At 40.9% G+C, this 72,089-nt stretch overlaps 1 protein-coding gene and 2 long non-coding RNA genes across 3 annotated transcripts; 2 read left to right on the forward strand and 1 right to left on the reverse strand.

Moving 5' to 3' along the window:
* Positions 1-12,276: 12,276 nt before the first annotated feature.
* LOC119140826 lies at positions 12,277-15,052 on the reverse strand. Its single transcript, XR_005101737.1, has 3 exons — positions 14,850-15,052; positions 13,374-13,499; positions 12,277-12,669 (listed from the first exon to the last, which is right to left on the reverse strand). It is a non-coding gene; the product is annotated as an uncharacterized LOC119140826 (long non-coding RNA).
* Positions 15,053-15,164: 112 nt separating this feature from the next.
* On the forward strand, positions 15,165-55,671 carry LOC119140822 (methyl-CpG-binding domain protein 2-like). Its single transcript, XM_037372459.1, has 7 exons — positions 15,165-15,399; positions 27,913-28,072; positions 34,783-34,920; positions 45,023-45,113; positions 45,860-46,037; positions 52,901-53,041; positions 55,198-55,671. Exons 1-6 carry the CDS (start codon positions 15,287-15,289, stop codon positions 53,028-53,030), a joined length of 810 nt encoding a protein of 269 aa, XP_037228356.1. The 5' UTR covers positions 15,165-15,286; the 3' UTR covers positions 53,031-53,041; positions 55,198-55,671.
* An 8,491-nt stretch (positions 55,672-64,162) lies between these two features.
* LOC119140827 lies at positions 64,163-64,682 on the forward strand. Its single transcript, XR_005101738.1, has 2 exons — positions 64,163-64,210; positions 64,574-64,682. It is a non-coding gene; the product is annotated as an uncharacterized LOC119140827 (long non-coding RNA).
* Positions 64,683-72,089: the final 7,407 nt, after the last annotated feature.

The following is a 72,089-nucleotide window of genomic DNA, read 5'->3' on the forward strand; positions in this document are numbered from 1 at the left end:
AACACATCCTATCAAAGTCTTCACACTTGTGTCCCTGTGCTAATAATAAAAATCAATAGCAACTCTGTTCTGTAGCAACATATGACGGACAGAATCAACATCTGTTAATAAGCCAGAAAAAAAAAATAGTATTTGTAGTATTACTTTGTTTAGCAAGCTAGCAGCCTAATTTACTAAGCAAGTTAAGAGCGTGTACTATTCTTACAGAAGAGATTAGAGCAGCAAAAATGTGTTATGCTGCATTCCAGAACTCAGCCTGAGAATTACAGTCTGCTGTGAGTTCTGCGTTACAATCATTTGACACATGTTGGGGTTGCGATTGTGAAAGTTGCCCGTTTACAATTTTCATTGGCATTATCACAGCCAGTTGTTTTAAAAGCAACCCTTGAGCTTCCTGATGTTCGACTTGTTGCAAAATATTCTGAAGCCAATCAATCAAGTTAGTATTAAAGTTAGTGACTCTCTAGGACCCTGCAAGACTGTGGCAAGACTCCCCCATCCTGACTGCCTTAATAGCTATTCCTTCATTTGCAAACAGTTGTCCCTGGGATACCTTGCCTGAGTCACAGAATCGGCACAGTTAATTGCTCCAGCCAACTGCTCATAGTTAACAGCAATTCCCCGATTAAGGTTTTCAGTCAAGGCCACTACACATAGCTCACAAAAATCAAATAACCACATCATATACTGTATCAGTTAGTACCATACAAAGCAGTAACTTCCAATCATGCAGTGTGAGTGTATAAGGCTCTGCCATCACTTCAAGAAGGGACATAGCAAATGTATTATGAATCCTCCCTTCCCGCACTGCTTTGCTTAACCCTTTAACAGCCTCGTATTGCACAGGCTGCCACTCTCGAGGTTGATTTGTCTGACAAAATACTCAACATGCCATAGCGACTCCCAAAACCCATCACTGAAGTGTTTCCCACTTGCATTCCTGCAACCAATCCCTCAGACCCCCTTTTACCCTCCCCCAAAATACAATCAATGCATCAGGAGAGACGAGGGGGTGGGGAAAAGTTCTAGCTCCTTTTCCAGATCTATAGGACCTGGATCAAAAGGTTTATCAGTGTCAATGAAATAATTTTCCAAGTTGTCCTGTTCCCGTGCTTGGTCCTGTGTTGTGAGGGTCGCTGCAATCAGTGACAGAAGCTTTGGGGGCAGAGGAGGTGTGGACAGAATCACCATCGCTGACGGTGTCTTGAGAAGAGTCACGCTGTCGGTGGAATTTACAGCTTCCTCTGGTTTAGCACCGATAGTAGAATTAGTCCACACTTGGCAAAGAGTAGTCAGAATTTGCCACCAAGGTGCTAAATGCATTCCCGACACGGAGTTCCCCTCCGCGGCAGCATCATACAATTGGCTGCTGTCTGTACACACTTTCATTCTTTCAAAGTCTCTAAAGTTTCTTGGCTGCTCACCTGTCTCGATGCATACAGGTGTTATCCTCGGGGTTTAGGTTGTCCGCCTGGTCCAGACAGCAAGACGATCGTTCAGCCAAGCCGTCTCCTCCGGAACGCAGCCCTCTTCCACGAGCTGTCTTTTTTCCGTCCTTATTCTTCCAAGGCTTCGGGACACCACCATAGGGGTCACCATTTGAGGAGACTGAGGCACGGACTCCCAGATCTGACTAGAAGACCCTTCATGAGTCCATATACGTCTCTTTCTGGGGACGAAGCCTGATTCCCCATTACGGATTTCCCACAGCTCACCTCTCAACTCCGGAGGGATTTCAGGCCGGCTCCTGCTTCCTTTCAGCAGATCATTCAAAGTTCTGTGGGATTCGCTGCATGTCGCTCAGATAGGCGATTCGAAAGCCCTTCACGTTAGATCCTTAAACGGATCACATCGGGGTCACCAATTTGCGGCGAATGAAGAGACGGGACGCAGCTTGATGCAAGCAAGTTGTCCCTCTATTAGTGATTTTCTTACTATTATATACGTTTCTACCTTCTACATATTACACACTGATTGGTTAAATCTTAAGCGTAAAAAACACTGATTGGTTGATATTTAAGGCACACCGTTAGAACAATAGGAACTTACTAGTTTATCTTGACATAGCAATAATTTCTATTCCAAAGTTAGGGAGTTTCTTTCTACACGGCTTTCTTGATTACATATTGGTGCCATCCGTTCCCTTATCTGGCTACTTGTTTCTCTGTCCGTCTGGTTGCCTCCTCAACTGTGACGGCTCAGGGGTCTGCAGTTAGCTTGTTCCTTTGCTCCCAGGGCTTGTGCCCTACAAGTTCTAACAAGTCTATTCATCAGGCTATCAGTACTTGGACTCTTGTCCTTGAGGCCTTGTCCTATACTGGAACAGGTACATATAGCAAAAAATTTTACAAGCCCTGTGAGAGCACTTACAATTGTTTACGCAATTTAGTCAACTGAATCCAAGCTGCCTTTGTAACCCCATGATCTGTAAATTGAAGAGCTAGAAGCACAGACTGGTTCCAAATGCTGTAATCGGGAAGGTCAAGATCACTGAAAGAAACTGAACAGTTCACTTCACCCCTATAGGTAAAACACCATTTGAAAAACTTGTTAACATATTAAAGAAACAGGTGCTATAACAAGGAATAGCGATTAATAACTTTGTTATATCCAGTATCACACACATACAAGGAACATCATGCAATGGCAGCGTAAAGATTTATATGAAAAAGGCACAGTGAGGGTTAACTCTTCGACCGAGCAGTTTTCCCCGGAAAGCCGAGGAGCCAGGCTGGGCACCGGCCCAAGGGCAGCGTGACCGGCACAGAGCCCTCCCGGTCCCCAACCTCACACAGCAGCCGGCAGGCCCGCACGGGCAAGGCCCAGCCGCAGCAGGCACCCCCAACCCCCTTCCCCTCAGAAGGGCTGCCTAAAGCAGCACAGCCCCTTCACTACGCCAAGAGGGTACGCCAAGAGGGTACGCCAAGAGGGTACGCCAAGAGGGTACGCCAAGAGGGTACGCCAAGAGGGTACGCCAAGAGGGTACGCCAAGAGGGTACGCCAAGAGGGTACGCCAACTAACCCATCAGCCCTGCCCAAGGACCCCAACCCCTACCAGCCGCTCCTGCAAGCTTCCCCGCGCAGCGCTTTTTAAGGGACCGCGTCCCTGTGCAAAATGGCGGCGCGCAGGCGCAGTGGCGGCAGGCGCGGCGCGAGCGGGACTACAGCTCCCGGTATGCCCCGCGACGGGAAGGCGGGTGGGGATAGTCGGTGTCCGCTTCGTGCCGCATAGGTGAGTGCGAACTGCTGCTGTGTTCTCTCTCTCCTGCCCTGAGCCCCTACTGGCGGGGCCGCTTCTGTCGGAGAGTGGTGTGGGGGGCTGCTGGGGGGGCTGTCTCCGCGGCGGGGAGGGTCCCGCCAGGTAGGCCTCCGGCTCCGCCGCGTTTTCGGTGGTCGACTTGGCCCGTCAGCGCTCCCCGAGCCGGCCGCGGGTCGGGTGGGCCCGGCCAGGTCCCACCTCGCCGGAGGCGCCGTGAATTTGTGCCCGGCGGAGGGTGGGTGATGCGATGCCTTGAATAGAATATTCCACCAGGAAGAGTTACTGACTTCAGGCCAAAACTGTGACTTCATATCTACTAACATCTGCTCTTTGTCACATTAATAAGCAGTACTGATCCCTGGTGTGTCTTTTGTGAAGGTTATAGCTGTTTCTAGGAGCAAAAGTATAGCTGTTCCCATTTTCAGTGTGACATTGAATATTTGTTAACCACATATCACAAATACCAGTTTCTTTTTTTATTTGGCAGGAGTATTAACAGCTTGCTTTACTTGCTAAGTGTGGGATCTGGTAGTGAAAAGCAATAGAGATCCTTGCTTCAGTCAGGTGAAATATTTTCAGCAGAGTTCAGGGAAGCATTAAGCTGTTTGTTGAAGTCTAGAAGGATTTCATTTGGGATTATGTCACCTAAGCTCAAGAAAGGCAATGAGGTATGTATTTCACTTTGCCTAAGATAGTAAATTTAGATTTGGTGATCCAAGTGGTCTGTACCAGGCTTACTTCCTCTTTTTTCGGTGTTCCCCATAATCCACTGTAAAAACTGGAAATGGAGATTTTTCACAAGTGTGCCCTTTCTTTTATTCTAGCAACTGTGTCTTTCAGAAGCCTTGCCTAGAAGAAGTCTTCCTGATTAACAACTCACTGAGTGTAGGAGAGAAGATGTGACAGGATGCAGGCGAGAGCTCCTTAGGAGATTGGTAAACATAAGTTCACGGGAGTTATTCCAAATATGAATATGCTGATATTACCTGGTCCTGCCACAGCTTACTTTTGCTGGTTTTGAGTAGGCATTAAAATGTTTTCTGTTACCATCAGACCTGCTGTAGTTAGTGGAGAAGCAAGTTTCTGGAGTAGTTCTATACGCCCACACTGCACATACTCCACCAAGGCAGTAAGTGGTGACAAGGAGTTGCTGCAAAGTGAAGAAACAGACCCATGATTTTACAGGGCCTCTGTGTTTGGATTTGAACTTGGCTCTCTTTGCTCTTTCTGACTTACACTCGTGCATGATCAGGGTCTGTAAATATGATTTAATGTTTCTTAAACGGTTTGCAAGCATAATCTCCTTTGAGCTCATCTGTTGTCACGCAGCATCCTTCACCTTTGTGTTTAATTGCTGTCTGTGAGTGCTTGCTGTAGTGATTCACAGTTTCTCCAGGAACTAGGTATGAGAACTCTCAGTATTAGTGAGCAGTTCCTAGCATTACAGGAGTTTCCTATTTCCTTGTGAGAGGCCCCTCTTCCCCTCTGTGAACTCTCCCTTTGTTACAGATTTGCTAATAAGTTAAGATTGATTGACTTTATTTGATTGATTATTTGATTTTATAAAATAATTTTATAAAATAGAAATATAGAAGGATAAGAAATATATTTTAATGAAACTCATAGTTATATAGTAAAAGCTGCTATGAGATCCTCTGTACATCCCGTACCAAGGCCAGAAGAATGGGCTAGAACCATTGTTAAAACTTAGGTAATAAATTTAGGGTTTGAAAGGTTTTTTTGTAGTTAACTAGTCTTTCGTATGTAGAAAGTGTATTGAAATGTCAGAATATAGGATTAATGGGAACTGGGGAGAGTCGACTGGAACAGCTTGTGGTTACCTGCCAAGAAACCGTGAACTTTAGTAAAAGGTAATTCCGGCAGGGGGAGATCGCGACCACCGACTCATATACCACCTACCCAAATCGTACCCCAGACCCATTTCTGGACCTTTCTAAGCTCTACTGCGCAGAATCGGATATGGGAGGAGAATATGTTAATGATTTATGGGAAATATTATGATTATGCATGAATACTTAATGAATATGTATGAATAAGTTCTATATATGGTGTATGATTCTGAAACTTGGTGTGCATTGATCGTGAGAGGACTCGCTCACGCACCCGGCCGTCAATAAAGAAGTGTCTGCTTATCTACATCACATTGGTGTCGATAAGTTCTTCATTCCAAGATTTTGGTAACACCTTGAACTCCTCAGAAGATTATGAACAAAAGCTGGAGAAATGCCAGTATGTGCTAGTTTATAAATAGTGAGAAGATTTGCAATCAGTGTCAAAGTGGATTGAAAGTATACGGAAAAAATCAATTAATACATTAATTGCGTATGTTTAAATTTACATGTTCCTCTGTAATAGCTCACAAATAATTCATTTAAAATGTGGGGTGTCAAGAATGTAATGGTCTCAAAAATCAGTTACAGAATAATAATTTTTATTTCTACTTGAATCTTAGTCAATCCACCAAGGGCAATTACATCCGTATGCTTTACCTCATTATAGCCTGGCATCCCCAACTGCTAGATGCTTATTATTGTATAACTTTTCCAGTTCATAAATGTGAATTCAGTATCTGTTTTTTTGCACAATCTAGATACTGTGGAGAAGGGATAATTCAGGAAATCCCTAGTAAAATTATTCCTTTTATGTATCTTCCTGAATATCGAAACAAATGGGACAAAGCATTACAATCTTACAAGCTGTTAGAAAGGATTGACCAGGTAATATGATAATTTAATACTGATATGGAGAAATAGTGTGAAATGGGGATAATGGACATCGATTGTGATTGTGTCTGCTCAAGGAATGTGGGTATGGTGACTAGTCATGGGTGCGGTGTCTGGTCACATAGGCACACAGCTCTGAGGAGACAACTACAGTTTTGAGGAGACCTGCCCCTCTTCCTCTAACAAAGGGGAGACAGGGAGACGCTGCCCTTCTTTCTCTAACAAAGGGGCTATTTAAAAGAGAATGAGAAAAAGATGAGAGACATTCAAATGCTATCTAGAGGGAGGGAGTGCTAAGTCTCCTTGCTGGAGAAGATTGGATGGTCACAAGGACATGAATCACCTGAAGAAGATCGGATGGCCACAAGAACAGGAATCACCTACAAACCTGCAAGACCACCACATTCCAGGCAAAGGACTGATAAGCTAATTAACATACGAAGCGGGGTTTAGGTAACGAATATTTATAGGCGTTAATTGAATATTCATTTGTTTCATTGTATAAATGTGAGATGGTTCGTCACTTCGGGCATGCACGCTTGTGGAGGAGCGATCCCCCGTGCATCTGCGCGCAATAAACATACCTACTTTATAACTTTCGAGTTATAGAGTCTAATTCCGCACGTCAGTTTGGCGAGCCAGGCAGGAGGATTTCTGCTCGGCTGAGGGACCAGCTGCGGAGCGGACGCTCCTAGGCGCGCCCCAGGAGATTTCCTCGGAGGAGCCTCCTCTTCTCAGCTGTTCACCCGGGAGCAGGAGAGAAACCCCTGGATCCACGGATAAAACGGTATGTTTAGTAACGGGGCGGCTGGTGAGACGCACGGAGACGTCCGGCGCGCAGCGTAGTCCCCAGGAGGAAAGGTACCTTGGGAGGGGGTTTGCTGACCAAGGGGTGGCCGCTAGCGATCTTGAGGGCAGATCGAGCAAACCCGAGGTTACTGCCATTCCTAAAAGCCCGGAGGCCTCGTGACGGAAAGCGGGGGGTGGGACGGAATAAGGCGGAATCTCACAGGAACAAGAGGGACCTCACAGCAAAAGTAAAAGGGAAACTTTTGCATAGGAAAAAGAGGAAGCTAAAAACTTCCTTTAGGTTGTCTTAAGAATTGGGGAATTCCTGGAATGTAACAACTGAAATAGCGCTCTGTGTCTTGTTTGTTCTATGTGTTGTCTTGTTATGTGTTCAAAACTCGGAGTTAGAAATGTGTGTTGAAAAATAATAATATTCTGGTAATTTGTGGCAAATAGCGGAAAACTTAACACTCTGCTTAAGACCAGGAAAAATTTGTTTTTGTTTGTTTTTTGGCAATTGTTCATTGAAATGCATACTTTGTGAACTGTTAGTGTTCCTAAAAGTTGTACATAAGTGCACGGTACCGTATAACATACTGCTTGTGTGACTGCGGGCTGCCCGGAGTGTGAATGGTGTGATTGAGATGCGCATTTTGATTTTCCGTGTATAGCTTAATTATTTTGACTGAGTGTGAGTGCAAGAGTGCTTGAGACAGGCGTTTGAGTGCAAAACGAGTAAGAAGCTCTATCCGCGTTTCCGACCTTGGGTGGCTAAGGCGGCCGGAGAAAAACAAAGTAATTCAAATTGCAAAATGGGAAATGGAAGGAGTAAGCCCTGTGAAAAATTGCCCTTGGGTTGTATATTAAAACATTGGAGTGATATCGTAGGACAGGGTGGCACCGAAAATAGAAGGAAATTGGTTAAATATTGTAATCGGTGGTGGCCTTTGTATAAATTGGGGAGTGATGCGAAATGGCCTCAGGAGGGAGGAACGTTAGATTATAACACTCTCCTGCAATTAATGTTGTGTCTGAGAAGAGAAGGAAAATGGGACGAAGTATCGTATGCAGACATGTTCTTCGTCCTCCGGGACAAACCTGAGTGGCAAAAGGACTGTGGATTAGTACCCCCTCGGGACCCTATGGTACTAGCACTAGAAAGAGTGTGGGATTAACATCACCTGATCTTTGATTGTGGCTCTAGAAAAGGATAGGAAAAACCTGAGACCTAAACTAGAAAGATGTCCTTGTTGAAATTTTTGTGTTAAAAAGCTCAGGTTGCGGTTCCTTCTGTGGAGCAACCAGAATGAAACTTTGGAGTTATAGAGTCTAATTCCGTACGTCAATGGTATGGGACTGATTTCATCAAGAGTTTTTGTTGACCTGCTCATGTTAAACCATACCCTGGTGATATCCTTACAACTAACTGGAAGTTGCATGTAACTACTGCATGTTTTCCTATTTTGACTGCATTTGGGAAATCCTAAGGTGAATGGCTGTAAAGTCCTGCAGCCTAAACACAGTACGGAGTACCTTGCTTTGTGTGTGGCCTTAGTAATGTTTACAATCCCCTCCTGTTTATCCCCAGAACTAAGTTGTTTTTTTAATACTGAAACAATCAAAATTGATCCTCAAAGGAAACACTGCATTCTTGGTTTATTCTCCTATTATGCTTCTCTTTGAAAAATTGAACAAAATATAGTAGTAGTAGTAGTGTGAAAAATGTAGAATTTATTTCACTATGTAAATCTAGTGTTTCTTTAAGAACACCTTTCTGTACTTAGATGGCTTCCTGACCAGGTGCTACTTGCCCAATATGCTGGTCTTAGAGTGAACTGCTAATTTGCCCCATATTTGATTTTCTTTGAGTTTGGCTCTATAAACTTCTACAAAATCTGAAATTACTAATATTACAACTATATGGTCAACCAGGAAAATACCTCACTGCGGTGAATGAAGAGACGGGACGCAGCTTGATGCAAGCAAATGTCAATTTATTGTACAGAAGCACGAGTTTTTATACACTTTCAGAAGCTGCGCGTTTTAAACAGATTGGTTCTTGAAGCTAAGCATCGCATACTAGGCAATCCCTGATTGGTGGTTAACTACCAGCAATTAACCGCAAGGTGTTACCTTTCCTTGGCGCCATCCCTCTCCCACTCCCCTGTGCTCTGTAAACATGTCTCATCATGTTAATTGTTGTCTAGACAAGCTCGAGCACATTCCCCTCAGCTAACTGATTGCCACGCATGGTCCTAGTTTCCAGCCCGCTCCTGCACATACAGCTAACTCCTATGGTGTCTAGCGTATGCACCTGGGAGGTAGGAGATTTGCTCAATTCTGAGCAGGAATTGGAAGTTCACTCAATCAGAAACTAGTGACCAATACAGAGTTGAATCTTTGGATAATTTCTAGTCTGAACAGGGTGACCTGAGAATGCATAGTAAGGGAAATACTCACTGTGAAAGTATCTTATTAAAAGCAACAAGGTAAATTATAAGCAACTTTAAGGAGATTTTAGTCTATGGTAAAAGATGCTTCAGTATGATAATACCTGAGTAAGTGGCCTGTTTTTTCACAGATGCTAAATAAAGGGCAGATCTTACTGGAATGAACAGCCAAATTCAGCATTTTTTAGAAGACATAAGCTTGGGTTTCTCTCCTATGGAATTCTGTTCTCTTCAGTTAAGGGGCTTGATAACCTAGCTGGCTGTCTCATTCAAGATAGTATTAAACCTCTTTTAAGCAAGCTGTCTAATGAAAGAAAGCAAACGAGTAACACCCGCTCAGAAGACTCCAAATAAATCTTCATTTAAGGTTTAAATCTATATCATAAATACAGAAGTATCTTCTAACTTATCTATAGATAGTTTTCAGTATCTTTCAGCTTACCCAGACACGTTTACGAGAGCCTGATGCTGGTGACATCTGCTTTAGATAGAAACCAATTGATCCTTTCTTGCTGCTAGGAAGATTTTTGAGGTTGGAGAAGCAGACACTGAGAAGGGTAAGATGAAATGGTAGATCTACATCTATCATCTTTCGAAAGAGTTTCATTAGTATATCAACCAATGGGGATAAAATGTTGCTGCTTTCTAAAAGAAAAAAGGTTGGAAAAAAGCAATGTGTATATAATCAAAAGTGACCAAATAAGGTTGATTGAAATAGTGAAGGACAAAGGTAAACTTATAACTCCACATTCTGAACTTTCAACGTTTTGCATGTGCACAGAAATAAAGAGATGAGTCATATGTAAGAATTGAGTATACAGTACTATTCTTAGCAATATGAGAATATTTGTAACTCCCATCTTTATACCCTAGGGAAACCTTTATTCATCTCAAACCATGAATTCCTGAAGTATTAAATTCTGAACACTGCTAAAGGCTTCCAAAATAATCTGTGGATATATAGTCGTTAAGATGTTCATTCTGCCCTGTCAGGTATGTTCTCAACTAAATAACAGGCTTTTTTCCCCCCCCATCCAGTAAAAATGCTTAATTTCACAGCTGTGATGATTACTTTATAGTATGTACTTAGGTTAGAAAAGAAGAATTACAGAATAGAAGCCAAGCTGAATAGATTTGAAAAATGATCCAATTGTACCAAAAAGGGCCTTTACAGAGCCGTGTCGGTATATACCATTACCCCAACACTGGTAATAACAGTATGGTTTATTGGAGTTTGTATGACTCTATGAGCTGACAGTAATTATTAGTCTCCTCCAATGTAGAAGTCCAGTAGCAATTTTGAAGTGAGAAGCTACACGGAATTTCAACAGCTTCTCTAGGCCTGTGAGAAATAATTTGGGAATTGAAGTCAGGGAACAGTGATTCAGTGTGCTGATACAGCAGTGATTCAGATTTATTTCCTTACCCCAATCTGAATGAAGTGTCAAATGAATTGCAATTGCTGGTTGGAAAGCTTAAGTCTGAGAAGGGTGAGAGTCTTTATGTTATTAATTTTCAGAGGTACATCAAAAAGATGTTTTATTACATAATGAAACTGAGAACGTAATTCAAATCCCTAACAGAGAAAAGCAGATTATTAATCTGGGAAGCAGCCTCCAGTCACCCTTTCCCACCCCACCAAGAAATTTACTGCAGGGAATCCAGCCAGACTGGGTTAAAACATGGTAGTAACATAGAAGTTATGCCTGCAGTGGATTTCTGTATGGTTTTAGCATATGTCATCAAACAGAAAAGTTTCCAAATATTAAGTGTAGGGAATATCACCATGACATTACGTGACGGAATTGTACAGAGAAGTTAGGTGGTAGCAGTACAAAGTCGATACTTTCAAAAATTCTAAGTTTACCTTTTCCAAATTTCTGAATGAGATGAGGTGGAATAGGACACTGACGACTTTCCCGGTTAAACCATTTATCAGTTGAAGAGAACTGACAGATGGTCAATCTTACTGTGTGCGGTTGTCTTCCATCTTTGTATATTCTATGGAGCATTAATGGGCACAAACCAATTAAGTATTTTTCAGAGGGTCTATGGAAACTGTCACAGCATCTAGGTTACTAAGTCAAATTAAATATTACAGATCTCTCCCACCTTCTGGCTTTGGGTCACTGATTATACAGGCAAATTTGGGTCCTACCTGGTTCCCTTAATTACCCGTAAGTTAGAAGTTCAATACAATGTGAATACTATCTCCCAAGAGTCTTAGCTGAAGTGAATGTGAAAATTAAGTGGGTCAGTCTGCAACATTGCCACGTTTCAGTATTTAATACATTAGAAGCAGTACAGTCTATGCAGTTATACCCTGTACAATCCTCAGCTTTTAGCTTTATGCTTTTCAAGGAATCATCCCCCCCGCTTTAGCAGTGAAAGGTTAGCACTTCAAATTTTGTGATTACTGAGCAGTGTCTGAGATGCAGATAAAAGACTGCTTGCCCACAGTGTTAATGCCACTAAAATGGACATATCTATTGTGAGACTTGCATAGATAGGGGGACAGAAAACTTTTAAGAACTGTAGATGATTTTAAGGCTAAAGAGAGTCACAGGATAGAAAGGGAGGATAGGGAAGTCACAGTAGTCAAGACAGGAGTAAATGCATCCTCTCCTGCTATGCTGGTGTTTTTGTAGAGTATCTTGGGCTTGGATACTTCTTCATCCCGCAACTACCTCTATCATCTACTTTTCTTCTCCCCGAATCTCTTCCTTCTTTCCTCATTTGTTTCTTAACCTCTGCATGCTTTCTCCTAAGGAAATCTGTTTCCCAGCTAGGTGGGCTTTCACTTTTACATTATTATTATTTCCCCTGCTAACACTGCTCATGTGAAAAGCAGTAATCAGTGACAATGCTGGTGTATCATTTAAGAGATACTGGAGAAGATCCCCCCACTTGAAGGCTTCAGCATTCCATCCTCGTTGCTTCACCTTTGCAAAAATATTACTGCAGCCAGTATTTAAGAAAAAAATGTTCCTAAAGAACTACACAGGCATAATCCTAACATAGTGTATAAATCCCATATAACACCAGCAGGATATGTTTAGTGCTGGACCCAGAATGCAACCAAGCTTATTTTATGAAATGCTGACGTTGTAAGTAGTATCATCATGCTATGAGGCTCATTTTAATAAAAACTTTTAGAGCAGGAAAATCCCAAATACTGTTGCACTGTTGCACACGTGTGCACCCGCACACAGAGTTTAACAGAAAGCATTTGGCCTCTACTGGAAAATTGTTAATTTTGTACCTGTAACCTTGTACGACATTTCCCTGTATGGAGTTAGATCTTCCCCATTAACCAGGATCAGCTGAGGACACTTCTCCTTAGCATCCTTGACAGACATCAGTTTCTTAACTCCAAGTTTTCTGGCTGCATAGTTACAGGTAACTACAATGTATTTCTGTTGCACACCTAAAAATAAATGTTTTTTAAAGTTTAGGTTTTTTTGTACTTTACAGAAGACTACAGTACGTTCATGCTGCTGCAAAGCATACGCTTTGATCAGAACGCCATGCCACAGAACAAGCAGACAAAGCAACACAACAGTCTTATTTTACAAAGACCACGAGAAGGACAGATCTCTTGATTTAATTACTGGATGGTAAGAACATTTTAAAACCTTATAGATGTTTTTTTCCCATTGTATGGTTGCTCTCAATTTTGGGCCTTTTTAGGCAACCTACCCATGAAAGTGCTCTTTATGTAATAGTCATTTTCGGATGTACTTTCTTCACTGATCATAAGACACTACCGACTGCCTCACATTCCTTCTTAACTCCTGGGTGAAATAAAGCGTGCTTTAAGCGTGACTGTGTCAAAAGGCTCTGGCTCACTTGGGGAGCTCAGCCCTCTCTATGCCCATGTTATAAACCAGCTTCAATCCCCAGAACTGCTCAGACACGTTGGCAAGTGCCTGTACTTGTGCTCAAGAGGATTTATTAACATTGTAGTCAGAGCCACACAGAGTCTAGACTGCACCTTGCTCACTCTGGATGTGGTTACAGGCTCTGGCGTACCTCACCACACAGTCACATCCTCAGTTTACTCACATCCTTAGTTTTTTTTTTCTGCCTGAATACACATAATCTCCAAATTAACAACAAAGTAACTCAAACCTAAAGGCTTGTCTCTTAATTCAGGATTACGGATAATTTCTACTTGTGCATAAAAGCAGTCCAAGTCAATGTGCACAATCACTCTGCGTGCTGCGCTTCTTGCTGATATGGACTTGCTGTGGCCTGCTGCGGGGAAAGCAAATGAACAGATTAAAAATTACTCGCCAATTTACATGCAATGTTACAATTTTTTAAAAAGTTAATTCAGAGTAATAAACATATTACAAGAAGACTATAAAATTTACAAGTTTTATGCTAATTCTCGCATTGCGTTAATTCTAGGATTACTTAAAGAGTGTAAATTGTCCATAACAACTAATCACTCCCGGTTTTGGGGGGGTCAGTTGTATTTGTTTTTCACTGAACTGGTTTAGAACATCACTTTACTGATACAATATCCTTTCACTGAAACTTCTTTTTAATGTATTTCTGTAAAATAATCTGGTCTTGTCTTTGCTTCAGACAGCTCTATCAGATATTTGCCTTTCCCAGAGGTGGCCAATGAAGATGGCAAATCTCCATCTGACAAACAGCAAACCCTGCTACAAAAACAAGCCAGCCAAGGTTAAAAAAAAAAAAAAAAAAAAGAAAGGAAAAATTTAAGAAAAAAAGGTGTTTATTTCCCTGAGGTGAAAATAACCCCATGAGCAGATACAGTCCAGCCGCAAGCCCGGTCCGTGTGCCCTTCTGGGGGCGCGGCCCCTGGCCGCGAGCGGCACCACGGCGGTAACGCCAGCCGGAGCGGCCGGGGCTATGGCTGCCCAGGAGAGGCTCTGCCCCGGGACGGCGCCACGGGGGAGCTAGCCCTTGCCGTCCCTGCCCCTCCGAACCCCACGCGTGTCCCCGGCTAGCGGCAAATGGGGGGGTGCGGGCGCGCCGCCGCCACCGCTCCCCTCCGCAGCCAGCACCATTGCTCCCCGCCCCGCCGCCAGCTGCGCTCACATGGGGCGGGCACTGCGGCCCCTTCGCGCTGCGCCCGCCCCGGGGAGGAGGCGACCGGCCGCGCCGCGCAGGTCCTAGCGCCGCCGCCGGGGAGGACCGGGGCCTCCGCAGCCGGCCGGGCCTCGGCACCCCGAGGGGACGCCCCCGGGTGGCTCTGAGGGGGACGCGGGGGACGCAGAGCCCTTCGGGTGTGCGCTTTGGGCTTTGCGGCGGGGCCGCCGGGGGTTTAGGTCGTGGTGCGAGGCCCGAGCTCGGCAGGGCCGGCAGCCCCCGGCCGGGTGAGGGGAAGGCGGGCGGGGAGGGGGGCGGAGGACACAAATAAACTGAACGTGGGGGCTGCGGGGGTGCTTTGTGCATGGGCACCTCGGCGGAGAACACGGGCGAGGGCGGGCTTATGGCATGCCGGCATCCCTGCCCCGGTGGGTTCCAGCGCCGCGGCGGCGTCCCCAGACCGGCCCCGGGCGCCCACCGCGCTCCCTCACGCTGGGGGCCAACCGGGACGGGACGCGCCACGGTTTCCTCCCTCCCCAGCACCTGCCGGCGCCGTCCCGCTCCGGGCTCCTCCAGCCTCCTCCGCCGCCGGGGAGCCGGAGCCCTGCCGGCCCGGCGCAGCTCCCCTCCGTAACGCGCTCCCTCAGGCGGCCGCAGGCGGCCGCGATGGCCGCCGGCGGCCCGGCACCGCCGCTGCCGCTCTGTCCTGCCTACGGCGCTCTCTATGGTCGGTAAGGTTGGCCGCTCTGGCCCCTCTAGGCCGCTGACACGGATTCCGGGGCTCGGCCGCGGAAGCGGACGCCGGGCGAGAGCTTCGCCGGCTGCGCGCGCAGCCCGTGCTCCTGGCGCCGAACAGCGCGCCGCGGCCGCCATCGCCAGGGGGTCCCGGCCCCGGCCGTGTCCGGGAACAATAAAGCTCTTGTTGCGAGTACCGGGGGAATCCCTTCCTCCGCTGCCGCCTCGGGCCTAGCGCCCGGTGCATGGAGAAGCAGGGCAGGATGGACTGCCCCGCGCTGCCCCCGGGCTGGAAGAAGGAAGAGGTGATCCGCAAGTCGGGCCTCAGCGCTGGCAAAAGTGATGTCTATTACTTCAGGTACGTGCCGGCCCATGACAGCCCGCTTCACCGGCGGGACGGCGCCGGCCCGGGTGGGGACCGGCGCCAGCTGCTCCGCCGCCCGGCCCCGCCATCTGCTCCCCGGGTTCCCCCTTGTCAGGGGCGGCGGGGAGGGTCGCGGCCGGTGCCCGCCCGCCTGTCGGGGGCCGCGGGGAGTCCCGGTGCCCGTCCGCCTGTCAGAGGGCCGGTCCCCTCCTGCCGCCCGCCTGTCACGGAACCGCCGCCGCTCGCCTCCCGCCGTGGCTCGGCTGCCGGGGCCGGCTGAGGGGCTCGGTCCGCTCCCGCCTGTCAGGGGCCGGGGGAGGATGGGGCCTGTTCCCGCCCGCCGCCGCCCGCCTGTCAGAGGGCCGGGCCCCCCCCGCCGTGGCTCCCCTGTCAGGGGCCGCAGGGCGGCCGAGCTCGGTGCCCTCCCGGCGCCGCCCGCCTGGCAGAGGCGGCTGCGGGGAGAGGCCCTCATGGCCGCGCTGAGGCGAGCGGCGGTGCCGGCGGAGGGGGCGGACGGGCGGCTCTCCTCAGGCAGCCCAGCCCCGGCGGCGGCCGTGGGGACCGGCTGGCTGAAGCCTGCGGGAGCCGTGCGGCTGGCGGCGGGGGTCTCGGGGAGAGGCGCCCGCAGGGTGGGCTGGCGGCTAGCCCCCCCTCCCCCGCCCTCCGCCGGGGCTCCTTCTGCCGTGTGGGCAGGAGCCCCGGGCAGCCAGCCGTACAGGTAGCGATGCTCCGTGGTTCCCTGCCAGTGCTGGGCTGGCCGGCTGCGGGGCTGACAGCTGGGCAGCCGGGGAGCTAGTGAGGCTTGCAAGGAGCCCCCCTGCCCGGTTTTCCTTTGGGAGAGGGGTGCTGGTGGTGCTGCGTGCTGGCCCGCCACAATCCACCCAAGCCCGGCTTTTCAGTAAGAGCGGGGTCAGCCTAAAGGGAACACCCCCCTGCATTTAAACTAAGAGTTGCCATGATCTATATCCAAGAGGTCCAACCAAAATAGTTAGCTCATAGGCGGGATGTGTGCACCCCACCCCCTGCCCCAAATTAATTAGGAAGCTTACCATTAGCAACAACAGCTGAGATTTTAGCAAAGTTAAGGGCACGCAAAAATCGGAGAAGTCTTGCCACTGCAAAATGCTCTCATTATTACTGCACAGGTTATAGTAAACCCAAGAAAAGCAACAGCAACCTGATTTCGTTTCACCCTCCTGCTTGCTTTCAGAAACTGAAAGGATAGCTCTTTTCTCAAGGGAGAAATCAAATAAATTCTGAAGTTTTGCTCTTAGGCCTTGCTTCTGTAAGTCCAGCCTGCTGCACAGCAGAAGAAGCTGTCTTCTGCAATGGCTAACCTCTTACCCACAGCGCCTCTATTTATAGCTCTGTGTGCATCTGATGAACCACACCTGAAACTTCTCCCTAACATCGCTGTTTCTGAGCAGGCCTAGCAGTCTCCTTTTGTAGCAGTGAATGGATTTGGTCTTTCTGCTGCCCGGCTGGAGGAGTGGGAAGTCATACTTGCTCCCTCTCAGATGCCAGCTAATGGAAAAGTCGGTTTCTGTCAGTGCTGAATATGGCATCATTTGACCCATCACGTGCCTGCTGCTAAAGAAAATTCAATGTCTGACAAAAGGATTGCTAGATGTGGAGGAGGAACGTTGCTTTTTTTTTGTGAGCTTTTTGAATAAATCCGCTTGAAAACCTTTTTAGACAAGTTCTGGTTTTGTCTTACCGCCTTTGTCTGAGTCGTGCTCCCAACCGTATGCTAATATTGCAGCAGATGATTGGGTAACATCTGGCATCACTGTCTTATCTCTTTGCATCTGCCTTGCCTTTCTTCGGTGCTGCCCTGTGAAGCCTGTCTGAAAGATTGTGCTTGAGTCCTTGAATTTTCTGGATGGGTCCTGTTTTTCTGCAGATTGCTAAACTGAACTGTCTGCATAGGATTATTCTTTCCAGAATTAAATGCCAGACTTTTCTCAAGCCAGACAGTCACTGCTGACTGTGTTGGAATATATTTAATGTAGAAGGTCCAAGTAACTTCAGCTATTTGCTCAGAATGGCCTGTTTTAAAAACACTTGAGTTTAGCCACATGTTTGTTCCATCAGAATGTAGGGGTGTTGGTGTTTTATCTAATACAGATCCTTAGTTAAACTATGAAAACATGGGGGAAAATGCAGCAAGTTCTAGTATTTCCAGGTTTTAGTTTTGGCTTTGCAAAGAATGATATGTAACCTCATTAAGTTCATTAAAGTGCCTTAGTTAACTGACTAAAACCCTGAGGTTTATGGTTTTTTATGATTTCTTAAGGCTAGAAAAAAATGCCAAAAGGCATTGGACAAAGCTTCATTTACTGTGATGGTCTAAATAATAATAATGGTAATTAAGAACAACTCTTGCAAGATTAATATATGTTGCAATCTACCTTATTTGCATTTTGAAACTCACTTGTTTCAGGACTGCTTTATGGTATTTTTACATGTCATGTTTTAGGAAGATGTGATCCAGCTGCTCAGATGAAGTAAAACACCTCCCGTAGTTTCTGGTAGGGTGTTTTTTGTCCCCCTTCACATATATCTATGAGTTTTCTGACCTTTGTGATTATCATAAATAAGCTATTAAGAGGGGTGTGGTGGAAATACTTCATGTATACTGTACTAGATCAAAACACAGCTTTTGAGGTTAGCTCCTTCTGTGTAATGATCTGAGCCTTCATCCTTCAGATTTTGCTGCTGCTGTTGCCCTGTTAAGAAACTCTTTAACACAGTTTTTGTTGAAGATGCAAGACTGTAATCTGCTCATCACTGACTCTAGAATTCTGTCTTTTTAATGTGGGAAAGTGGTAGGAATAAACGTTTCAAATTTTAGGACGCCTTCCAGCATGGTTAGCAGCGATGCAGATCATCTGCCAAACAACCGCAAAATTGAAACTCAGAACTTACCAAACAGCTCATAGTTTAGAGTTTGTTGATTTCACTACAGATTACAGGTTTGGAAAAATAAGTAGTCATTTATGTCTAGAGGAATAACTTCTGTTCAGCAACAGGACTACTTCTGCACAACCAAAGTAAAACAAGTTTAAAAAAAAAAGTTTTGTGGCTGCAGGCAGGACTGGCATAGGAAATTTATCATTCCCCCCCCCCCCCTTTCATTCTGTTATAGCTATGAGGCAGATTTCAGCACTGCTATATTTAAAACAAATAGAAATCTGTTTTGATCCAGTAAGTAGAGCAGGCCAAATACATTCAAAGGAGTTATGTCACTCTAGTTCTGTTGGAAGGGAAAAAAAAAAAGGAAAAGAATGTTAACAAATGCTACGTTGTTAAAATATGTAGTTGGGTACAAAGCGGGTTTTGGTTTGTGTGCCTTATACAGACTAATATTCCTTAAAAGCCTGTGGAGTCAGGGTTTGGCATGACCACTTAAAGAATAATGCCACCCTTTTTTGGCAACTGTAGGATAATGGCAAAAGTGTATGTTGCATTTTAAGTTTATATGTCTTCAGAATAATTGGCTTAAACTTCTGGTTGCTTAATTTTATACAAACAGTCAGAAGAAATAGATTTCTGTGTGTGTCTTGCTTTGAGGATAGTAGGCTTGCGCAGGTGATACCAGAGGTCTGGCTCTACTTGCAGAATCCTTGTTAATTGTGATGGAGAAAAATCTAATTATTCTGGAGCTGAGTTTAGGGGAGGAAAGAATCACTATATTTAGTGACATAAACTTGTTTGGGCTAGAGAATAGTGCATTAAAAATCATGATATTGAATGTAGGACATGCAAAAAACAGCACAACATTCTCAGAATAAATACTTGGATTAGACCTTAATCCACACATTAGGTAACTTCCCAGAGGGTTTTACTGGCAGTCGGTCTGATGTGCATTGCCTGTAGCTCGAGCACGTACTGTCATAAATACAGATGTTCTGTCTCAAGAGCAAGGGCTATTCAGAGCGACAATGATATGGATTAAAATAAAGAAGATTACGATGGTACCAAAATGAAACAGTGTTCTTTTGAATCAGTTTGAGATACGTAGCAGCTCCCAGGAATATATGTGTCTTTTTCTAGTTTAAAGAAGGCAGGAGTTCTCTTAACGACCATTTTGTCCATACTGTAAATTTAGTGAGCACTCACAGCAAAGGCGAGCTGAAAGGCAATTTTTGTTGATCCTCAAGAATAAGAAGTCCTCGTTCTGAGTTACTTGTCTGTCTTTGCTGCAAAGTCCAATGTCTTCCCCATATCTGCAGAGTGATAATCTGAGAGTATTCTTTCACTTTGTTTACAGACAGGAGATTACATTTAAAGCTATACATCTGATTTTTCTTTTAAGTCAATATGCTGTGCTTGTGATCCATGTCTCCACTTTGTCCTAACTGTTGTTGTCTCATTGTAATCAAAGTTTTCTGAGAAACTGTACCTGTACAAAGAGCCTTTTTGAAGTGACTCTGCTACTATTTGTGTAAACCCTAATACTGTAGTAAATTGGCATCATAATTTTTTTTAAGGTATTATTTCTTCAGCATATGATGAGGTAGGGGGTGCTGCTGTCCTGCCAAAAGACTCAGTCATGCTTCCAAAGTCCTGCAAAAGTCTGAGTAAACTAGGAACTTTGAACATGGGTATCTCAGCTATTTTTTTCTTTACCCCTTCTTTTTGTTGGTAAAATCCCTTTAGTGTATATAACCCCCTAGAGCGTTTACCTGTTGAAAAATGTTTCTTAAACTCTGGCATGAAATTATTTCTTTCACAGCAGCAGCAAGTTAAAATTCTGTTTTGATGCATTTGTTCTTCATGGGAAAAAAAGCAAGCAAGAACTACTCTACTTTTTTTCTAGTCAAGATTAAAAAAGCCAAGTAGTTGACACAGTGTTCACTGAATTCTGATAAACTGTTAAGTTTAACTACAAAAGCTTTTCCAGTAAGATAAATGCAGGAGAGTTTCCAGTGACAGTAGGATTAGGTTAATTCTGTGCTGCTTTTTTTTTTTTTTTTTTTGGGTGCCCCCTTTGCTCTTTTTTTTTTTTTTTTTTTCTCCTTAGGGAGACCTTTACTTTGTCTTTGAAAGCGAGCAAGTCATGACTTCCTGTGTGATGCTGAGTTGTGCTTATGTTATACATAAACTTACTGATTTTTTGTTTCCAAAGGTAATTAGAGCATAGAAAAAGTCCTAATAGTGAGGTCTACATTTTGAGATTGTACTTCACCTTCTGTGCAAGAAAAAACCTGCTGCCATTAGCCGCATGTTAATCTCTTAGTGCTGCTCCTGTTCTTTTTTCTGCAGTGCACCCAGCTCAGGGGCTGGCCTTCACTGAGGAGAATTTGCTGTTGCCATCTTGTTCTTCTCATCCCTTCTGAATGGCTGCATCATTTCTCCTTCACTGCTGGAAACTGTACTGCTTTTCTAAATTTAAGTGAAAACCAACACAAGGACAATGGTAATAACAAACAAGTTAGCCCAGGTTTTCTTGGGTAGGCTTTCTCTTACCATCATTAGCTTTTAGTTTGAGTATTTTGGCTGCCTTTTGTTTTGCCTGTTGGAAGGAGAATGAAAAAAGGAAGTTTTAAGTGGAACAGGTGTTATTTTTTATCTCCATGGCTCAATTACTTGCACTGATTCTGAAAAAGCATGGTAACAATCTCCCCTACTTAAGTTCAGGGCAGCATCCGGTGTGCTGGTTGAACTGTGCTGCCTAATAGGGTCTTAGTATGTAAAATAAATCTGTTTTCTTTATAGGGTGAATTTGTCCCTGTGCTGAATGATAATAATGATTATTACAAAGTCACAGTGGTAACTGACTTCATTTTACAAGGGCACAATGAATCAGTCCTCTGTCCCAGCAAAGGAGCTGGTCAGGTTGTTTAGGAAACAGAAATAGATTCTGATAAATGAATCCAAAATATTTCCATAAATGGAAGAGTAAATAACAATCTAGAAATTAACCTTTTACAGTTGGTTGGTGTCAATTGTTGTTGGTGATTTAGTGTGGTAGTATAAGCTACATGTAGTATTGTATAAAAATTGTATTTTTGTTGCAAGCGAAATTAGATACCAAATGCTGAACTCCTTTGAAAGCATGAACATGTATTGTGTTATGCCATTTATGCAGTGACTTCTTCACTGAATCTTCAAACATCTTAAAGCATGTGTTTGAGTATTTGCAGAAAAATCTTTGAGGAAAGAGATCTCCAACAATTGCAGAGCAGTTTTGATATCCTGAACAAATCTGTCATGTTCCCTTAGGAGGTTTTGTCAGCAGCTGTCCAATGTTAGGTTCCCCTGAACATAAGATCAAACAACTAATTTTGTGGAATTTCTGTGGTCGTATTTACTATTACACTGTGAAATGCTCAAATATATTTTCAACCTCCCTACCTTCCTGGGCTTCATTCCCAACCTATGGAGGGGATTGACTGGTAGAAATACTTTGCCTAGGTAGCCAAATGAAGATGTCTTTAATTTGCTTTGCCTTTTCAAAAGTGTTCAGCATTTTTGTTCCCCTTCATGGGTATGTGGCAGTTCAGCCCTCCCCTAGGTCAGAATACAGCCTGCCAGATGGGATCCTGAGAAACCAGGATCTGTGCAACTGTTGGCCACCTTGGGGTAGGTGGCACGACTGATTTTTTTTTTTTTTTTTTTTTTTTTTTTTTAGACTGACCCTGCGGTGCTGAAGTAGAGGGTGTAAACACTAACTTAAGTGAATGAATTGTAGTTTTAATAACCATGAAATCACACTTTCTCTTTCTTCAGTTTCTTATCATTTTAGCCACTGTGGCAAAACTGTAAAGCTAGAGCTGCTTTTAAAAGCAAGACATTTTAAACTTGGGTGGAGACAGCATGTTTTCCCTGTTATCATCTGCTGTTGGAGCATCTAGCTTGCTATGGTTGAAATTTTCCTCTAAAATCTGTTTGATGGGGAGGGCCAGCAAGCAAAAGCTCAAATAAAAAAAAAAGAAGATAGCTTGCCAACATTTTTTTGAAAGCAACCAAACCTAGAAATGTCTGCCAACAAGGTTATTGTTTTAATAAGCCACACTACTATTTTGCCTGTAAACTTGCTGCGTGTTTTGAACTGAGGAGGGGGCCAGATAGGCTAGTATCAAGTAGATTTTACTGTATGATAAAATTAAAGGTAACTTCCTTGTATGTTAATTAGCTTGCTCTGCTGCTTCACAGGAAAGATCTGAAAAGTGTCTTTTTTTTAATAACGTTCCTTGCAAGTTCATTATATGACATAATCATCCTCAGCCCACTAAGAACTTCAATTTGTATATATGTGAATTTGCACAAGCATGTAGCTAGAGGTGAAGGGTTGTGTTCTTCATTTAATCTTGTATAATGTGATTTGAACCTTGATAGTGTCATTGAAATAATAGTTTTCAGAGGTTGTTGCGCATCACATCTTTTGAGGAGTGCTGGTTTTTGTTAATTGGTTATGTTAATAAACATCGTACAGTGTTTAATTTGACAGGATAAATTTTTAAGTGCTGATACACACGTAGAACTAAGTCTGTCAGGTGCACTAAATATAATATCTCTGATGGACCCACACACACACCCTGAAACTTCTACTGAAAGTTAATAAAATTTTTAAAAACCTATAGAAAGTTTACTGTCTTTAGATAAGACAAAATATTTGTAACTTTTTTGGTTAGTGCTTGTAAAAATAACAATCTTACAACAATCTTATTGTTGAAACTCTATGTGGAGATCTTGCTGTGTAATCTCATATTGATCTTGCAATGCTAAATTGTCTCAATGTTGGGGCACGCTGCAATTTAGTTGGACCAGAGACTTCGCTCTGTCACAGCACCCTGAAAGAACACTTTCACTTGCTGCTTATATGAAAGAAGTCAGTGCAAAATTAATGAAAGTGCAGAACATGTGGATGAGGGCAAATTTTACCGGTTTCTCCCATATCCATGTAATGTTTCCTTAAAATAATGTAGTGGTCCAGGCTTCTGACTTTTGTGGCAGTTGAAATTTTCATGTATGTGAACTCAGAGCAATGCATTTTAAAAATCTTCTGCAGCAAGTGTGACTTCGAAGTCTGAGTTTTCTTGAATGTCCCCTTGAGTTTGACTTCTAAGATATCTCCGGAGCATCATCCAAAGAACCTTCTCGGAGAGAAGAAAGCTTCATACCTCTCCTTCTGCCTTTCTATTCTACTCAAAACTAAGTTTGAACTTAAACTTGGTTTTAACACTTTTAGGGGAAAAAAAAAAAAAAGAATATGCTGTTTCTTAGTTTCAACCAAGATATGTAAGTAGCAGGCTTTTATGTAGACATAGTGGTTTAAATAGGTTCTATAACCTCACTCTTTTCCATTAGTGCATACTAATTATTTAATAGATGCTCAAATAAAGCCTCTGCAAATAGGCCTTTTATTTGACTTTTACCTCATGGAGCTTTCTCTGCAGGTAAGAGAAAGCTTTGCAGCAGGAGCACGTTGGAGACCGAAGATAATCTGGGAATGATTCAGAAATGAAGGCATTACTTTAGTGGTTTGACAGCCTGCACTTTCAAAGTAGAAAAAAAAAGTAGGTAACAGCTACTGTTAGTGAAAAAATGAATATATGTGAAAACTAATACAAGTGGAGTGGAAATACAGTTTTGAGTTTATTCAAATCCTTCCAGCTCATGTATTCATCCCCCTCTTAGAACAGGGCAAAGGTCTGACATACGAAATGACAGGTCTGGATGACATTAGAAAAAATTGCAGCCTTGAAACTGAACAGAAGGCTGGTGGGTATTTTGTTTGCCAGCTACCAAGGTTGAACCAGAAGGCTTACAAAGCGTGTACTTTTCCAGTGTTTTGACATCGTATGAACTTGTTGAAACTCTGAAATGAAGAACAATTAAGGATAGGGGCTTTTGTGAAATATGGAATCAAATGAAATGTAGTTTCATAGCAGAATTGACTAGGTTTTAGAGTTTGTGCTGAAATAATGTTTTGCAGTAAGCAGAAGGAATGCTACTCAGTCTGTTGGACTTCAGTGAACTTCACTTTCAATGATGTGTCATTAGATTTCCTTGAAGCTGGAGAATGGAAAATACTACAGGTTTTGTATAATGGTTAAGGTATGGGCCTTATGTTAAAACAAGGGCTTCTTGGGTGTCGTAAGCTACTAGTGGAGTTGCATGGATGATGTTCTTGGAACCAGTCTGTTCTTAGTATCTTGGATGCACAAATGACGTGTGCTGTGTATGCATTGTGAGCAAATTTCATACCTGGGACATCATCAGAACAAGTGAGAATCAGAAAATAATCAGGAGAAATTGAATGACTTTAAAGATAAGGGCATGATTTAGGATGAAAATAATAAGGAATAGAAAACTATGCATTTAAGGACTAAGAAAAACAATTCCTGTTTTTTCTCAGAGAGGGCAGCTGGGTGGTTCACCACTTGGAAGGAAAAGATGGGTTGACAACAATATGAATGTAGCGGGATGCAAAGGAGTAACATACTTCTGTGGAGACAGGAAGCTGCTGTGGTCACCGAGTGCTGACTGGAGGCAGCAACATCTGGGGAAGGAGTAGGGCAATGAGTGGTGGAATATGGGAAATGTAAAAAAAAGTCCACAATAAGTACTTGACTGAAGTGGCAACCAAAGCTAAGACGGGCAGATTGCTCTCTGCCTGCCTTTTTGTTTCCTCTCGTCATGTCAGGTCAAGGACAGACAGAGCAAGTCTATCATCCTTCACACTGGTGTGGGAAAACAGAGAACCAAAAGCTATGGGACAGGATAAAAAAAATGCCCATTTTCTGTAGCTTCTTTTTTGTCTTGGATTATTTTTTAATTGGCATATTTTAGTTTTTTAATCTCAGCACAAAAACACAGTTTTTCTTGACACTGAGATTAAGGTAAATCTAGATATTTTGCTAATGGATTGCAGTCTGTCCCTGCTAAGAGTTTCACTGTTAAGTGGTAGATTTTACGCTTTGGATTGGAATAGCCTTTAATACCAGTCTTACTGATGATCCATGCAGATGCCAGTATGGAATATTGAATCATATACTTTGATTTGCTTTTGGATGACTGAACAAAACAAACAAACAAGACCTGTGAAACAATAGATTTGTAAATAAAAATGTTGGATGCATTTATAAAATTTGCTTTTATTTGTGAAATCTGTTTTCAGAGTTCTACAGGAAGAATTTTTAGTGAAGCTAGGCTGATAACTGCTCACTGCTGAAATTCTGAATTTCTTTGAGGTGTATGTGAAGCATTTATGTACAAGGAATCTGAAGAGGAAAGCTAGTAAAAAGAGTGCTGTATTGATGGCAGAGTCTGTTAGCTTCTTACACAACAACAGAAGGTGGTGATATGGGAAAAATGAAAGCATTTTTCATCTTTGGTACCAAAATTAGGATATAATAGAAGAAGATGTAGGATGGCAAATTTCTATTTTCTATGTGCTTTTAGTAGTTACTTAGTTACGGGCTAAAATGACTCTGTGTGTACAGGTTTTAATTAAAAAAAAATAAATAAGAATACTAACACCAGCTTCAGGATTTGCTTATAGTCATTGTTTTCTCCTTTTCATTCAGTGTTTTATGTTCATTGGGAAAGCAATTTGTAACAGGAGGCTTTATTCAGTAAATTCAACCCTTCCAGTCTGTTGGGAAACCGGGATGTTTAGCTAGGCAGCCAGCAATTCTTGACAGGGTTTTATCCTGATCTTTTCTTATAGGTGCCTGAATAGGAATGAAAGGCAATGGGTCAGATTATTTTAATAGCAAACTTCCTTGCCCCACAAAAGCCTTACTCTGTCTCTGACCTTCAGCACAGAATTTTTTCTACTGTTAACAAGCCAGAGTGTTAATCTGCACTATCTAAAATAAAACTGGTGTTTTGTTTAGTTTGGCTTATAGCATAGCTTCAATTCTTGGTTTATGAGAAGTAGAAAAGAGGTTTGTGGTGGGGTGTTTTGGTTTTTTTTCCCTCCCACACCCATCCTCGAGGAGGTTAGCTTCAGATTGTGATCTGTTTTAAGTCTTTTTCTCCCACCCTTTACCGCTTGTTAATTATGTCTTTCCATATTTCTGGATTCATTTTAATGACTTTGAAAAATGTTTGGCTTCATTAGCTATTTTTTCCCAGAATTCAGTACATATTCTTCAGTGGGGAAGTTCTTGCCTCAAGGCATTTTTAAGTTAAAAAAAACCCAACAAACAAAACCCCCCAAAAAACCCCTCTTTGGAAAAGTGAAGAAGACAAAAAAATCTTCAGTAGTTTTCTGCAGAAAGGAAGTAGCGTGAAAATTCTCTGAGCTCAGTTAAGCTTTTGGGTTTCAGTAGTTGGGAGGATTTTGACACTTGGCTTGATTCATTGGGTCAAGATTTGCGTTGGACCAAGGGACTGTTGATGTCACATGAGGAGTCTTAAGCCATTTTCACAGCTCTCTCTACTGAGTTGCTATTGCAAACTGGTGTTTGAGTTTTACAGAGCAGTTCTCGATGCTTGATTTTCTGCTGAGCTTGTAAGTCGGGGGGCAGCACACCGCTGGCCCTTACCGTGAAATGAATTATGTAGCGTCTTGTCAGTAAGGTGCTGCTTAGCCATGCCTTGCACACAGGGCATGCAGACTAGTTAGCAAGTCTACAGGAATCTCCAGTGAAGTCAGTGAAAATACGCATGGATAAAATGTGTATTTAGCGCAAGCAGTGTGCACGACGTGTGTGACTGTGTTCGGTATGCTTGAGAATGAGGTAGAGTTGAGAGGATAGAAGGTTCTGTGATTGAAAGACTGGTAGATGTAGCACATCCTTAGGATAACTGGAAATGGGATGTTTGTTGATGTTACTCAGAAACATCAGCTGGGACTTTGGGTAGAAATAATTCCGTAATTCCAAATGAAGATGATTTAAATAACTTCCCTACCACTTCCATATGATTTCATTGTTATGGTGGGATCTATATGCACAGTGGCAGCTTTGGACCTGTTTCATATTCTGCATCATCTTGCTTGCTGCTTGCTTGCTTGTCGCTCAGTTACTTCCCTGGCTTTGCTCACCAGCCTTAGTGACTGAATAGCAATGAGAATGTCACATCACCTCCACTCCTAGTCCTGCGCAGCTGTTTAATGCCTTGCTGTTTGATAGCTGGGAAGGGTTGCTGTTGAGTCGAGGTTGGCCTTAGCTAGCCATCCTTTGGAACCTCGCATATGGGCTTTACATTTGTGCAGAGAGGGTCCTGCACTTGGCCACAGTCTGACATTTATGCTGCTTAGACTGGAGTTTGGTTTAGCTGTACTGCTAAGCTGGCTTCCCAAGGTGTAGTGTATCCTAGTGTCCCACAGCCTGACATATAAATCAAATCCTGTGCAAAGGATGGGAGTGGATATGCAGAGGTTGGGCAGGTATGCCGTCTCTAACAGACACAGCAATGAACGTGCCACATGGAATAAAGATAATGGAAACTTTTTAGATATTTAACAAGGTATAGAACCTGTTATAAGAAGTCAAGGTTGTATCCTCTTGTACAACAAAACATACTAAAGTGTTTTCTTCTTTTTAGTCCAAGTGGTAAGAAGTTCAGAAGCAAGCCTCAGTTGGCAAGATACCTGGGAAACACTGTTGATCTCAGCAGTTTTGACTTCAGAACGGGAAAGATGATGCCCAGTAAATTGCAGAAGAACAAACAGAGACTAAGGAATGATTCTCTCAATCAAAATAAGGTTTGTTAGTAAATACTGTGTTTAAGGATATCCTAAGAATTTCCTTTCCTGTAGTTCATTTAGCAATTTTTTTTTCTGCTTAAAGCAGTCTGCTTCTAAGATGTACATCTATGTTTAATTTTTAGTAGTGGTAGAGACATAAGTTTATAAATAGAAGGAATACTCTGCTACTACCGAGAAAAATATCAAGGTGAGGTTAAGTATGAATCAAAAGTTTGAGTAATTCGGGAGTTGGCTTGGGACCAAGAACTTCAGTGCTAGTCATCTACCTGAATGATGTTCTTCTAAATGGGAAAAGTTAGGACTGTTGATGCCAAGAGATTCTCCTGTGCAAGGCTTCAAATTGTTATGTTCATCTTCCTGTTCTGAGATGAAATAGTTCACATTTTTAATGTGTGCAGTGTGTGCCAGGAAGCTTGTTTCTGAGGCAAATGCATTTATCTGTACAAATCTGGATGGCTGTGTACAGCTATGTGGCTTAACAAGGCCAGGTGTTTTTCTGTTTAAGATTGGGCCTTTCTCAATTGATCTGATTGTTCTCTTATTGTCAATTTCTTTTTGAACAACAGTGTATCCTTTTGAATACTGAAGAAAATGTGTATAATAGATTAAAAATAAAAGGCTGAAGCATACAGGAGTGAAACAAGTGATGTAGCACATAGGAACATGACAAGTCAATTTAGCTGACTCGGATATAATATGTTTCTGGACAAACTTTAGAAACCTTATATGACAGTTTGAAAGGGCTTCTGTAACAACCTGCAATGTTTTCTTTTTAAAATATTCTATTTTTCAGGATTTCTTAACTTACAGTAGTGTATGAAATGACCTAATAAGTTATAGGTATGTCTTGTGCACTGATGTGTTTTTGTCATCTGCCATTTGTAATGTGGGAACCACACATTTCATGCTGGTTTCTTTTTATTTAAAGCGTGTGTTCAAATTATTTACTATTTTCTTACCACAGACATGAGGCTTTCAAATAATTTAACAGTTAGGGGTAGTCCAAGGAAAGGTTTTGATTATGCTTTTTGCATGAGTAGAAACTACAAAATTTGGTATATAAAATCGAGATGAGTCTGTGCTCGCTTTGTATTCCTATGATCTGAGATTACTTGAATATTGTTGACAGTAGCTCCGTTACATACAAAATTAGGAAAGGGTTTTTTTTTGGGGTGGGTTTTTTTTTTTAGGTAAATAACATTTATTATTTCTTAAGTGACTGAATCTGTAACTCATGAGCTTTCAGGAATTTCTGCAGTATTCCTGTGATAGTTAAAAATGAAAATAAACATTTTCCTGGAGGTTTTTTTTTTTTTTCCACAAGGCACTGAAAGAGTTTGGTTGGAGTTGTCTTCCAGTCCACCTTGCAGCTGTGCTGCTGGGGGGCTGTAAAAGACAGACTTGCATAGGCAAGTTTGTGTATAAACTTGCTCCTATTTTATAGGTTGTTTGGTTTTGTACAAACAATTTACCACAAATGTTTCTAAATCCTTTGGCTTCTTGTATGTTTCAAGAAGGAATATCAAAATACACTTGAGTCTTCTTTCTGGGACATGTCTAGGCAGTTAGATTTATGCAGCTGGTGGATGGAAATGCTGTCTTGCCATACTTGTAACTTTTGAGATTCTCATGTAATTGGAGCAGATTACAACTCAATGTCAAGATTGACATACTAATGCTACCTGGCTTCAAATGGAACCGCGGATAATATATGCTAATGAATGCTCTCCATTTTGTGATGTTAAATGTACAACAGTGTAAATAACACGGAAATATTCTTCTAGCAAAATACTTCTCTCCAATCTTAGCATTGCACATTCATACTGACCGTTCAGTATTGGCAATAAAGGCATATATATGATAGGTTTATTTACGGTAAAGCTGCAGGAGGAGTTTCGCTTCAACCTATACTAATCTTGCCATTGTTTTCTGTGTATCCATTTTTACATTTCACTTGCAAATTATGCTACTTTATTTATTTGCAGTGCTTTTGAAGAGACAATGAAATAAGTAATACAATTGAATATGAATCCAGTAGATACAGCATACTGCTGTGCTTATAAAAATATGCTTATAAATTCTTCATTTTGTAAAGAAAACATAATAGAGAGTACTGGTTAAACATGCTGTCTGGTTATAAGTGACTTCTTGGATTAAAGGATTTGAAAAGCTTGAAAATCCTCTGCTGAGTTTTTAAAATGTTTTTATGTCCGGGGCATGTTGATGCTTCTGGAAAGTCATGTCTTTGGAAAGGTAGTGGGCTGAAATTCTTTTGGAAATCCTTGTTGGACCATAAAATACTCCTACTGAGTAAAAATGAGCAGGGAATTGATTTTTCTGCTGGCTAGTACATTACTATAGTTCCCAGAGTAGGAAGAGATTTTGTTCTGTGATAGTAGTCAAGCAGCATAGAAGCCCACAGTATGGCTGTGTTTCTGAAGGCCAAAGTGTGCCTAAAACTGAATATTGTGAGCTTAATCACCATCTGAAGTGAAGTAATCGGTGTCTGACCATTTGAAACGTGTAGGTGGAAAGCTCAAAAGAACTTTCTGTTCTCCAGGAGAGGTGTCGGTTGTAGGGATCTTTGTTACTTATTTCTATGAGGATGTGCTGGAAACTTTTCCTTTGTCACGGATAAATCTTATGTGTGGCTGGCTTATGATTTATTGTGAAAAAGTTTCTCTGAGTATCAGTCACTTCCTGTTAACGTGTGATACTTTTTTTCCTTGTATATCCCAAGATCTGCAGGTGCCGGAGATGGGTGAGCTTAGCAAGTTTCTGTGCTAGAGTTTTATTTCTATTGTTCAAAACTCAGTGACACAAATGAGAGACTGTTTATATAGGATGAGATCAGAAAGCCCAGATGTGGCAATGATTAGAGAGGAAATAAAACAGGAAAGTAGTGAGATTATAATTACAGTACTTAGGAATTGCTCTGTTCTTCGTTTAAACAGTTTATCCTGATGACCGTTTTCTAGTATGTAGCCTTGATAAAAAGTATGTGGGCCATCTAGCCCTTGAACCTGTATTTCCTGCATCGTTTATAGCTCATCAGGGTTTCGCTTTAATTCTGGGGGCCATATCATTAATGTAGCTGCATTGTCTTGATTTTTCAGACTGCCTGAAGAAATCTACTTTTTATTTTCTGAGTTTAATGGATTTAATTTTTAACTTCTCTTTAAGTCACATTACTGGCCATAAGGAGCCTGTAAATATTTTCTGTGAACCTGAATGAATGAAGACCTTTGTTCTAGAAATGTTCACTTTTCCAGATTTATCTCCCATATGGCAGCTGGCTCTGTAATATTATTGGTTTTGTCAGTTTTAATAGTTATTTTACCACTAATACCGATGCTACTGCACAGAATGCACTGGGGCCATGGACTTCAAAGCTACAAATACTTCTTTGAACTTGATGTCACAAGATCAGGGAATGCAAAGCTTGTAGGATAGGCAAGGTCTGTCAAGGTTCTGGTGTCAGTTATGTGGTGTGAGGAAAGTTCATTGTCAAAATACTTTGTGCAAATTGAAGTACGTGTGATTACTGTCTAGCTCTGGTTGGTGATGCTATGCTCATCAGAGATACTTTAATTATATATGAAAAAATGTATTATATATGAGAAAGTCTAACATTAGACTTACTATTGTCATCATCGGGGAGGAAAAAAAATGGAGCCCATAACCAGTATCCACCATGCAAAGCACACGCTAAAAGTGATGACCGCATTATCGAAAGTATTTTTCTAGTGGACCTGGACTACCTGGGTGAAACATTAGGTGAAGATTGATGTCTAGATTTACTTATAAATTTAGATTCTCACTTTTGCTTTGTATAAAAAGATCTTAGGACTTCCATGCTAATTTGAATGGTAATTTCTCTGGTTGGTTAAAACTGTTAAGTGTAATGAGGCAGAAGTACTCATGCTCTGTTGCTGTTTGCTCTGGCCATGGAAACCCTGGTTCCAGTTAAACAAAATTCAGCAGCGTGTTAGGGGTGGAGATCTCTGAAGATATGCTGCTTTTCCCATTCAAAAGCTGTAATATTGCAAGACACAGAGATCAGTTAGTTTCTGGCTGTAAGTAGATGTCTGAATTTCTGAGAAAAACTTCCATTGCTTTAGCCTTATTATATTTAAATGAGTTAACTGCACTACCTGGAAATTGTGAAGAAAGGGGGCCTATTCTCAAAGCTCTTTTGCAACATAAATGATTCTATGATTCTGTGATTTAAAGGAGTGGTAAGAATAGAGAGCTGTGATCAGAACTGCTTCCATTGAAAAGAACAGATTTCTAGAACTCTTTCAGAATTCACCTGTCTGTTGTTGAATATTCTGGCATATTTCTTCTGTTGATCTGGGAAAGTGTTCTGGCTCTTGTGAGAGGATGAACAAATCAATATTAAGCCGGGATTCCCAACATGCTACAGTGATAACTATAAATGAGTGTCTGAATGGAGTCATACTGTTGAATAACTAAGAATACGCATAGTACTCGTGATAAATCACCACCTTTGCCATCTGCATGAAAAATCGAGGCCTGAAATTTTAAAACTATCCCTTCATTTAGATTATGTTGAGATGCCTGGATAAATGTGAAGTGTTACTATGTTGTTTCTTCCTGTCAATTACATTCCCTAGAAATACATGGAGGAATTCCTTATTTTTTTTCTGCCAGGCAGGATCTAATAGCACTGTGTCATCCTGGAGAGGCTATAACAAGAGGCCTCTCCCTTGCCTGTTCCCCCACCCAGCAGATGAATCAAATAGCTGGATAGAAGCACCCAATATAATAACTGGTGTATTTTGGGATTAAGTGGCTTGCCTGCAGAATGGTCTTCATGATAAAAATTATTTTCTGTGGAGTGCAGAGATTATACTCTCTTTATTGCTAGTTTATAGATTGTGCACTGTACACATATAGAAAGAATGACTTCACACTCTCTTTTCTCATCAGCCATCCGCCTTGCAATTACAGAGGTATGCTAAAATCAGGGTGTTCTGATGGTGGAGGAACTACCTTATCAGATTGCTTTAGCAAAGCTCTAAAAGAGGGATGTGTACTTTTAAAATAAGAATTTAATCTGCAACAGATGCAATGAAGAGAAGTCTTATTGCTTAATAAACCTAAGCCTGTTGCCATATTTTTAATCTAATTTTGATACAGGTCATTACAGAATATCTATAGTCAGTATTCTGACTTTTGTCATCTGGAATTCCAGAGTGTTGATCTTAGAAATGAATGCTTTTTGAACAAGCATGTGCTCTTTGGTTCTTAATGTAGTCTGTTTTATGAAGTTGTGTAGTCCAGATTGTATAATCTATATATGGAGGATATGAAGATTGAGATTTAATTCCCGTTTCTAAGACCAAGTGATTGCGTTCTCTCACAAAATTAGGAGTGTAAGTAAATCCTAATGAAAAACTTTTAACATGGATGGAGTCTAATACCAGTGTTCACTGTGTAACTTTTGACCTGTGATCTCACAGCCAATTATGAAACTTCTGAGATGTGAAATACTTATTTCTCTTCCTTTTGAATGACTGGCAGTAAACTTATAAAATGCAAAAGCTTAACCATTTTTCTATGTCAGAAACTAGATATGGCTATGAATTGTTTTGAAGTGCTTAAGACTGTCCTGCAAAATAGTGAACTTGCTTTTTGTTACACGTTAATTAGGAAAGTATTTATCATGGGATATTTATTTTCAGTGTCTCTCTGGTGTCAATATAGTGACGTGTCTTCTCAGTCACACTCTTGTATCCTTTGGGGGGGGGAAAAAAAGATTTTATTTCAGTTAAGGAAAATATCAGACAAAATTCACAAGCAGAAAAGTCTGGTATTATGTGTTCAAGACTTGGAAGAAATGGGATTACAAACAAAAAGCTGTGAGGTGCTGTTCCTTGGCACAGCACTTCAAACTGGCAGTCTGCTTTTGGATAGAGACAGGTTTAGAAAAGCTGGAATGGTGTAAGGTGATGATCTATCTTCTTTCTTCATCAGTTTTGGGGGTCATGGGAGAATTCTATTCCCCCACCCCAAATACTTCTGGGGTTATTGCTACAAAGAGGGCTTCAGGCACTAGTTTCTCCATTGGCCTAAGGGTTTGATGTATGACCAGATATTATTGGTAAAGTTATAGCAGATGCCTGGGAATCATCAGTTCACAAACCTGATAAAAGCTAGCTTTGTCAAAAGGTTTGTTGAAGTTGATATAGTTTTAGGTTTTTTTCCAGAATAAATTGCTGCACTTAATGAGGATTTGTTTGGTGTAGGAATTGCTTAGGAAATTTGTGACCAGAGTTATGTAGGAAGATGCTGTCCTTTAAGACTTGGAACTCTATAAACTGTTACAAACATATTTTCATGAAGCTTTGGAGATTTCATTTTGACATCTGATTGTGAAGCTGTCTCTTTTCAGAATGTAAGTCAGTTGAACAATTAACATATATATTTTAACAAAAGATGGACTTTCAAGCAGTTTGATTCTTCCCAAGAAGGGGAAAAGTGTGGAACCAGCTAAGTGTTACTTTTTTAAAAATTTCTTTTTAAAATGGAGGGCTGCAAAGGTTAGTTAAGTGCAGCATTTAAAGGAAATCTTTACTTCAGAAAAAAGCCTCGGTAGAAGAGGGTGAATCCAACATTAGTTTGTGTACTTTTTATGTATAATTTTTGCTAATTCTCTTTTTTCTTTTTTTTTTTTTTAACAGGGAAAACCAGACTTAAATACAACTTTACCAATCAGACAAACTGCATCAATTTTCAAACAACCAGTCACCAAAGTTACCAATCATCCTAGCAACAAAGTACGATGTGATCCACAACGAGTGACGGAGCAGCCACGACAGGTAAGAATCAATCTATTTCCATTGTTACTGCTCAGTAAGTTGTGAAACAAGCTGAAAATGTGCTTGTTTTCAGATGTGCTTCAATTACAGATGAGAATTCCAATCTTGAAGGTTACTTATAGGAATGTATTTCAAAAAATACAGAAATAACAGTCACATCATATGGAGATTCATAGTTCTTAATCCAAAACTTCATTCATATCTGATTACCACATTCCTCTTGAAATTCAGATCTATGCTGTACTGTCACAACTGGACATCAATTATAAAAAAATAAAATTGTTCAGGTGCAGCTTCTTAATAGAAGTTTCAATAAAATACACAGTTCTCATCAAGTTGTAATATCTCTTTTATATAGAAGAACTTTGCACAAAATCAATAAAATATTGTATTTTAAATCCCTCTTTTTCACTCTACTGCTACTATAAATTTAAACTACGGTAACATCAACTCATCTTACACAAATTCTTCTTTTTAGCTGCTTTTCTTTATGTCAATGACAGGTCGCCTGTTCACACAGTGCTTTTTTAGTTTTGTATTTTATGGGGAGGAGGGATCTGAGAAGAAATGAGAATCTAGTTAACGAATGAATAATTGGGTAAATAATGTAGTGTATATTGGACTGAAGTATTGTTTCTAAGTCTGACATGTCTTTTGAGGCATAGCATTATTACCATCAAATTGAAACACCTTATTCTGTTTTAGGGGTGCAGGGATGAGAAGAAAATGCAGAGGCATGTTCAAATTTTTGTACACTCATGTCACTAACTTTTAACAACATTTCCTTTGAAACTCAAGCTGTCTCTAATATTGCACTTTCAAACATCTTGAATGCTGTTCTTGTAAGAAATAACATGAGCAATTTAGACTCTGCATCCTCTAAATTCAGGTGAGAAAGAAAAAGAAGAAATATCGAGCCATATTGGATCATTTTGTTGAGATGTCTTTCAGCAAGATTTGAAGGCCTCAGCTAACCTCACTGTTGGTCCCATGAAGTTCAGCAGGGGCCATGTAAGTGTATCACATTCAGATCTAAAAGATGCATAATTGCATGTGTCTATTGATTCTCTTCACATTCTTTGGGTTTTCCTGTTGAATTACTACACTTTGTGTGTCAGGAATTTCCTTTTGGTCATGTCTGCTGAACCAGTAATAATCACCAAAGCATATGAAAATTATGGCACCTTTGTGGCAAGAGAAATGGATGCCTTAGCAATTCGTGTCTTGATGGATTTAAAACCATTTCATGCTTGCCTATTTCCTCCCTGATTTCTTTCTTCCAGAATCTTTTCTTCAGATATATAGTGACTGAAGTCTTTGGGAATGCATCCCTTATCTTTTGAGAAAGCCTATTTTGCAAATCCTTACCGGATAGTCAATTTTCAAACCTACCCAAGTTAAATCTTTGCTGCCTTAAAATAGGTTCTAATGGATTAAACTATAGCAAGATCTTCAAGAAATCGTTGTCTGCTGATCACTATGTCGGCATTCTTTTTCAAACTCCTTTCTCCAAGTTTGCAACAGTGCATCTTCGGAAGAGGACACTAAACAATAGTCTTACTCTGTATTGCCATACTTCATTTGGAAAAAATGCTAGCTCTGATCACACTGAATGTGGAATAATTAATCTTATATATCTAATAGGAAAGCAAATCTTGGTGTGCCTTACTCTTGCTTTTCTTCAAGCTAGATTGCTGCTTTGAGCTGTTTTTTAGTTTGTCATCATTCTGAGTAGTGATGATTGACATAGGTGGGAGACTTGGGAAAGGAGAGAACAGATTGTTACATTTGTTTTTACATAAAATTTGAGTTGTTTTCAGTAAAATTTTCATTAAAAAATCTGGAACAAAGAAATTTGCTCTAGGTAGTATACAGTCAGTTACTGTAGAATCTTAAGCAAATTGACAGCTTTCCTAAACAATTTCCAGTGATCTGGTTTCTTTACGCACTGATTTCCGTCATACAATGAACAATATTGGTTTGGTATTAGTAATAACCAAAAGTATGGAGAAACTGCAGACACTGAACATGTATCCACCCTTCATGTATGCATACATAGATGTACACACATGCCCATTGTTTGAATATAGCATGCAGTTCATTCCAATGTTGTACTCACTAGCTGGAGCATAAATATTAATAGGTATGATCTTTGCCTGGTTTTCAAAAAGCAGTGATTTTTTTCTTGATAGGATCTGTTGAGATAAAGTAGAGAAGCCAGGGTGAGGACAGAAGTTGCTGGAAAACTTTGTTCTTAATAAAGTTTGCACCATGTAGAGCACCTGTTGCTTGAGATACAACTGTTGGACAAATGCGACCTTGCAAATGTATTTGAATTCTCTTCCCCTCCAGATAAAGCCTCTATTTTCCTTACATAAATAACCCCTATGTGTGACACTGTCTTCTCCTTCTCTCATACTCAGGTGTGCAAACTTTTCCGTACACAGACTGTAAATATATCAGTGTTGGATATTTAAGTGAATGCTGAAACACCGACTACATGGTCTATTTGTATATAAAGCTTACTCAGTTACCACTTCCTTCCAGTGTTATTCCTCCCTGTTTTCTTCAATCCTTGGCCCAAATCCCTTAAGGGATTCTTGCTTCTGTAGATATCCATCTCTGAAAGCTTTATCTGCTTATATCTATTGTATCTCCCTCTTCAAAGGACAGTCTAACCAGAATTCCCTGAAAATTCTCTTTGGCCTGCCTGCTTCTGTGAAGATCAAAATAAATGAGTACTGTAGTTCCTTTGGCAGTCAGTAGGTTTTTTCATGACCTGAGAGTGAGAAGACATGCCTGTTGGTGTTGGCAGGGAACATATTTGGCAGCAGCTCTTCTTTTAAGCAGTAAACCATGTTGGAGTTCTTGGAAAGATAAACTAATCGCAGCTTGCTTATGATCTTCGTATAGGTAAATCTGTCAAAGCAACAAATCTTTGTGGCAACTGCTGGTTCCATATATTCAGCATGCTAGTTTGTGGCATGCAAGAAGTGTCATGAGGTTGTCCAGGCCTTTTTCAAGCAACAGCTCTGCAAGACAGCATTTTAAAGCTTTCAAAGCCATTCTTAAAGGTTTTATAGGTTACTGGTTATCAATCAGACTGGAGAAATTTACCCAAGAAAAAATGGAAATGTTCTGAGAATCCTGGAAGTAGGCTGTGTCAGAACTTGAGCTGTGAGTGTATGCATGCATGCTCTGAAGGGTCAACTGGTACTCACTAGACCTCTCTTCACTATCAGCCTTCTTCCTCTGTGTGGCTTTTGTTCAAATACCAGCACCAGTCAATCCACTGAGATTTCGCAAAGTCTTCCTATCTAATCAAATGATAGTAGTATCTGTAAGTTCCTAAATAGCAAATCTAATAGCCTCAATTGCTGTTTTCTTCAGAGTGCTTTAACATCTCTTTTTGAAGTATCAACCTGCACAAAATATTTTGATAAAAATGTTTTGATAAACCGGTGTAAGAAAAGGAATCCTGAAAGATTGGTAGTGGGCCCTGCAAAGAAAGGAAAAAAAAACCCAATCAAAACCCAACAAACTCCTCGGTTTTAGCCTCCTCTCCACTGTTAGAAGATTTCGATAAGACATGATACATTCTTGATGGATTTAAGGGTGATGATTTACATTTAAAAAGTCAGATTAGCATTGCTGAAAAGGAAACTGGAATTAATGATGACTTAATAAATCATGCAACTATATCTGTCATCTTCCTCTTAGGTGGTGTTGAGTACTGTCTTAAAATCACATTTTCTCCCTCCTTCCTATTTTGCAAACAGGCCACTAGATGTAGCAGTTCTTTGGGGCACGTTAATGCTCCACCTGTGCATCTGGATTTGAGTATTCCTCAAGTGTGAAGTGGGTGAATGTGAAGCAGTGGAAGTCCGGAAACTATTATAGGCAGTAAATCTTTTATGTAATCTCTTAAACTTGAGTTACTTGCCTGTCAAGTGTTCTTGACAGTACCTAACTGGATGAAATTGAATGGTGCTGCAAATCAAACTTTCTCATGGAAGTTTGTACCCTCACTCATGTGGTGCCTCCAGAGGGTCCAGGTCCCTGTGTCCTATGTAGAGCACTTACCCTCTTCTTCGTCTGTTAGAGCTTCTTGGTTCACACTGTTCCATGCTGATTGACCATTTCCAGGGTAAATCCAAGACTCGTTCATTTTCCCCCGTGCCCTAAATGTGTGGTACCTGAGACACTGCTTTGGGAGAACTCTTGACTCCTGAGGACCCACTGATCACTAGTTAAATTGGGTTTACACTGTTGGTAGTGGTGGTAGGGATATTTGAAACCATACTAGTAAAACTGATGTTTATGTGAGTGGTAATCCGGTAAACCAGTGAATTTGCAAAGCAAATCAGTATCTTCCTGATCCATTTGGCTTAAAACATCCCACAAACATACCTCAAGTGTTTAAAAGGACATCCTTCCCTTCAAAGCTCATTTTGAGAAAATTGGACAGGCAGTATTATGTGATCCAATTCCTCTAGTTCTGTGACAGACAACCACCTTTAAAAACCACCTTAGGATAATTCTGAGGGTATTTTCTTTTTTAAAATGCCTTAGGATACAGCTGATATATTTACTTATAATCTATTTGTAGGCCAGAAGTACTCTTTAAAATTGATTTGAAAGTCTCTTTTATAAACTTACCATCATATATATTTGCAGTGGCTTGTATTGTAATGGGTTATTGAATAGGATTATATATGACAAATTAAATCTGACCATAGTCATTTCATAATATATATGCAGTCTAAAAAGCCTACTTTATGAGAAAAATTGCAGGATGTCATTTTATGTATGTCTTCTTGTGAACAGTTCTTAATAAGAAAGGCATATTTAGCTCTTAGCACTTTGTATTTTGTCAAATAGATGTGACTTTTTTTTCCTGTGGATCAACTTAAAGGGTTAGAATCTAGAATTCAAATAGGGTTGGAAAACTTAAGCTTCTTGGTTAATATCTATTAGAATTATTAAAAAGAGGGATGGAAGCAACCCAATGAGATTTAAGTTTCATCTCCCTCTCCCAGGCAGCTAAGGGAACACTGAAATTTTGATTGGCTGTTATGGATGCTGCAGAGCTGAGCAGCTCAGCAACTGGATATAAAAAGAGGAAAGAATTTTTCTGATTTTCTGCAGAAATTCTCATGCTTTTTAAATTCTTTCATGGAGACTTTGAAAAGACCTCTCTTTAATCATATCTCCTTACTTAACTGCCTGCAATGTCATTTGTTTGAGCAGTTTCCCGAACAGTAACTGGCATTCTGGTCTCAGCCTTTAAAACACATTTTAAAACGTTACAAAATTGCAGGCTGGCTGTGTCTGCAGTACAGTATAGATATGTTGACTGTGCTTTGTGTAGACTAACTTTTAATCAGCTTGCAGACCAGTTTATAATGCACCTGCAAACAGCATGGAAATACACGTGGTTGCAGAGAGCTAGGAAGATGCCAAGGCAGCTCCTGGAGCTGTGACTGTGCTGCTAAACTTGCTGTGTCCATCCTACTTCTGAATTAGATGGTAGCTTTTTCTGACTGCTGCTGCAAGTTAAGAGTGGATATCTGTAGTTGTCTAAATAGAAGAAACTACCTCGGTAAACAAATCTGTGAACTCACCAACACTGGAATCATTGTCCTTTCTTCTGTGTGTCCAGTCAAGTACCTCAGTCTGTTGACATCTACAGTATTTTCAATACTCTCTAAATAGTAAATGGCAGAAGAAATCTGAGGTTCTTGTTTATGTAGAAATCAGTCACCCTCCAGGAATGTTTGAATGTTAAGAACACATGTGCTTTTCTTTTAAAAATAATAGAATTGGAATGGATTTCTTTCTAGCAAAAACTTCCTGTAGGCTTCCTTGAGCTTGAGCAACTGCAAATAGACTTTTATTTATCTAAGGAAAAGGAGCGAGCAGCTCATAATATGTTTGGTGGTTCTTGCAATAGAAAGGCTAATCTATTGTTTCTTTGTTGTCTGAATGAGAAATAGTTGCTTAGGAGACTGTGTTTTTTGCAGAGATTACGGGTTAGATTATAGTTCACCATTAGTCACAAATAGTTTTTCTTGGACAAGAAACAATTATGGAGGAAGCAATATTTTATAATTCTCCAAATAAAGAACCTCAGAAGCACAGTTGTGGTACAGCTCTGCCATTATGGAGTTTCAGAACAAGGAAGTGAAAATTCTGCTCCACCCTGGGGACCTTGGCATTGCATTCCTATGCTGCCTCCTCTGTCACAGGAAAAAAAACAGGCTTGCCCTCTGGAGAGTAAGTTTGAGAGATAAGGGATACATTTCTTGCTCAGCAGGAGATTATTGCATAAGAGGTCACTTTTGACATAACGCGCATTGATTAATTTCCTAGGAAATGGAGCACTTGGCTGATGGGTCTTTCTGAATCTAAAACACTCCAAACATCAGTAAATGAAGGACCATGGCTTTAGTCTCTTTTTGATGTGTGTTCCCTAACCACTGCTTCAAGCTAAACTGAAATATAGCCATTTTTCATCGTCCAGCAGGATGAATACCCATAACTGAATCCTCAGAACGATTATTCATTTTGCATTAGTAGTGAAATACCACATCAAAACAATGACAAGTCTTGAAATCCAGTTCTTCTCCCATTCCTTCCTCTGCTGGTTCCATCAGGATTCTCATTACTGAATAACAGGTTCTCATGTCTGCTAATGCTTCTTTCCTTGGGGGCATGTATCTTGCTTTTCTGTCTGTACCAGTGCATCTTCAAGCTGAGAAAAGCACAGGCTGGAGAGCTCAGTCCATTTTATGAGGAAACCTCTGATGGTGAGATGCTGTAAGGTTATTATGCAGAAGGTGGCCTCTGTGGCTGGCAGTCATCTGTTGAGTTTGGCTGGCTGTAGCTGCAGACGCTTGCATTGTGTGAGGGGCTGTTCCTTGTTTTACAAAGTCCAGCAACGCTCTATGGCTGCTGATGCAACCAAACTAGATGGGATTTGTATGAATTGCTCCTAATTTAGGAGCCTGTTTCTCTGCTTAGCGGGGCACAAAGCCTGTGAACCCGAACTTTATTTTCTCTTTTTCTATTCCCAGTCTCACTAATGGTGAGAGAGCTGTAAGTTAAATAGTGTAAGCTATGTTTAGGGCTGTACCTCGGAGGCAGATATTCTGCACATCAAGACTTGCATGATCTATTTCGGTTACTTCTGCTGCTGTGGAATGGTTGCATCTTCATCATGTAAGTGAAGTAACACAAAAGCTGTGTCTGAATTTGTATTTAGTAGCTTCCTTCCCTCTCTCACCGTCCCTTAATAGCTATTCCTGGCACAGCTGATAGGGAAATACTTGTCCAGATCTGGTCCAGCTCAGAATCTTCAGTAAAAACCAAGAAAAGACACAGGGCTTCAGAGGGAACTCGTAAGAACCCAGAGAGGGTTGGAAAACAAACTTCATAATAAAACTCTAGGAATGCAGTTCATTTCTGGGCAAAAAATTAGTAGGAGTGACGTGTGCAGTCTCGGTGGTGATCTGGGGAGGTGAGAATTTGAAGCACAGTCATTGTCATTTGCAAATAATTATACATAATGGTGCTGGAAGCTTTGTGCTAGGAAAATGCTTTGCTTCAATCTTGTTTCAGCAAGTGTGTCTAAGTGCCAGGTGCTTTCTTCTACCTGATGCTGACCTCAAAAGTCATCTGAGGTGTTGCTAGTTGTACAGACTTTTCCCTGCCTTCGCAATCAGTGCTTAAAGAGCTGAGCGAGTCCTGATCTTGGAAGCTACACCCAATCAATACTGCGCTACACTTCCCAAATCTTCTAAGCTTTCATATGTGCTAGTTGTCCTTCTTCAAGCACTCTCTCCCACGTGGGGATTTGCATTCCTAATATACTCTCTATAACCAAACCATTCTCCCGATTCCTTGTCCCTCTGTGATGTGTGCTGGGTTGTTCCCAGTAGGGACCTGAAGAATCAAACCCCAGTAATGTTTGATTGTATTTGGTGATGTATTTGCTGCTGAAGACCAGTTCATTTTATCCCGAATGAACAGAGCTGTTCTTATGTTTACCTGTAGCATATAAAAACATGGCTTGGATTTGGGGTTGGTGGGCCTTTTGCTTATCTCTAAAAGTTGATGAAATGCAGAAGGAAAGGAGAATGCAGGGTGAATTCTTTGAACAGTGGAAAACATAAGTAAGCTTTCTAGAGACTTTGTCAAGATCGGAAGCTAACCCAGTGACAAAATACTGAATTGATAAGATTTTACTTTGACATCATTTATCTGAATCCTGATATTGCTTTTAGAGTTTGGCTAGCAAGTTGCTGGTTTTGCCTCTGTAACAAAGGATTTCTTTAGCCTTCTAGACAGCTTTAAGGCACTGCCACTCTGTCCACAGAGCTGTAAGGACCGCTGTAAGACACCTCAAGTGATTTCTTGGGGTGGGGGCTTAGCAATAGTGGTAAACAGCAGGAGGAAATGGCTGGAGGTACTAAATATTTAACATTCAACAAGGTAACGGAGGTGCCTTGATACTCAGCTAACAATGTAGCTCAAACCTGGGTTGGAATGTTGAAAATTAATACTAGTTAAGAGTGAGGAGTCAGTTTACAGGAAGCATTTGAAGTTTAAGTGGCTCTAGTAAAATGAGATGCAAGTGTCAACAGGTATTTTCAAAAAGCTGTCAAATCACGGAGATGTCAAGAAGGTGTGAAATGTAGTCAGAGTTTGTAGAGCTTACTTAGGTGAACCTGTGTGGGCTTTTTAAACCACTTAGATCTAAACTCCATTACAAATGCGTCCTGTTGTCCAGAGAAGAATGCTTAAATAAGTAGATCTCTATAAAATGACATAGTAATCTCTCAGGCAACACAAGTGTCATTCAACTGATTTATGAAGCTGTACAGACGTGTTGTGGAGAGTACTGCATTTTTCTTAGCGTAACTGTATGTTTTATTTTCAGTCAGTAGTATGCTTTTAATGCTAAGGTAGATGTTCTTTGTTGTGTTTTTCTTTGACTTTACTACCTCTGTAACTGAAAAAAATGTGGGGTTTTTTCTGAATAAGAATCACTGATGTACAGTGATACAGTTACGATGTTGTGTGACTGGCACTTTAGGTTCCACAGAAGATGAAAGAGGATGTGCTAGTGGTTTCACTTCAGGTTTTAGAGCAGAGTGTGACATTCAAAAGCCTCATCTTAAACTACCGCTTCTGGTTACACAGCTGCAGCAAAGAATTTCCTAGGAATGAGAGTAACTGCCTGTCTAGTTTTATGTCTCAGATTTTGCAGCTATGAAAAGAAAGATATTTTTTTTCTCCCCCAGAAAAATAAGAAAAAGTGCAGGAAAATCAAACTATTTCTGAATGCCCTTTCCACAGAAAATTGCAGAGCTACGATCTTGCTTACCTCCTTATTAAGATTTTTTGTTAAAGGTAGTTTCCCATGGAATGGAAATCAACTTTTTAACTAGCTTTCATCACTATCTTGTTAAATAGAAAGGCCATTTTAAAAAACAAGTGTGGCTAATCTCCAGCCCAGAACTTCAGGATGAATCTTCAGACCAGTAAGATAGCAGTGAGTAGGGAAATCTGTATCACTGGACAAAAGTCTCTTAGGTCAAGAAATAGGTTTCTGTGAGAAATGGAAGCATACTCCCAACTAATAAACAAAGCAATAAAAAGTAAAATGAATGTGAATTTAATTCACGTATCTTCCAAAAAGTGGAAAGATTTGATTCTGTTTCCAGATAAGTCAAGAGATCTATGCAGTGTCAGGAAGGGCCGGGTCATCAGGCCAGCATAGGTCTGAAGTGGCATAGCTGCTGACCGGCGTTGGTGTTGGTGCAGCTGGACTGCTCTGGCGTGCAGAGCTGTCTCCAGGGTCTCAACACACGCTGCATAATTCTGTACAAGCATGTTCTCCATGGCTGAAACTCCATCAGCAGATAGGATATTACCTTTCTGGTAGCTTACATGACTGCCAGGTTGCTTGTTTTGTAAGCTGCTAGGCACTGTCTTTTATTGTTTGAATGCTGTTTATTTCCATGAGCTGATTTAGTTGTTTTTTTTTTTTTATTATTCTAATTATTTCTCATGAGCAGTCTTGCTTTCTCTTTTTCAGCTTTTCTGGGAGAAGAGGCTACAAGGCCTCAGTGCATCGGATGTCAGTGAACAAATCATAAAATCCATGGAACTACCTAAAGGTCTTCAAGGTATTGTGGTCACTTGCTGCAGTTGCTTCAGATCCACAAAATTGTTTGTGCTTAAAAAGGATGGAGTTTTTGATGCTCTTAAGTTTTCATTTTGCAGTCAGATGAAGTAAACTTGAAATTATAAGTGTTCTTTGCTGACAAAATACCTCAGTCTCCAAAACTGTATTTATTTTTAGTTAATTTATGTAGTTAATATAAACCACACTTCAGAACTGCACTGTTATTGGTGAAAGTTGATCTAAAATACGTTCAAGTCATAGTTCAAAGCTAACAACTTTGTTATACTGCTTGGGAGATTTTCTTGGGAATGTTAGTGTTGTAAAAATCTCCAGTGTTCATTTTCCAGAATTGATTTAATACCTTGTCATGTTAAAGCAAAGGCTGTGCTGGTGTGGATTAATACCATGAAGCTGCAAAGAAACTATTTCAGTATGTGACTGATAAGTTTGTGATGTGATCATCTTGATTAAAAAATTGATGATGTTGTAAGTGTTAGTGTAAACAAAAAACGTAGCCCATTTTAGAAATGAGATGCTTTTTGCAATACTGACTTAAATGTAAATGAGAACTGTGCTATTACAAAGCCATTGTTAAGAACTTGCATTTAACTGTTTTGATTATACAATCGTGTATCCAGTGGCAGTTATATTATGAGTACGCATAACCTTTACAAACTGAGAAGAGCTCCGCCACTTGAAGTTACGTAGGGAACGTGAATGGTAACTCTTCGGTTATCTTTGGTTTAGGAGTTGGCCCAGGTAACAATGACGATACCCTGTTATCAGCTGTTGCCAGTGCTTTGCACACCAGTTCTGCACCTATCACGGGGCAGCTTTCTGCAGCTGTTGAGAAGAACCCAGCCGTCTGGCTTAATACATCTCAACCCCTCTGCAAAGCTTTCATAGTCACAGATGATGACATTAGGTAAGTTTCTGGAAGTCTTCAGTAAAACAAAAAGCAAGTTCCATTAAAGTAGATTCCTTCCTGGCTCAGTGCAGTCCTGGAGATAAGGGAAGTGTGAACATTTTTCTTGTACCTGTTGATTAGGTCACCCGCTTAGAAAAATGAAAAACCGTTTTCTTTTTTTTCTTTGAGGCCAAAATAATGATAGAAAATATTCCCCAAGGTATGAGTCCTAATTCACATTTTCTTTCCCAAGATAGAGCCCTAAACATTAAGCTATAGTCATAATCCGTATTGGCTTTCTTCCTTCCCTTTTCTGGTTAGATCAAGTAAATTTGTTGTTCTCTGTTAAAAAGTAAGTACTTCAACAAAGGAGAATAAGAATATCCCCCTATAGCATATAGTTTTGCAGCTAACACACCCTCTTGAAGTGGGAGATTGGGATATGGTATGAAGAGCACAGATAGATCTGTTCACATAGGGGCAAAGGTTTTGTTTTTTAACAGCTGTACTGTTAATTTTCTTTTCAAAGAAAGATTCATTATTTTTGGGGGTACTAAAAGCAGGAGCTTCAGCACTGAATTTCAAAGTTAGGACCGAGTGAAGAGAGAGATTTCTTGTTGCATTGACTAATTGCCAGAGTGTGGCAAGACATGGGACATAAGCCTGTCATCCGATATATTTCTTTTTAGCATTGCTTAGCATGAATCAGCACATGGGATGAACACTGCCTCGAGTATCACATTTTTAGTTAATTCTGGATTGCATAGGGAATCTGAAGACCAAACTTGGATCTTGCAACTTAGTGCACTCGGCACCAAAGTATACTACTAACACAGTCTTTTCTAAGCCCTAGATGGCTAGCTGAAGCTTCTGCAAATCTAATGTTAAGGTATAAAATTATCCAATTTCCAGTGCTTTGCTTAGGGATTTACTTTGCTTTATTTTCTTAAACGTTAACTTGAAATGCTTTCAAAAGGTAAGCTCTTCTTGCTTTGTTAAAAAAAGTTACAGGGCAGCATGAGAAAATTTCTTAGCACGTTTGACAACGTTTATTATTTATTTGAAACAAAATTCCTTTTTTGTCTTATCAGTCATTCAGCTGTTTTTAAAAAAAGTAAATAATGAATTAGAAGTCAGTGCTGGCAACTCAGGAAGAACACAGATTCTGAACTGGAGAAGCAATACCTCTGTGAATATGCTGCCAGTTCAGTGTCTCTTCTGATTCATGACTTCCTAGGCAGCTCACCACCACCAAAAGATTCTTGGAAGTTACTTTTTCATACTGTTTGTATGAAGCTGACTTTCATTTTAAGACCATCCAGAAAACATGAAGAATTAGTATCAGAATACAGCACTTGTTATCACTAAGGAAAGCAGTACAATTGCTTTCTGAACTTACATAAATGGTATGGAAAAGGTTGTCATTGGGGATATCTGGTCAGGTGCCAGCATATATTCTTTAGTACTACAGATTCTTCAGGGAGATTATTGCAGTTGTTTATATCTACTAAAATAGCTGTCAGCTTGACTCATGTTTAACTTGAAGTATTCCTGGTCATGTAATGATGGTAAATCTCTTTCATAGTCAGGGTAAAATGCAAAATTTTCTCTTCTGGTTTAGCATTCAGTGGGAAAACTTTAAATAACCTGCTATAAATGCATGGTTAAGAAACAGCCATGCTTCCTGATCACTAGGGACAAACACCTATTTTTTTTCTCAAGTTGTGGCATACACCTGAATAGTTCTGCGCTTCTTAATGCTAGTCCTGTGAAGGGTAAGTATGTAAAATGAGTGTGGTGTGGTTCTCCGTGGTCTTTACATCCAAATCTTAGCCTCCCGAGGCAGGCTTTTAGAATTCCTTGTTAACTGTCTTCTCCCATACTGAGTCTGTGAGATCATTTATCTTGAGACCGCTGCTTTGCAGCTTCTTTCCTGACGAGCATCTAGTTAAGTTCTTTGCAACTGCACTATTGAGTTGCCTTCATTTCCATCAAGGGCTAAGACTGACAACCTTTGTGTCTCTGCCAGATAAATGCTTTAACCAGTTTCTCTCTTTTGGGATGAACTGGGGAATGGTATCTTCTGCAAATAACAAATAGGTGGATTGTTTTTTCCAGTTATGCTTAGGTGGATGAAATTTTGCAATATATTATAAAAATAATTTTTGACTCACAGCTCTGTTCTGCTTCATAGTCTAGTCTGTCATTCTTTTCAAGTGTCTCTCTCTTGAGTGGGATTTTCTAAAGCTTACCATTTTCAGGGGATTTCTTTTCCTAAAGCATGTAAGTAGTTTCTGAAAAATCCCATCTTGCAGTTTTCAACAGCCATTTGTCTTGCTCAGTCTAGGTCCTTTGCTGAGCAGCACCCAGTAGGTTTTGTTCCTGGGCTTTCTCAGCTATCTTGACATTTCAAATAGCATGGTAGTGGTACTTCTGCTTTTTCTTATGGGTAGTCATAACCTGTTAAATTTACCAAAGCATAACAATTAATGTAGTACTGGCTGTAATCTGGCTGTGTCATGCTCTGCACAGTAGTGGGTAAGACAAAATAGCTGTTAATCTGTCAAAAAAACCTGAAGTTGTATTTACCATGAGACAGCAATGGAGAGTAATTAAAGTTTAATGCTCTCTAAGGTTTTTTTTGTAATGGATTTAATAATGTCTGAATCCATATGAACATACATTCATACTTAACCTGTATGAACCTTGATCCAAGCTAGTCAGCTGTAGCTTAGTTCCTCACCAGATTCCTCAATACCCTATACAAATCTCACGTTCCGTGTGGCAGACCAAAGCCACAAGAACTATAATGTGCCAGAGGAAGAAAATGAGATCGAGAGTGTTTCCACAGTCTGAGCTTTCCTCGGGAATAAGAAAATTGTAAGGTAAAGTGATGCATGTTGCAGAGAGACAAAACCCTAAATAATCCTTATCAATCTTGGTTATGAGATACACTGTATTAAATTTGTCTCTAGATCTGGGGGCAGAAAGTTTGTCAGGAAAGCACAGTAACTAGGCACGTGGGGATTTCTGTAATTACCATTTAGAATAGGCTGTCTTTACAGTGGTTAATTTCTGCTGAGATGGGAGGAGGAGATGGGAAAGATGTGTTGGAAGTGATGTGTTGGAGAGGCGTATGTGTGTGAGGGAGTTAGCAGATGCCTCTAAACCTGAGTTTAATATAATACAAGAAATACAGTCAACATAATTCTCCTTTCAGCAGTGCATCTCAGACCTGGTTGGTGGAAGACTTCTGTAATGCCTGCTGCTGAGAAGCTCTAGAGTATTTTTTTCATAAAAACAGAGTACATGTTACTGTAAGCACTTATGGTGATGGTTCTTGATTAGAGTGTCTCCAAAAAATACTATATTTGAATGTGCTGGAAGAGCAGGGAAAGAGATATTACTTTCCCCCTGACACAAAGGGAGGTAGAGCTGATGTTCAGACAAGCACAAGTTGGTTCTGTGGATTTTTCCCATCTAATCTGAACCCATTTTTTATGTTGATGACAGAGTAGATATTGCTGTGCCAGCACATAAGGACCTAAATCAAATGGAGCCTCAGTAGATTTAGCAATATAAAAAAATGGTGGGAGAAGCCAGAGGGGAGGTTGGCACAGTATCGTAGTTGGATTTCATACAGTACTGTGGAATCACACGTCTTTAAAGCATGCACACATCAGTTAGTTCTGTGGGCTAAGAAGAGTACAAGTAGTGAGGACAAATAAAATCATGCTAAGCATAAGGAAATCATCTGAATCCTGTTGTGTCAAGCAGTTCTCCACTGAAAATAAGGTTGGAATTGGAATTAGAGGCTTGTGAATTTCTGTGTTGGGAATAAAGTGTCTTTAATATTAGCTTGCTTTCGAAGACAATAGTTCTTAAACTAAAGGATGAGGCTTGTGTCTTGCTGGGAGGAAGGCTGAAAAGTGCACGTGGCTGGGGAGCTGCTTAGCAGCAAGTGATGCAGCTGAGGAGGTGAGAAGGATCAGCACAGGCTGCAGGACGGTGCCAGGGAGCCATGGAGGTGAAGGGCTGAGGGCTGGTAGCAAAAAGTGGGCACTTGTGTGTGGCTGTCTTCCCTGGCAGCACTGCTAACCCTGCTGACTTAACGGGCTAAAGTAGTTTTACTTAATGCTATCGTGATAAACTAGCATAAGAAGTCACATGAATCAAATTGAATGGAGCTACTCCTAAGCCCTAGAGTTTTATTTAGTGTTAAAGATGAGCACTTCTTATTAGTAGTGTTTTCTTGCTGTTGGCTCTTAAACATTTGCTCTTGGTAGTTCCTGTGCTTTAAAAATCGTATTACTTGTATAAAGAGCTATGGTTTTAATACTTAAAAACCGTTTGCTAGAAGACCAGACCCTTCAGGACCGGGAGTGGTGTGAATTATTTTTTGGTTGCTGCTCCCTGGTAGATCAATTAGCTGGCTGAAAACTTGGAAATGAGTTAACTGGCAAAAGCTATGTCTTCCTGTGAGTTTGGGAAGCAAGACCTAGGAGTAACCTCTGGAGAAGGTCACGTAGACCATGAATAGGGACCCTGGGCCCTTAATAACAGAAGCTGGTCCAAGATAGAGAAAACTGACTGTCACTTCTGTGTATTGTGAGAGTTAAATACTCTGGTTCTATGTCTGAGGTGGTAGGAAGGGGCTTGTCACATCAGGATAATGATTCCGAAATTGAGGACAGGCTGAGGTTATGCTTCAGCATGTTTTTTTTTTCAAAACTTCATCAGTATAGTGAAGTGTGTTTAAAAGAAGATCTCAAATAAGGAGCCTAATGAGGTGGTAAAGCTCCCCAAAGTTGATATATAAGATACTTGCTGGCCTTTATGTTAGATTCTGTGCCTGGACACCAGACTCATTGAAGAGCAAAGCAGGGAATGACCTTGTAGCCACAAGAAAGAAGGAAAAGGTGTTCCAGAATAACTTCTTGTGTGCTTTCTGTGAAGTGTATTCTGTGATACACATTTAGGTTATGAAATATTCACAGCCTGGAAGGGGCCTCCTTTCTCTCCCACCTCTGCTGTTCATGGCTCGATTCAGGTTCCTGAGTGGGCAAGGTTACCAAAATGCCCTGTGACTTTTTTGACAAAGGGAGGATTGCTGATTTCCCATATCTTCACTGGCTATGTGATACTTCAGGGCTTTTCCAGGAGATACACTTAAAACGCCCAGTGACCAGAACCGTGTTCAAGGAAAATCTACCTTTCATTCTTAATCCATTCTGTGTAAGAGTAGGGAAGTGTCCTTCCTGTGTTTTAATTTACTGGAATTTTCTTTGCACTCTAATGGAAAGCTTTATAAAGATACTCCAGCAGCTTTCTTCTTCTGATTTGGTCATTCAGGCACTTTTTAAAAAATGCTGTTGTTAAGTGCTCGTAGTTACCATCATAGCTCAAATTAGCCCTGAGTAAGGAACCACCAGGAATCAAGGGAAGGGATCTGCTGGTGTCAGTGGCTGTAGTCTGAAGCCTGTTGCAATGAGTTTGTAGGTTGGGGACTGTGGAAAGATCCCACTGTCTTGAAGCCAAAAAGGGGACAAATAAATTATACTTCAACTATTTATTTTCCAGTGTGCAGTGTATTCCAACAGTGTGATGGTGACAAGTTTTTAGTACTGATTTTTTTTTTTAATTGTATTTTAGTTCATGTGTGCTCTTGGAATCACTTTCATTCAATTAACAAATACTGAATTTGCTACCCTAACTTTTATTTCTCCTTTGTCACAGGTTCTGCAAAAGATAAGGTATCTTTAGTTTTGTTCAGTTCTCTGCCCCAGGGTTTGAAAGATCACTCTAGGCATTGAAAGTTAACAGCTCTGGGACAGTAAGCTGTATATTGAAGACAGAAAACAAGGATAGAAAATACCTGGAAGATAGAAGACAAGTTCTGTACTGACCTGCTAGCTTGTTTTGTTGTGTTTTTTTTTTAATTCTTTTTGCTATCTCTGTAAGCAGACAGCCTCCTCTGAAGTACTTGGGGAGGGCTGGTAGTGGTTGCAGCTATAGAACTGAATAGCTTCAGAGGCTGTTGCTCCTCAGAGGCTTCTGGCTTCTGTGGAGGTTGTGGGATATCACTCCTGCTCTTCTAGGATTTGATGTTCTTTCTATCTGTCCTGCCATCCTAAAGAGCCACAGGGAGTTTGTGGCACTAATGAATGTTTTCCTGTGCCTGCTTCTGATGAGTTCTGGCTATTTTTAAGTGTGTATTTTGTTTAAAGGTTTTCTTTTTTGGAAAACATAGCTTGATAGAACAAGTGGATTTTCATGTAAAAAACACCCTGGGTCTGATGCAAAATTTGTGTTCTTTGGGGAAAACCTGGAAAGAGGACTTCTTGTAACATTTGAAAGCTAGATACTACCTTCTAAACTAAACAATGAATCAAAATATCTTAAATTTGTGTTGATATTGAGGTAGTATTTTTGAATTAACTTTCCCCAAGGAAACAAACCTTTGTTTCAGCAGAAGCTGCTGCCATCTTAAATGCATCACTGACTAGCAGATAAGACTGAATAGATAGGTAGGAGTAATTAAATAGATAAATGGAAAGAGTAAATAAATGGAATCAGTGAAGGTCCTTGAGATTCTTCCTCTGCACACACGATGCTCCACGCCTGTCAGTGTTTGAGGCATTTGTACAATACCCTTAATAAGATGCTGTCACTTTTGGTCAGCCCTGGAGGGGTCAGGTACTTGCACTAGACAATCATTGTAGGACCCTTCCAACTGGAACTATTTTTTCGTATTCTGTTCCAAGTTAAAATAAAAGTTGAAAAGCCAGTCCTGAATAATTTATGCAAATATTATGCTCCCAGCCTACTAGTATACTTGAAGGAGTGATGTTTCTGTGCCTTCTTCCCTTTTCTCCTTTCAGAAAACAAGAAGAGCGGGTGCAACAAGTGCGTAAAAAACTGGAGGAAGCACTAATGGCAGACACTTTGTCACGAGCAGCTGATACAACGAAAGATATAGACGTAGAAATGGATAATGGAGATGAAGCATAAAAAGAAATCAGGTGAGTCAGTTCTCCTGGGGGCACAAGGAGATTTACCTGTCTCGGCTGCTGGCAGTGCCTGGGCAGTCAGTCGGTGGACAGTAGTGTATCACACACCAGCAGTCCTGCTTTCTCCTCCCAAGGTGATAGCTGCCTTGCTGGTGATAGCAGCAGATATCTGATAGCAGCAGAGCACTAGGGTGATTTTGCATCTATAGATGTGAACATCCTCACAGTAAATGCTACACAGATCACCTGGGAGGAAAAAAACAGTGGTTTTCATCCTTCACAGCAAAGACCCAGTCTCTAGAAACGATTGCAGGTGTGTTTTCTGGCACTTCATACTTGTTGTAAAACTGGGGTAAACCAATCAAAGTAACTGGCCTTTTTCTGTTTGGCAAAATTTAATTTTGTAAAATTGCATAACAAGTTCCTGAAACTTTTCTATTTAATTATAAATGGATAATAGCACTACCAATTAATTTTCCAAGGCATCTTCTTGTGTCTTATACCTGTTTTCAGTAGTGATCTGTGGGTTTGCCAAACTTTCTCTAAAAAATTTTTTTTTTTTTTAATCATCTGCAGAAGAATGGTAATTCATCCTCTTGTTTCCACTGAGTGCCTAGTGCTCATTTATGAAAGTGCACAGCTTTTAAGATCTGACCTTTTCATAAGCAGTTAGCTGAAGTTTTAACAACTAAGAATTCTGTCTGGAGATGGTTGTGTAATTTTAAAGGACTTCATTTCTTTTTTTTTTTTTTTTTTTTGTTATGAAGTTACTACCCACAAGGGGAAAGAATATATGTATTTCCTATTTGGCAGGTACAAAGGAGTTAACTTTTATACAGCTATGAATACTGTGGTAACCTGTAGACATAGGATGGAAGTTTCCAGGCTGTGACCTGCTTTAGCAAGGCTGCAGAGCATTCATACTGGCATTTGACCTATAGCACAGAGTGGTAATTATAAAAGAAGGGTGTAAGCCGATAAGATTTGCAACCATCAGCCAGGTATTATTTTTGCACTTGGTATCTGGACTGCACACCAGGTTACTGCTTCAGATACACGGGTGTGTTGCTTGAGTAAATTCTTATTTACATTTTAAAAACAAAATGTATTTATAATGTACCAACCAGCCCCTGAATATTCATGTTTCTAATGCACAGTCATTTTTATTACTTACAATGTCAGTGCAACATAATTTTGATCTTTAAGTTGTGGACAAGAGCTATTTGCCAGTGTTGTTTACCGGCCACTTAACAGGCCAGTAATCTTGATGTTTTCCAGGCTACTAGAATCTTTCAATTACTCTAAATTATAGCTATTTACTCTTAAAATCTTAATCCCTGAGTGTTTCTCCTATAAAACTCTAATTATGGATAACTTTAAAGGAAGGCAAGAAAGAACGTTGTTTGAAGATGTGACGTTTTAAACCTTTGCCATTTTATAATCGAATTGTTTTGAATTTTTTAAATTTAGCATAAAATAATTTTTTCCAATGGAGTCATAAGGCTATTTGTAGAAGTGATTCTTTTTGCACTGGTACTGTGGTTCTCTGCGGAAATCAGTTGGAGCAGTAGACCTTGAGTTTCATCAACTTGTGAACTCATCGCCTATTTACGTGTACACAGCTAGTGCCCATGCAAATGAATGCGTGTTGGTTATGTTCTATAAAACTGCTTTTTTTCTGCCTTACTGGGTTTAATTAGAGACTTCAACAAGATTTTTGAGTAAGTGCTAATGTAAAATAGCTTGAAAGATGCAAGTTGGTGGGGTTTTTTTTGCTTTATACATACTAATGTTCCAATATGATCTTTTCATATTGAGAAACTTTTCCTGTACACATTATGCTGTATTTAAAAAAGAATTCAGAAAGTGATGTAAGGCCGTGGGTAATGTGCCAGGAGGCTGTGTGGTGCAAGAGGCTGGATGTTAAAAGCACGTTATGTATGCAAGTTGTGCTTAATGAAAAACTAACTAGGCATCTGCGAGACTCTTAACAACTGAGCAGCTACTTATGTGGTATTAATTTTTTGGTACCCACTTATGAATTATTTGTGGTGCGATCTTAATATGGAGCTGAAACACAGCTGTAGCTGCTCCAACAAAGTCGTTCTAATTGCTGCAACCATCAGCCTGTACTTTTCCAAAAGGGGTTATTTCTTTCTCTTTTACAGGTACTTCTAACTGACTTACCCCAGGAGGAACTTCCGAAAAGACAGAGGCACTTTCTCCTTTGGTCTTTCGTTATAAGAAGAAATGGACCCATGCACATTTATATAGCTTTCTAATAGCATTAAAACCAATGCCTTTTTTAGACTCCTATTTTTGATGTATATATCTTATTTGAAAAGCAACTTTATTTTGTGTCCCATGACTTAAAGTCCTTTTTTAAGTATCAAACGTCACCCTTAATCTAAAGCTGAGCTTTTGATGCCAGGTTGCAAACCTACTGGAATTATATTGCCTGTACTAATTTTTTTTTTTCCTGTGGTTTTTGGTAAGAATGGATCAGGAGAACAGAATGATTTCCCAATTAAAGATTATTGTGACTCTGTATATAAACAGATTTTTATACCTATGGGTGAAAACACCTGTACATTCTTCTGTCATCACTGTAAAGATAAATAAATGATTATATTCCAAGCAGCTGAAAAGCTGTTGTGTTGTGGATAGAGTCGGCATCCCTGCTTATATTTCAGTGTTCCCTTGGCCAGATAGCGAGTCAGCTGGGAGAGGCATTTATCCACAAGTACTGTCTTTGCCCAGAGCACTGCCTCAGGAAATCTGTCTGAACTCAGGAGCAGGCGTGGATTTTTCAGCCGAGGTGAAGTACAATTGTGTATTTCCTCCGAGAAAGGTGACTACTAAAAATAAGTAGCCAGCATGACTCAACAGAGTTCTGCTTTGAGGTCAAAGTGAGACTGTCGAGAAAAAAGTGTCTTCAGCATAGCTTGCAGCGGGTGCCCAAACTTGGGCTTGTTTCTTTCTACCTAGACAAAGCAGGGAGGACATCCCTTGCAGCGCCCTAGGCCACCCTGTTGTTGTGAAGTGAGTAACTGTGCAAGCCCCAAATCAGAAAACTCAGAAATAATCAAAAAAGCCGAGCAGGTTTGCTTCACTTCCCTGGAGCCTTAAAAATTAAATTGCCTGGCAGGTCAGAGTGGTTCCAAGGTTAGGAGAATGTCTGCTTTTCCAGGATGTATCGTGCCGCTCTGCAGCCCATGGTTGGGCAAGCTTTTCCATCGCCTCTGGAGTCTCTCCTGGCTACAAAATCACAAGAGGGAAAGCTGATCTTACTGCAGGATTTCCTGGGATGGGTGCGGGCTGGGAATCAAGGCACATCGTTGTTTTTTCTGAAGTAGCTTCCCTTCAGTTGATAATTGGGCAGAATAAAGAAGAATCATGGTTCTGGTCTTTTCCAGCCTGGTCATGGACTGGGGAGCGATCAAACTCTCTCCTCAAGAACAGAATGGCGCCTGTTACTAACAGACAGCTGTGAATGTTGGAAAGAAGCTATGCTCCCAACTAATCATTAAATTCACCATGTAAGAATAAAGATTGCTTTTTGGGAATGTATGTATGCTACGCTACCTAGTAACTTTTCAGAATATGAGTTAAGGGTCTGTCAGATAAAAATCTCAGAGAGTAGAACCTGAGGGAAGATGAGTGAAAACACATCATCATTGGTAATTAGTTGAATTTAAGAACAGTTTATACTTGTTCTAATTCCAGAGTAGTATTGCATAATTACTGATCAAAGGGTATGTGAACGGGGACGTGAGTGACTTCTGTGTAGGTGTACAACATGGTCTCATTTTAGGAATGAAAATGCCAGGACACTACTCTTCACATGACTGTGTGTTAAAGTGAAATACAACCAGAAACGGCTTTAAAAGGCTCTTCCTAATTAAAATATTTCATATGAGAGCAAAAAGCAGATGTAGCTCTTTCAGAAGAAAGGTTACTCTTAACAGTAACTGTTTAACCATGACTTTGTAGTTTTTTGCTGTTTATGACACCAATACTAACAGTTTATGGCCTTGCGTAGGATACCTCTGGTACTGCGTGTGCAGACGGTGCTGCCCCGCTTGTGCTTCGTGCCTGCCAGAAACCACGCTGCTGTTGGAGCTCCGCTGGCATGGTGCTGTGCCTTTTAATATGCTGCTCCATTTCTTCATGGTGTCTCATTGCCTGTTTTTTCGTGAGTAACCACCATTTCTAAAGGTAGCTGAAAAGCCTCGGGGGAAGAAAATGCCTTTTTATTTTTATTTTTTTTTAACTGAAAAGATGTTCTTGGTCAAAAATTGAAAGCTTTGTATTAAACCCCAAAAGTTTCCAAAGTTTGAACTGAAATTTGACAAAACAATTTCTACTAATGCTTTCATCACCTTTCTGTCAAAGTCATCGTTCTGATGGAGGCCTTTCTTTTACCTGTTGGCAGCAGGATGATATTTCGATTCTAAAAAGATGGTTATTAATCCACTGCAGTGATGGCTTAGGTCCTTGGAGCAGCTTAGCAAGGAATGATTTTCTGGTTTTAATGGTATATTTCTATCTGGGTGTATTTTCCCACCTGGTATATTTTTCTGTCTGGGTATATTTTCTATCTGGTAGATGTTTCTATCTGGGTATCTTCCTGTGAGGGAAGGGTGTCACTAGCCTCTCGTTCCCAAGGATGGATCTTGTGTCCCTGCCCTACAGCTCTTACCTTTTGCACCAGCAAAAGTAATCTTTTTGTTACAAAAAGTGTAGAGGGATTTTTAAAGGACCGAGGACATATGTTACCATTGTCCGGGTTGGATAACCCAGGCCTGTTAGTTGAAACTGCAGAGCAGCTTTAAATTGTCCTGGGGAACCGTGAAATCCACACACTGTCATTGGCACACTCTGATCAGGCGCCTGCAGCATGCTCACCGATCAGCCACACGGACGCCCGCGTGGCCAGAGACTTTTATCCAATCACCTGTGTGTAAAGTCGGGTGAGCGGTCGGTTTAAGTTATAAATATGACCTGTTTAATAAAGGGAGCACGGCATGTAGCCATATTGGTGTGATTGTCGTGACTTGGCCGACTCTCCTCGGGGGACCCTCTTCGTCTGGTGCCCGAACAGGGACCCATTTATTCGCTTAAATGCGGTTTAGCTTAAATGCTGTTCGCTTAAGTGCGGCAGTCTCCGTGCATCGGACCCGAAGGGAAGTTGTCCGATTAGGGAGCTGGAGGTCGGAGACGGGCGGAACCTGGAAGGCGAAAAGCGGAGTCCAGAGTTCGGTGTGGAGCTGCAGATCGCACCCCCGCCGGTGGTAAGACCGCGTCGAGTAAATCGCGGCAGGGCTCTACGCTAAATTCCTCTCTGTGAGGGGGGGGGGGGGGGCACCACGGAAGACCGCAACGAGTGCGGCGGGGTTTCCCCGTTGATATCCTTTCTGTGAGAGGGGGGAGCTCTGAGAAGACCGCGATGGAATTAGACGCGGCAATTAAACTGTTAACTGGCATCCTCCTTGGGAGAGGGGAGGGCGTTAAAGAGACAGAAGTGGAGGCCTTAGTTCGCTGGGCACGAAAAAAGAATAAGGTCCCCGAGCCCGCGTTACTGTTTAGTATTGCGGAATGAAGTGGGAAATTGCCTCTGGGATACTACGACCGAGGGAGGTAAAGAAAGAAAAGAAGCTAAAGCGTTAGGAGCTATGTCACGGTCTATAATTAACACTCTGGAAACTATGAAGGCGGAAAAAAAAGTAGCGGCGGCAGCCATAGAAGCGTTGGGGGGAGATGTGGTAGAAAAGCCGGTGGAGCAGAAGGGTGATTCACCTAAGCCTTCTCTCTTGGCTACACTTTTCGGAGTTGGGCATCCTCGTCCTATGAAGGGTGTGTCCGCCCCTGCGTGTTCAACGGTGCTGGAGCTTTTAGATAAGACAGCGGACAAACCGGAAGTTACTCCTCAGAAGCCTGCTGTAACTGAGCCGAACCCGGAAGAGGCGGCTGAGCCTCCCCAGGAGGGCGGGGCAGCGAGTCCTGCTGCACCAATCGGAGCTGTGGGTGGAGCAAGACCAAAACGGAGGGTGGTGACAGCTCCTAGGTCACATCAGGGGGGGCAAAAGCGCCGTTGGATGATGTATCCTCCTCTTCCTGAAACATCATCGGACGAATTTGAGGAGGAAGGCGGGGAGAAGCCTTGTGATAACAATACAGAGAAATCCTTACAGGAGGTAATAGATAAGTTAGGAAACCTGGTAAAGGGAGTTGAAATGAACCTGCCTACTACTTCAATACCTGTAATTCCTCCAGTTAGCCCAACTACCCCACCGATGCTGAACTCGAGAAAAGATCCAATTCTACAGCGTTGGTCTGGTGTTGTTTATGATGCTATTTTGGAAGGTGACTGGCAGGTGACTAGCTCCTTAGCTTGTCCAGTAGTGGTTAATAATCTGGATGCACATAACTGGGACATGATTTATGGAAGATTAATGATCAGATTTTAGCGATGGGAGTGTTGCAACCTGCTCTTCAAACCTTTTATGATGATCCCTCAGATTTGGCAAATTGTTGTGATAGACTTGAAAGACTGTTTCTTTACGATTCCCTTACACCCTGATGACACACAAAGAGACTCACTAACGATGATTTGCAACCGTTCCGATCCTGGTTGCATGGCATCGAAGCCAACAGTCCTCAAACTTGTTCACCAGAACAGTGGGCTGCCTTAGAACTTGTGTCCCGCAAGATTCAGACTGGCTGGTGTGGTCGCCGAATGGCGAATTATCCGTTATCCTTCTTGGTTTGTAATGTTACCACTTCACCTTTTGCCCTTATTTTGCAACGGCAAAAGAAAAAGAGGGAAAATACAGCGATCATTTTAGAGTGGTTGTTTTTGCCATTGCAACCCAGACATCGTATTTTAAGTCGCCCTGAAGCAGTAGCGGCCTTGGTGAGAAAAGGAAGAGACAGGATTGTTGAAATTGATGGGGCTGAACCGGCAGATATCAGTATTCCAGTCCGTGGTGATTATGAGTGGCTCCTGAGACATTCAACAGCCATACAGGAAGCCTTGATGGGCTATACAGGTGTTGTACACAACAACCGGCCCAAAGGACCTCTCTGGAAGATGTTAGAACATTACCAGTGGATTGCGAGACCGTTATGCTCAAAAAGACCAGTTGACGGGCCAACGGTGTTTACAGATGCAGGACGAAAGATAAAGAAGGCTGCGTGTGTTTGGCAATCCGATAATCAGTGGCAGAAACAAGTGATCACCGGTGAACCACGGGACAAACTTAAAACCTTAGAACTGAAAGCAGTGTGTTGGGCATTGGGAAGCTGGAACAATACACCTGTAAATATAGTATCAGACTCATTGTACGTAGTTGGTGTAGTACAGCGCATTGAAGATGCCTTGTTGAGAGAGACAAAGAATCAACATCTTGGTGAAATGTTTATACAACTGCGTAGTACTCTTCAACAGAGAAAACATGAATTTTGTATTATGCATATTAGAAGTCATCAGTGTGTTACCGAAATCTCGGAATGAAGAAGTTATCGACACCAATGTGATGTAGAAAAGCAGACACTTCTTTATTAACGGCCGGGTGCGTGAGCGAGTCCTCTCACGATCAACGCACGCCAGGTCCCAAAATCAGATTCCATATATAGAACTTATTCATACATATTCATTAAATATTCATGCATAATCATACTATTTCCCGTAAATCATTAACATATTCTCCTCCTATATCCGATTCTGCGCAGTAAAGCTTAGAAAGGTCTAGAAATGCGTCTAGGGTACGATTTGGGTAGGTGGTATATGAGTCGGTGGTCGCGATCTCCCCCTGCCGGAATTACCTTTTACTAAAGTTCACGGTTTCTTGGCAGGTAACTACAAGCTGTTCCAGTCGACTCTCCCCAGTTCCCATCAATCTCATATTCTGACATTTCAATACACCTCTACATACAGAAGACTGGTTAAATACAAAGAAACCTTTCAAACCCTAAAGTGATTACCTAAGTTTTAACAATGGTTCCAGCCCCTTCTTCTAGCCTTGGTACAGGATGTACAGAAGATCTCATAACAGCTTTTACTGTGCAGCTATAAGTTTCATTTAAAAATGTTTCTTATTCTTCTATATTTTAATTTTATTAAATGATTTTATAAAATCAATTAATCAATCAAAGTCAATCAATCTTAACTTATTAACAAATTGATAACATTTCCCCCCTTTGAAAGTGTTGAAAATCATTATTTCAATACTTTCACATTATTCATATATCTTTTGTTTCAACATATTTTGGTAATGGATCATGTCTTGGTGAAATAGTTGGTACTTCTCTCATAATCATACGACTCACTGCAATTCTATTGGTAAACTGTTTCTTCAAACATGCATATACTAGCATGCTTATCAAAAAGACAATTAGTAATAGAAACAAAGTTTTAATTATAGATTGTATCCAAGAGCTCAAATTCCATCCCAGTTTGTTAAAAATTTTCCCAAGCCAATCTTCTGACATATCCTTTTGAATTGTTTCAGTTTCTTTTTCAATTTTTCCCAATAGGTCTAGATCATGTTCCACATCCTGAGTGACATTTGGAATGTGGATACAACAGTGGTCCAATTTATCCTTGAGATATCCACGTACTCCATGTTCTTTAAGTAGGAGCATATCTAGTGCCATTCTATTTTGTAAAGTCATTCTGGAAGTTGCCTGTAATTGTATATTCAATTCCTTAAACCCTTTTTTGGTAACGTTTGCCAATTTTTCCACTTGACCAGTTAACTGATAGAGCCATGCTCTGTTTCTGTATGAAGCTATAGGATTTAAAAGTGATTCAAGTGCCCAGCCAATTTTCACTCCTGTAGATGGTTCATTCCAAATATCATCATTTCTCCCAGATCTCTTTATTCGTTTCAATTCTAAATTCTCTAGAGATCCTTTAAATGGTGATTTCTTCCAAATTGGACACAATGTTGGCATGCCTAAAGTGATTTGTTTCACCTTACCATCTAATGGTAAGTGAGTTTTCCAGGTTTCATCACTTAATGCCCAAACTAAATGTCCTGGACTTCGAATAGTAGATTTTCTACAACTAAACAAAGTTCCTTTTCTAACTGTAGAAGTGCTGGTTAAATTGAGAGTATTCTTAAGACCTCGACAAAAACAACCGTATTTCAAAGCAGCGGCCAACGGAGGAATTCTTTGGATTACTAAATCTGCATTACTGCAATCATACACTTTTTCACGTTTCCACCATGGCACTATTTTATTTTCCTTCTCTCCCGATGTAGTTGACCTATCATCAACCCAAGGTAATACTGAAAAAACCTTTCCATCCCAGGTAAAACACCAAGAAGTTCTTGCCATATACTGAAAATGGGAAAATATGGACATAGACCATATAGAGTCCCACTGTTCTACTAATTGGGTACTTTGGCCAGTTTCGTTACACTTCCATTCCATGACACTTTTGCTCACATTGGTTTTAAATTGTTCATCATAAGAACACCATCCCACAGTCTTAAATCTCCCTATTTTAGTAAAAACATAATTTAACAATTTTTCACAATCCGCCAGACTACCTGGAGTTTTCCACTGTTTTCTAATGACTTTCACTTGCTCATACCATTGAGTCACTGGCCTTTGTTCACAATAGGTGGTTTCATTTTTATGTTCCAGATTAGTCAAATTCATAGTTAAAATTCCCCATGGAAAAGATTCACCTACTGCCCTCGGTATTGGCAAAGAAGCAGTGATCTGCGTGACGTTTTGTAAATTGGCAAATTCTTTAATCAATCCTACCATCAAATTGTCCTCAGCCATTTTTTTGGGAATGTCAATCACTTGTTCTGTTTCTATTTGTCTTTTGTTCCTGTCCACCAAGTCGGCCCATGATCCCACCAACACTACTGACCAAAATAAAATCCAAAAAACAATCATAACCTGATATGAAAAATTAGACATGTTTCAAAGTAAATTTTAAAGTCTCTGGGTCATGATTAACAATCTTCCACGGAGTAGGTGCTTTCTTCACGGTGCTTTCCTCACTCGAGTATAATGTATCCAAGCATCCGATTCTGCAATTTTGATAGCTGTAAAAGTGGTTAACAGTATATGGAAGGGTCTTCTCCAGCGCTCCTGCAAAGGTTTGGAGGTCCAAATCTTCACATAAACATAGTCTTCCGGCTGGAAATCATGCACTGAATTTTCCAGGGATAAAGGTCTATTCCAAATTACTGCACTCTGAATTGCAGTCAAAGTTTTTCCTAGAGAAAGCAAATAGTTATATACATCCTGGTTTCCTTTCACATGTATGTTTGGATTTGGTTCTGGAGACTCATATGGTTTTCCATATAATAATTCATAAGGACTGACTGAGGTTCCACTCTTTGGCTGTACTCTGATTCGTAATAACACCAATGGAAGTGCCTGAGGCCACTTTAAACTGGTTTCTTGACAAATTTTACTTATTTGTCGTTTTAACGTTTGATTCATCCTTTCCACTTTCCAACTAGATTGTGGCCTCCAAGACGCTTGTTACTAAGGCTTCTGCCCCCCAGTGACATTCTTGGTGTCTCATTTGAATTATCTCTCTCATCAAAAGAGGTGGAATTACTACTTGTCTGTTAGGAGTTACCCACCATCCCGCTAAGTTTTTCTTAGCATTTAATAACTGACCCAATTTGTCATCTTCTTCTGAATATCTCGGTTTTTCCCTAGGAAGGGTTACTGTTTTAGAAGGAATTATTGCCATTTGCAATGCTTGTTTCTTTGCTACCCTTTTTGCTGTTCTATCAGCTAAATTATTCCCAGCTATTATTTTTGTATTCCCAATCTGATGTGCCTTACAGTGCATGATTGCTACTTGATCTGGCTTTTGAACTGCTTGCAATAATCGTAAAATTTCTGTTTGATGTTTAATGTTTGATCCTTGAGAGGACAATAACCCCCTCTCTTTCCACAAAGCTCCATGGACATGCACTACCCCAAAGGCATATTTTGAATCAGTCCAGATATTTACTCTCTTTTCTTTGCTTAGTTCTAAGGCTCGAATTAAAGCGATGAGTTCTGCCTTTTGGGCTGATGTGGTACTCGCCAATGCTCCTGCTTCTATAACTGTAGTCTCTGTTGTTAATGCATATCCGGCGTATTGAACTCCTTGTTCCATAAAGCTGCTTCCATCAGTATACAATTCCCAGTCTGGTCGCTGTGGATAACTGGCTAGCTGAAAAGGGTCACACAGACATAGTCCAGCTGGCTGGACAAAAATGCACATCGTTCTCAGCTTATCTGAAGTAAAGCAAAATACACTGTCCTTGGCTGTCCTTGTTACACAATAACAGGAAGATTTTGGTGGGAAAAGAATGTTGCAGGTGGGAACAGATAACTACAGAAGAGAAACAAGGGGCGTGCTTGGTATTTAGGCAACTAACCAATAATGAGCTTAACTTTTGTTATATGTATGAGCTAATTATAAGAAGGCATAAAAGGTGACTGTAAGGTACAATAAACGAAGTCTGCTGATCACTCATATTGAGTGACTGTGTCTTCCCTCCGTCGCAACAGGTTGCTCCAATGGCACATCCTTCAGATCTTCACGACTGGAATAAACATACTCGATGGTAGCCAAGCAATCATGTTCCAGTCGTCCTTCTTCCTGTATGGAACTTAAAAACACTGCAGGATTTACCAGGTTAGTTGTCTTTAGAATCACATCATCTTGTTCAGTCAATGCCACCTGGTATTTCATCATTCGGCTGGGAGACAGCCAATGTCCCCCCTTCTGTTCTAGGACAGTTATCACCATGTGTGGAACATAGACTGTTATTGTTCTTCCCAAAGTCAATTTCCGAGCTTCTTGTATGAGCATCACTGTTGCGGCCACTGCTCGAAGGCAGTTTGGCCACCCTTTACTCACTGTGTCCAGTTGTTTGGAGAACTGTCCGACTGGTTGTTTCCAGCTTCCTATCCTCTGGGTTAACACTCCCAGTGCCAGGTGTTGTCTTTCATGTACAAACAATTGAAAATCTTTGGTTAGATCCGGCAGTCCCAAGGCAGGTGCAGACATTAGGGCACGTTTCAACTCTACAAAAGCCTTTTGTTGTTGTGGGCCTCATACAGCGGTTTAGCTATTAGCCCATAGTTCATAATCCAAAGGCGACACCACCCAGTCATTCCCAAAAACACTCTGAGTTCATGAATATTTCTCGGCTCAGGTATACCACAAATAGCTTCTTTGCGATTTTTTCCTAATTGTCCTTGTCCTTTTGAAATCTCAAAGCCCAGATATATCACAGTCTGGCAGGCTATCTGGGCTTTCTTCCTGGATACCTTGTACCCATTTAGTCCCAGGAAATTCAAAAGGTCAATGGTCTCCTGTATACAAGTAAATCTTTCTTCTGTAGCAATCAATATATCATCCACATATTGTAAAAGTAAATGCCCAGGCCTTGATTTGTCCTGTTTCCAGATTTCAAGCTCCTTTGCCAGCTGATTTCCAAAAATTGTTGGGCTGTTTTTAAATCCTTGGGGTAATCTAGTCCATGTCAACTGCATCTTTCGCCCGGTTTGAGGATTTTCCCTTTCAAAAGCAAACAGTTTTCTGCTTTCCCTTTCCAAAGGTATACAAAAGAAAGCATCTTTCAAATCAAGCACTGTAAACCACTGATAAGTCTCATTTAATGCTGTTAACAATGTATAAGGGTTTGCTACTACAGGATAAATATCCTTAACTATTTGATTCACTGCTCTCAAATCTTGCACCAGCCTATATTCACCCGAAGGTTTTCTGACTGGTAAAATAAGATTTAAAATAGGATTATTATACTCAGATTCACATTCTTCCAAAATTTTATACTCCAGTAATTTATCAATCCATTTCTTCACTTCCTGTCTCACTTCTGGTTTGATTGAATATTGTTTAATTCTCACTGTCCCTGCACCTTCCTTCAAATCTATTTTAACAGGTTCTGCTAGTTTCGATTTACCAGGAATATTTGTTTCCCATACAGTAGGGATCACTGCCAAATCCACCTCCGGTAGAATTTCTTGTTCCTTTACCTTTTCTTGTATCATCAAAACTTCTCCCGTTTTTGACTTGGGTATTTTCAAAAAGAGTTCTCCTTCATCAAAAACAATGTGTGCATTTAATTTGGATAACAAATCTTTTCCTAACAAGGGTACCGGACATTCTGGTACATACAAAAATTCATGTGTAATTATTTTATTTCCAAATTTCAAATCTATGGGTTGTAGGAATGGCCTGTTTTCTTCTTTCCCTGTTGCTCCTTTTATATTGGCTGTTTTTGTTCCAATTTTTCCTTTACAAGTATTTAATACTGAAAATGTCGCTCCCGTATCTACTAATAATTTAACTTCTTTATCTCCCAGCTTAATTTTAACCAGAGGTTCAGCTGGGCTCCCCTCCGGTCCCCTTCAGTCATCTAAAACCATTACTTTGGCAAGGTCATGAGAAGCACTCCTGTTTCTGGGGCAGTCCTTTGTCCAATGTCCTTCCTCTCTACACAAGGCACACTGATTTATTCCTAAGAGGGTATTAAATTTCCGATCACCACAATTCATATACCCTCCTCTTCCATTAAATCCTCGTCCTCTTCCTCTGCCCCTTCCTCTATCTGCTGTTCCTGCCATTACTGCCAATAAATCTGTTCTCCTTGATCTTCTTTCTTCCTTTTCTCTGTTATTATATACCTTCCATGCCACTTCCAACATTGCATTTAAACTCCTTGAATTCTCTCCCTCCAGTTTCTGGAGTTTTTTCCTTATATCTGGTGCCGATTGTCCCATAAAAATCAAAGCCAATTGTATCTGTGCTGCCTCTGTTTCCACTCTCAAATCAGTATATTTTCTAGCAGCTTCCTTTAATCTTTCCAAAAATGCTGAGGGAGATTAATTTTTATCTTGTCTTACTTCATATAATTTAGACCAATTCAGAGATTTAGGCATGGCATGTCTAATCCCATATAAAACCCATTTTTGATACCGTTTCAGTCTTTCTCTATGTGTCACATTATTTGGATCCCACTGCGGATCCCCAGATGGAAAATTCTGTTCTATTGTTCCACCTGTTATTTCACTCATCACATCCAACTCTGCCTATGCTTTGCCAGCTTTTAATACCATTTGTTTCTCTGTATCATCTAACAAATTATCCAGAATCACCTGTAAATCATTCCTGTCTGGATTCTGTGTTCTAATTATAGTATCTACCACCTTGCCCACTTTTTCAGGATCTTCTCTATAGTTTCCTGCTGCCTGTTTCCAAGTCATCAAATCCGTAGCTGTAAAAGGTATTTTCACATAGACCGGTCCGTCACTGCCAACTCCCTGTCGCAGGGGAGCTATTGTGTGGGTCTGTTGCCAAGTTCTCCGTGAAACAGGAGTATGAATTACAATCTCCGATAATCTCTCTCCCACATCTCCTGTTCCACTGCTATCCGGTTCAATCGCTGGTTCTTGTACCCTTAATTCTCGACCCTGATTCCTTTCTCTCCTAGGAGGGGATATATCTAACTCTGGTCCATTGTCACTCTCAATAACAATCTTTTTCTTCAAACAACCTTTCCCAATCTCACAAGTTGAACAACACTTTTTCACTTTCTTATTATCAGCAGTTATAGCCATTACTAAATTATCTCCAATAGTTAACTTACATTCCTCCTGCCAGTCTTTTCTTTGTCTCAAGTAAAAGAACAAATCCACATATGGCATTTCACTCCATTTCCCTTCCCTTTTACAGTACAACATTAACTGCAGAATAGTGTTATAATTCAGTGTCCCATTCGTGGGCCACTTTTCCTGATTTTCCAATATATATAGCGGCCACCAATTATTACAATAATCAATCATCTGGCTCTTTGGCAAATCCTCATATAAATCCCCCCAATGTGCCAACAAACATCCCAATGGAGAATTTTTCGGGATTTTATCATTTAACACAAGATTACCCATGCTTTTACTTTTAAACAACCGAGTTAACTTAGTTGCCATGGTGTAATTACTCACAGTACAATACACGATTATTCAACTCTGTCACTCCGATCCGCGGATCCACACTCCACACTCGCTTTCGTTCTCAATTATACGTCTCACCCTTACAGCCACACTCACACTTTCCCACAGTTACTTTAAACAAACATATAACACAATATTGTACCTCTTAATATTCTTAATACACAAACTCACAAAACAACAAAAAAACCCAAAAACTTCTTCTAACTTCTTGTTAGAGGCACTACCTTAGAGAACACTATAGCATATAGTTTCTCTTGTCTACACTTTTGTCCAACCCTGCAATAGCTTTCGCTTATGTCTTATGGGCAGACTCCTAGTCCTACCCTGCACAGCTCTTTTACCGCGTCTGACAGGTAGACTTACTCAGTGGGACTCCAACCCACTGGTGGGACTCCATCCCACTCCTTACCATACAATTATTATAGTGGGACTCCTACCCACTTCCTCTAGTGCACTTACTTACTTACTTTAGTGGGACTCCAACCCACTTACTACAATTAAAAAAAGAAGTGTCTTACCCAAAAATCCAGGGAACGTCGCGAAGAGCCTTACGAATCGGGGATCGATGGGTATCCCCGAGAAATCCTCGGTGCCAGCTGGAACCGATCAGGTCCCCGACTCCTCCGGTCTCCTTCAGCGAGGTCCCATGTGGGTTGCCAAAACTGTTACCGAAATCTCGGAATGAAGAACTTATCGACACCAATGTGATGTAGATAAGCAGACACTTCTTTATTAACAGCCGGGTGCGTGAGCGAGTCCTCTCACGATCAACGCATGCCAGGTCCCAAAATCAGATTCCATATATAGAACTTATTCATACATATTCATTAAATATTCATGCATAACCATAATATTTCCCGTAAATCATTAACATATTCTCCTCCTATATCCGATTCTGCGCAGTAAAGCTTAGAAAGGTCTAGAAATGCGTCTAGGGTACGATTTGGGTAGGTGGTATATGAGTCGGTGGTCGCGATCTCCCCCTGCCGGAATTACCTTTTACTAAAGTTCACGGTTTCTTGGCAGGTAACCACAAGCTGTTCCAGTCGACTCTCCCCAGTTTCCATTAATCTCATATTCTGACATTTCAATACACCTCTACATACAGAAGACTGGTTAAATACAAAGAAACCTTTCAAACCCTAAAGTGATTACCTAAGTTTTAACAATGGTTCCAGCCCCTTCTTCTAGCCTTGGTACAGGATGTACAGAAGATCTCATAACAGCTTTTACTGTGCAGCTATAAGTTTCATTTAAAAATGTTTCTTATCCTTCTATATTTTAATTTTATTAAATGATTTTATAAAATCAATTAATCAATCAAAGTCAATCAATCTTAACTTATTAACAAATCGATAACAAGTGGACAGTTGGTTTGGGCGAAGATAATGCTAGAGCTGATGAAGCAGTCAGCTGTCTGGCAGTAACTCCTCCAACAAATAAGTTTGGAGAAGCTCGTAACAGCCACGAGATGTTTCATCAGAATGCAAAGTCTTTACATCGACAGTATCAAATACCCATAGCAGATGCAAAGGGCATTGTTTGCTCCTGTCCTCAATGTAGTCATCATGGACCTGGTTTAGGGGTGGGCACTAACCCAAAAGGTCTGAGGGCACTTCAGGTTTGGCAAATGGATGTAACACATGTACCTGACTTTGGAAGCTTAAGTATGTGCATGTCACAATTGACACCTATTCTCACTTTATATGGGCCACTGCACAAACCGGTGAAAAGGCATTACATGTGGAGAGACACTTAATGTCTTGTTTTGCTGTCGTGGGAGTACCTGTAGAAATTAAGACAGACAATGGTCCAGCGTATAGTAGTCAACGAGTCGCTAGGTTTATGACAACTTGGGGAATTAAACACATTAAAGGGATTCCTCACTCCCCAACGGGGCAAGCAGTTGTTGAAAGGGCAAACCGTACCCTGAAGGATTATCTTCAGAGACAGAAAGTATCGCAGGACATAGACGTATCTAAACGGTTGACTAAGGTGTTGTTTACCTTAAACTCTCTCTCCCTTAGGGAGGGTAGAGAGGGACCACCTGTTGTTATACATCACCAAACAGCGTGAGGGAACCAAACAACTACAGTTCCTGGTTTGAATGTTTTGTATAAAAATATGGCTTCAGGCGTATGGGAAGGACCTAATCCGGTGTTATTTATCGGTAGAGGTTATTTTTGTATCTCCACAGATAAAGGACCTATATGGGTCCCTAGCAAGTTTGTGCGACCTGTATGTCAAGATCAGAAGACGGAAGAGAAGACTCAGAGCGAGCAGACGGAATAAACTGTCTATGTTGTAAGGGATGTAACCCGCGGGTGTTATGCCAATGTATGCTATGTGGGGTAAAACGGTTCTGTAAGCCAAAGCTTAAATGTAAATGGTGTAAAGAGTGTATGTGTTTGATTAGTAACCAGGCATGAAACAAGAGAAAACATACGACTAGTGTAATACCATGCTGATTGGAGACAGCATACATCATCAGAATCTGTGAAAGCACAGATTTGTGGGCTGGAATGTAAGAAAAAAAAGGAAAAAAAGAAAAAAAAGTGGAAATTGCAGGACTAAACATGTTTGAGTGGTGGACTTGGTTTGCGGTCTTGATGAATTTTTTACCCATTGGCCAAAGTATTATTGACATCTTGCCTAGGACAAACATATGGGTGACACGGGCAAATATCACGGGAGTAACAGACTTTTGTTTGAGTCTGCAACAAGCTGACAACCCCTTTAGAACTTGTTTAATTGGTATTCCCCTGCAAGAGAATGAAACAAATTTTGATGGTTTTTGGAATGTTAAAACAGTGGATCTGACTTCCAATCAGAATGGTACATGTATGAGTCCAAATGGGCAATATGTTCGGCCTTCTATGCGTAATGCAGCGTGGCAGAAAACGGTTATTGAGAATTTAAATCAGCCACATCATTTACCTTTGCAGGAGTTAGACCTATTGGGTAGCGTTGTACCTGTTGAATATGTTAATGTTACTGCAACTGGTATGGCAGACTGTACCCACATGTCATCACCACTTCAACCCGTGAATGGCACTGGAGTAATTTGGTTTGGTGACCCGTGGCAGTTATGGCTGACACGTCAAGGTGAACAGGGGTTTTATACAGGGTTTCAAAATCTAACCGGTTCACCTATTTGGGGTGAATTGAAAACTGGGGGTTTCCATGTAGATGTATCAGGGGGTTATCAGCTGCCACCGGGAGTCTTTCTGATATGTGGGGACAGAGCGTGGCCAGGGATTCCTTTGTATCCTGTCGGTGGACCATGTTATTTAGGGCGTTTGACTTTGTTTGCTCCACGTATGAAAGACTTATTGAAAATGGCTCAACAATCTCATAGATCACTGAGGACACTGTGCACCTTTGATGAAATATGTAATGACCAAGTCGATCTACAGTCTGTGACAGCAAATGTCCTAGCCTCCATATTTATGCCGGGGGCAACGGCAGCATTAAATGCTAAGAATATACAAAGGTTAGCGTGCTGGGGAGAGAAACAATTTAATCTTACATCACAGATTTTAAGTTTGTTATTGCTTGATGTAGATAGTGTTAGGCATGCTACGTTACAAAATAGGGCTGTAATAGATTTTTTGCTATTAGCACATGGACACGGTTGTGAGGATTTTGAAGGGATGTGTTGTATGAACCTTTCCGATCATTCCATATCGATGCACAAGAAGTTGTCACAACTGCAGGGAAACATGAAGCATATTCTTGCTGATGATAATCCCTTCGATGAATGGTTGAGAGGACTGGGGATAACAGGTTGGTTAAAGACGTTATTGATGGAAGGAATATGCTTTGTTATAATCATTGTTGTGATGTTCTTAGTTTTTAGCTGTTTATTTTCTTGTTTGAAGAAAGGTTTAACATCTATCGTGAAACAGACATGGGTTGTCCAAAAAGAAAAAGGGGGATATGTAGAGTGATTTTTAAAGGACCGAGGACATATGTTACCATTGTCCGTGTTGGACAACTCAGGCCTGTTAGTTGAAGCTGCAGAGCAACTTTAAATTGTCCTGGGAAC

This window comes from Falco rusticolus, chromosome W (assembly GCF_015220075.1).
Source record: "Falco rusticolus isolate bFalRus1 chromosome W, bFalRus1.pri, whole genome shotgun sequence".
NCBI lineage: Eukaryota > Metazoa > Chordata > Aves > Falconiformes > Falconidae > Falco > Falco rusticolus.

Coding starts and splice junctions, on each gene's coding strand:
- LOC119140822 (XM_037372459.1), top strand. CDS start 15,287: ATGGAGAAGCAGGGCAGGATGGACTGCCCCGCGCTGCCCCCGGGCTGG. Junction 28,073..34,782: donor ATTCTCTCAATCAAAATAAG/GTTTGTTAGTAA, acceptor TTTTTTTAACAG/GGAAAACCAGACTTAAATAC. Junction 45,114..45,859: donor ACTACCTAAAGGTCTTCAAG/GTATTGTGGTCA, acceptor TCTTTGGTTTAG/GAGTTGGCCCAGGTAACAAT.